The following is a 72,089-nucleotide window of genomic DNA, read 5'->3' on the forward strand; positions in this document are numbered from 1 at the left end:
CGGGCTTTCGGCATTCGCGAAGGATGGTTGGACTCGTTTATTTGTTTAAAAATATGGATTGCTAGAATGACTTATTCTCAAACTGAGACCTCGTCAAACGAGCAATTTTATTAAAAGGCTCACCAATCCATGTTAGTCCCAAGCGGGACCCTCCATGGATTAGCGGTTTTCATAAAAAGGAAGGGTTCATGGAGTCGCCACCAATGTTTTACTCAAAACATTGGAAAAAGGGATAAAGCAATTGATTTTATAAATCAACTTCGGTCATTACAACCAGAGTTGGGTAAGGGAGTCGGTTACGCGTGGGGAAGGTGTTAGCACCCCACAGCGCCCCTTTCGGGTTCCCTATGACAGATTATTTATTAAATAATAGCGCAAAATTACTAAATTACCCCTATTTATTATAAGCGATTATAAATTAACTATCTACATGATGACAGTTAAATATGCACACAGAAAGCAGTAAAAGGAAGGGTTTTGAAGAAGAAACCTTTGAAGCGTGCTTTTTATATATTTCGTAAAACTGGGAAGCTTTTTGGCGTTCCCTCGCTCTACAAGCCCGCTCGCTCCCTTCCTATAAAATTTTAACTATGGAAATCCAGAGGATTTCCCTTCGACTAGGTTCGATCCTCAAGCAAAATGGCTCGGGGCTCAAGAACTTCGTCGGATCAACTCTCCAAGTGATTTCTAGGGCAGAACACTGCTCAAAAACCCCAGAATACTCAAGGAGAGGGTTAAAACTGTGTGTAAAAGTGTAAAATGACGTCCAATTGACGTCATATTTATAGGGATGAGGCGCAGTACGGCCCCTGGGGTCAATACGGCCCGTATTGAAGTTTTTGAACTTCAATACGGCCGTATTGAGTTCGCTGCGGCCGTATTGAAGTTTCAAGACTTCAATACGGCCGTATTGAGTTCGCTGCGGCCGTATTGTAGTTCAAAATACTCAATACGACCGTAGTGAACCCCTGAGAGGCCGTATTGGCTTCATTCCTCCCACTTTTCTTATTTTTGGCTATCCTAAGACCTCTAGACCTATAGAGAAACCTCCTTGGGCCTTCTAGGAGTCCTTCTGGATGATCTTCCTTCAGTCTTCGAGGGTCTTCAAGCTTTATTTCCGACCCGGACAATTTTGGGGGTCTACAATAGGGATATAGGGTCCATTTTCTATAGCATCCCATACAGCAATATCAATAGCTTCAATGAAAATTCTCATCCTAATCTTCCAATAGACATAATTTTCACCATTGAAAACAGGAGGTCTATGTATAGAGACACCCTCACCATAGGGTAGGTTGTTGTTGGCCATTTTTAAATCTTGAATAACTCTCAAGAACCTTGCTCTAGATATCAATTGTTAGAAAAGAATGGCCCAATCCAAGAGGGGGGGTGAATTGGATTCAATGACCCTTTAAAAATTTATCAGAGTTTTGGATCGTAAATTCAATCAAAACTTTTCTATGACAGAATTTTCAAATGAAGCACTCTTAAAGACTTGTTACAATGATATGAATGCAATGTGCAACTTGATTACAAGACAATGAGGTTCAAATATAATATCCAATTATAGATTTAAACCATCAAAATTCACATACACATGTTAATCAAGTTTTATCTTCTTTAAAGCACAACCAAGAAATTACAAAATAAGAGATAAGGTTGAAGAAGATTGCACAAGTCTTTTATACTAGTTCAGCCACTCCACATGTGACCTACATCCAGTCCTTAATCACCACCTGATTAAGATTTGATCCACTATCTTTTAGCAAGAAGGTTTACAAGCACACACACATGCATATACTTCACTACAAAAAGATAACCACTTTCTTGACCCCAAGAAAGTAACCCTTGTAGAACCCATTACAAGAAACTTCACCACTTGAGAAACTCTTCTCAAGATTTTTCACAAAGATTCACAAAGAATAAAATGAAACGAATTCACCTGGAATTCTTGAACAAATCTTTGTCTTCCTCTTTCAAGAGTATGATGATGATGATGATTTCCTTACAAGCTTTTCACAAACGTTTTTCTCTTGGATTTCACAAAGAAAACTCTCCAAGATGTCACACAGACTCTCTAAAACGTTTTTACCAGTTGATTATCAGTTTTTACTCAATGTTATGAAGTTTCAAAAGAGTTCAAACTATTTACAAAAATTCAAACCCAGATAATCGATTATTTTAAAGAATAATCGATTATTTTGTTCTTCAGATTTCTGGAAATCAATCAAGAACAATTTAATCGATTATTTAGCTGGATAATCGATTATTCTAGAGAGTTGTTCCTGAAATAATCGATTATTTTGGCAAATAATCGATTATTACAGCAAGGCATTCCACTTAGCCCACTTGCTGAAGTAATCGATTATATTTAACAATAATCGATTATTTTGAGTCAGTTCTTAAAACTTCATTTTAAGTCTCAAAATAATTTTCCAATGTTTAACTCATCATCATCTACTCCCTACTTGATTCTAGACAAGATTTGCTCAATGCACAAAGCACACACAGACACAAATATAACAATTCATTCATAACAATTTGCTTCCTAAGCTCTATTACATAGCTATACTTCAAGGTATTTTTCTTGACTCTTCCTTGACTTTGTTTTTGTGTTCAATGTTGTTGTTGTACACTTGTTGTCTCCAAGTTGTTGTGATCATCAAAACTCTTAAAGTCTTCAGCTCCCCTAAGCTCAACAAAGGATACTTATTCTTAATGGTCACTTTATTCAGTTGCCTATAGTCTACGCACAACCTCATGCTTCCTTCTTTCTTCTTAACCAATAAAACAGGCGCTCCCCAAGGTGAGACACTAGGTCTAATGAATTGTTTCTCTTGAAGCTCTTCTATTTGTTTCTTGAGTTCAACTAACTCCTTAGGGGACATTCTATAAGGTGCTATAGATATGGGTGCAGTGCCAGGTACTAAGTCTATGGAAAACTCAATCTCTCTCTCAGGTGGTAAGCTAGACATGTCCTTAGGGAAAACTTCAGGAAACTCACTCACTAAGGGAATCTCACTAAGCTCATGGTCTTTCTCAAGTGTCAAACAGGCAAGAATCATGTAAACCTTTTCATTTTCCTTTAAACAAGTTTTTATTTTATTAGCACTTAAAAACTCCGCACACTTACTCTCACCAAAAGATATGGATTTTTCAAAGCAATTTAGTAGGACATGATTGGAAGATAACCAGTCCATTCCAAGAATGATATCTAGTTGACTAAGAGGCAAACAGATAAGGTCAACCAGAAATTGTCTTTCAGAAATAACAATTGGACATTTAAGAAAAATACTAGAAGTAGTTATGGGACCATCTGTGGGAGTTTCTACAACTATATCATAGCTCAAATAAGACACTGGCAATTTCAATTTTTGGACACAGGCAAAAGAAATGAAAGAATGAGTTGCACCAGAGTCAAATAGTACAACAAAAGGATTCTTAGCTATGAAACAAATACCTTGTATTAAATTGTCAGACTGAGCAGCTTCAGCACCACTAAGAGCAAATACTCTTCCAGTAGTCTTTGGACGCTTAGGTTGAGAACTAGCTCCTGTTCCCATCATGCGTTGCCTTGGCGGTTGTGGACACTGAGTACTAATATGACCCTTGCCATTACAGTTGAAACATGTTATTTCCTTGTCAGGACAGTTATAGTGCTCATGCCCACGTAGCCCACATTTCTTGCATTGACTAGTAGGTGTAGAAACAGAGCCTCCTACACTAGCAGCACCACTTACGAAAGAATTTCCAGCAACAGATCTACTCTTAGCATGATTTCCTTGAATCTTGGCAGGAGCGGAGTAAGGCTTACTCTTACCCAGAGCACTAGAACTTGCAGCACGCATAGGACCTCCAGCTCCCTTGTAAAAAACAGCACGTGCACGGTTGTCACGGTCGTAGATTCTACTCTTGTTGACAAGCGTCGGGTAGTGATAAATCTCTTGATAATTGATCGCTGTCTTTATCTCAGGACGAAGGCCATTCACGAACTTAATGCACTTAGCCCTTTCACCACCCTCACCATGATAATGAGTACAATAGCGAACCAGAGCATCAAATTTCCCAGCATACTCTGCCACTGTATCATTCCCTTGCTTCAGCTCAAGAAATTCAACTTCCTTCTGACTCCTCACATCATCCGGGAAATACTTCTCAAGGAAGACCTTTTTGAAGTTGTCCCAATTCAATTGCACTCCTCCATCAATCATCCTTTGAAATGCTCCTTCCCACCAAAAATGGGCATCAGCAATCAACATGAAGGTAGCCAACCTCACCTTCTGAGCGAGAGGACACTCCATGGCATTGAAAATCTTCTCGATCTCCATTAGCCAATTCATCGCAACATCTGGGTCATATCCTCCTTTGAAAGTAGGTGGATTATTTCGTTGAAATTGCTCCAACCAGTTAGGAGCGACTTCAGCCCTATTATTGTTACTCACAGCTTGTGCCAACGCTTGGAGAGCATAAGCAATCGCACGATCATTTCTACCAGCCATAGTCTAAGAAAATAGTACACACAATCAAATAAACAACAGACATAATCAATCATCACGCTAGCATAAATTTCACAATTAATTCATTTTATCATTCATCTATCAAACAAGCACAGTAGACTCATAACTAACGGCCGATTGGATCGACCTGCTTTGATACCACTAAATGTGACACCCTCTACCCCGCATATCATAACACATAATAATAAAATTTGAATAATAAAACATTTTATAATTAAAAAAAATCCAACGTGTTCAAATAGAGAGTACCACATGCATAACTTAACAAAATCAGCAAAATTTAAAAAAAAAAAAAAAAGTAAAGTCTCCAAAAATAATTTAATAAGTGAACATTCTAATTTAATCCTATCTACGCCCCGATGTCACATGTCCTATCAGAGCAAAGCCAAACTTTGAAGCCTAAGCTTCATCACCTACATTTCCAGCCTCATGCTGATAATCACCTGCACAACAGTCAAAGGAGAACAACAAAAAGAAAAGGGAGTGAGAAACATCTCACTCTAGCTCACAGTGTAGAAATACACACCGAATAGCCAAACACAAACAAGACAGATATAACAGATTTATTAATAACAATATTACATCTCACTCATCCAAGACATAAAAATATTAATTAATTATATAACATTGAAAATGCACGTGTATGGACACGGACTACATGTTATCATGCATGTGGCGCTAGTAAAACATCACATGGCATATTGCCGCTAGCAATACACGAAGAGTAGTCTAGGAGTACATGCCGGGTCACACCCTCTGCGCACTCTCACTAGAAGAATATACTACCAGAGTCTCGTCGGGATAGCTAAGCCGCGCAAGATACATCCCATGCACACAATGGGCGAGACTGGGACTTCCAAACTGAGCTATCCCCAAGGACTAATCCCCAAAGCTTTTACACTAGGGGGACTTCTCTGGCAGTGTATTCCATATCGTACCCTTAAAACACTTATGCAAATGATGCATGTCAATCAAGACTCTATGCATTCTCATATCACATTATCATTTCCCATGGTCATATCACATCATCACATTATCTCATCATATTTCATTATCACATTTCATATCTCATGTCTCAATCACATTTCACATTATCACATTATCTCATCATATTCACCAAGCCTTCACAGGGCACTTTAATTTATATCAAAACTCGTTTATTTATAAAATTAAATAAATATTTTTACATCTCATCAAACAAGAAATATAACAGAGCAATCAGAAATCAAAACAGAAAATATTTATATTTTACCTATTTCTCATAGGGTTTCCCGCAGGAACCCATAGAGCACTCTAAATCATATCAAAACATATTTATTCTCAAAATTAATCACATAGTTACACATTACATTTAACAAGGAATACAATAGAGAAATCAGAAATCAAAACAGAAAATATTTATATTTTGCCTATTTCTCATAGGGTTTCCCATAGGAACCCATAGAGCACTCTAAATCATACAATTAATTGCATATAAGAAAAATAATAAGTAAAACAGATACAATTGGGAAAAACCCTTCATACATGAGCATACAAAAAAAATATAGCAAACACAGGATTGGGGGCCAATCCCACTACCCAGCATATATTCCCACACCCAGAGCAAGATTTCTCACTCCCCCCCTTACCTCGATAAGCAGGAGTCGAATCTTGATGGTCGCCCCCTCTAGGTTCCCCTTCGTCTTCAGAGAGAAAGGAGGAAAAGATTAGAAAATGAAGAAAATGAATTTTAAAGAGTGCAAAACGCTCTATTTATAGGCACCAGGCCGCGGCCAGAACGGCCTGTTCCAAATCCAGAACGGCCCGTTCTGGATTCCTTCGTCACCTCAAAAATATGCCACCAAAACGGCCCGTTCTGGACTTATTAATGCTATGTAAAAAATGTAACCAGAACGGCCCGTTCTTCAATCAGAACGGCCCGTTCTGGGTTCCAACTTTGCTTATAAAATCATGTCCCGGAACGGCCCGTTCTTAAATCGGAACGGCCCGTTCTGGTTTCTAATTTTTTTCATAAAAACATGTCTTGGAACGACCCGTTTCGATGCAAGATGTATATGCTATTCTAGTAGTTTGGAACGGCCCGTTCCAATTTCGGAACGGCCCGTTCTGGGCTACTAAAATATAAAATATTTTTTCGTAAATAATTATTATTAAAATATTCATATTCATTAAAAATATCTAAAATACTTTATAAAACCCATTTAATTGGTTAAAATAATCATAAGAATTAATCTCCGTATATAAAAATAATAATAACAATTAATTATTACATTAGTAAAAAATTTTAAGATGTTAAACACAGAACACTCTAATTCATATCAAAACATATTTAATTTTGAAATCAAATACATATTCACACTCTACATCACATAAGGAATGCAACAAAACATTTAGAAAGCAAAATTGAAAACATCCATATTTTGCCTGTTCCTAGAAGCATGCATCAAGCAAGGGATTGGGGGCCAATCCTACTACCCAATAATTATTCCCACACCCCTGAGTGAGGTTTCTCACTCCTCCCCTTACATGGATAAGCAGAAGATGATGTTAAAGCTGGATCTTGCTGGTCTATTCCTCTAGGCTCCCCTTGCTCTTTAGAGAGTGTAGAAGAAAAAGAAGTCTGAAATGAAAAGTGTGCTTTTGGGAGTGCCAGAGTATGCTATTTATAGACTTTAGAAGTGGCCAGAACGGTCTGTTTCAAATTCAGAATGGTCCGTTTTGGACTCATGTATCATATTCAAAATTCACATCCAGAACAACCCGTTCTTAAACCAGAATGGCCTGTTCTGGGATTGCATTCTAATCCACAACGACCATATTTGGAATTGTCGCCACCGGCCCGAAACGGGCTTTCGGCATTCGCGAAGGATGGTTGGACTCTTTTATTCGTTTAAAAATATGGATTGCCAGAATGACTTATTCTCAAACTGAGACCTTGTCAAACAAGAAATTTTATTAAAAGGCTCACCAATCCATGTTAATCCCAAGCGGGACCCTCCATGGATTAGCGGTTTTCGTAAAAAGAGGGTTCTTTGGAGTCGCCACCAATGTTTTACTCAAAACATTGGAAAAAGGGATAAGGCAATCGATTCAAAAATCGACTTCGGCCATTACAACCAGAGTCGGGTAAGGGAGTCGGTTACGCGTGGGGAAGGTGTTAGCACCCCACAGCGCCCCTTTCGGGTTCCCTATGACAGATTTATTTAAAAATAACAATATAAAATTACTAAATTACCCCTATTTATTATAAGCGATTATAAATTAACTATCTACATGATGACAGTTAAATATGCACACAGAAAGCAGTAAAAGGAAGGGTTTTGAAGAAGAAACCTTTGAAGCGTGCTTTTTATATATTTCGTAAAACTGGGAAGCTTTTTGGCGTTCCCTCGCTCTACAAGCCCGCTCGCTCCCTTCCTATAAAATTTTAACTATGGAAATCCAGAGGATTTCCCTTCGACTAGGTTCGATCCTCAAGCAAAATGGCTCGGGGCTCAAGAACTTCGTCGGATCAACTCTCCAAGTGATTTCTAGGGCAGAACACTGCTCAAAAACCCCAGAATACTCAAGGAGAGGGTTAAAACTGTGTGTAAAAGTGTCAAATGACGTCAAAATGACGCCATATTTATAGGGAACAAGCGCAATACGGGCCCTGGAGTCAATACGGCCCGTATTGGAGTTTTGAACATCAATACGGCCGTATTGAGTTCAGTGCGGCCGTATTGAAGTTCAGAAACTTCAATACGGCCGTATTGAGTTCAGTGCGGCCGTATTGAAGTTCAGAAACTTCAATACGGCCGTACTGAACCCTTGGGAGGCCGTATTGGGCTTCATTCCCTCCACTTTCTTATTTTTTGCTACTCTAAGACCTCTAAACCTACAGATTGTCATGCTAGGGTCTTCCAGGGTCTTCCAGGAGTCCTTCCGGCCGACTTTCCTTTGATCTTCGAGAGTCTTCGAGTCTTATTTCCGACCCGGACAATTTTAGGGGTCTACAGCTGCCCCCCCTTTACTTAGTCAAACGGCCTTTTGGTGTACCGATTGACAAGTAAAGGAGTTGACCCAATTGTCCGGGTAATATGCCAACCTTCTGACTTGTAGCGTCTTCCGGTGGAAAATTGTTGAGTAGCCTCTCCAGGTTTTGCTTTGCTCGTCGCCCGAGCCGGAAGCTGCATACCTTCGTGCTTCTGAACACTCTGGTAGCGTGAGTACCGCCTCTCCAGGCTTAGCTTCACTCTTTGTTCGAGCCGGAAGCTAAGTACCCTTGTGACAACGGTAGCAGTGTGAGTTTCGCCTCTCCAGGCTTAGTCTCGCTCTTTGTTCGAGCCGGAAACTAAGCACCTTTGTGACGACGGTGAGCAGTGTGTACCTCCTTTCCAGAGATAGCTTCGCTCATTGCTCGAGCCGGAAGCTGCATACCTCCGTGTTTGTGACAACGGGGTAGCGTGAATATCTCCTTTCCAGGGATTTGTGATGATTTTGTCTCCACAGTCCACGATGCTGCTTCGACGGTTGTTTTTTGATTTTTGTGCCACTGAGGGCTGGATAACGCAGGGATCCGTCTAGGGGATGTGCAGTTACTCATAGGTTCTTGTGTCCCAACTTTCCATTGCGTAGTTGGTGCCCACTCGGACATTCTGATTCCGTGGGGATGCAGACACAAAGATGCTCTTCCTGAGGTGAGCGATGCCTTATGATTGGCTGACGTCCTTTCGACGTTGGTGGAGTATCCCGGTTATCCTTATTCGGGTGTCTCTTTTGGTTTTCTGATTTTGCTGCCTCTGTGTAGGCTGTTATCCACTGGGGGATTTTGTCGTTGATTTTGATTAGCCTCTTCTGTTAGGCAGATCATCTTGATGCTTGATGTTTGGCTGAAAAGCCAGATTCCGCTTGGGGAATTGTTATTGATCTTTTGGATTTTCTCTTTTTTGAAAGAGTGCCTCTGAGTAGGCGAATGATCTTGATGTTCGGTGTTCGGCTGAGTGCCGGATTCCGCTTGGGGAATCTTTATTGATGTTTTTGAATTTTTTTTTCTTTTTGCAAGAATGCCTCTTAGTAGGCAACTGGGGATTTGAAGTTCTTATGTTATCCCAGAGTATTATTTTAGAAAGCCTCTTCAGGCTTAGCTTCACTCTTCGTTTGAGTTGGAAAGCTATCTTCCACTGGGAAGTTTAAGTCTTTTCGACTTGGATATTCTGTTCGGGAGATCGTACTTCCATTGGGAATTTTGTCGATCTTGTTTGATAGCTCTTGCTGGGGATTTTGAGTCCAAGAGCGTGAGTTGAGGTTTCTCTGGGGAGTATTATTTCTGCGAGCCTCTCCAGGCTCAATTATTCTGTTCAATGAAGAAGAGTATTATTTCAACGAGCCTCTCCAGGCTCAATTATTTTGTGAGAGTATTCTTTCGGCGAGCCTCTCCAGGCTCAGTTATTTTGAGAGAGTATTATTTCGGCAAGCCTCTCCAGGCTTAATTATTTTGAGGAAGTATTTTTTCAGCAAGCCTCTCCAGGCTCAATTATTCTGATAGAGTATTATTTCGGCAAGCCTCTCCAGGCTCAATTATTCTGTGAGAGTATTCTTTCGGCAAGCCTCTCCAGGCTCAATTATTTTGAGAGAGTATTCTTTCGGCGAGCCTCTCCAGGCTCAATTATTTTGAGAGAGTATTCTTTCGGCGAGCCTCTCCAGGCTCAGTTATTCTGTGAGAGTATTCTTTTGGCAAGCCTCTCCAGGCTCAATTATTTTGTGGGAGTATTTTTTCAGTAAGCCTCTCCAGGCTCAATTATTCTGTGAGAGTATTCTTTTGGCAAGCCTCTCCAGGCTCAATTATTTTGTGGGAGTATTTTTTCAGTAAGCCTCTCCAGGCTCAATTATTCTGATACAATTTTGTGGATTTTCTATGTTTGCCTTTTATCGATCCTTGGGCTTTTTCCGTATTTTGCCTTTTTATTGATTTTGGCTTTTTCTGTATTTCGCCTTTTTTGTTGATTTTGGCTTTTTCTGTATTTTGCCCTTTTTTTGTTGATTTTGGCTTTTTCTGTATTTTTGCCTTTTTTGTTGGTTTTGGCTTTTTCTGTACAGAAATGTCTTCTGAGGAGTATTATTTTGGCGAGCCTCTCCAGGCTCAATTATTCTGAGAGAGTATTATTTCGGCGAGCCTCTCCAGGCTCAATTATTCTGAGAGAGTATTATTTCGGCGAGCCTCTCCAGGCTCAATTATTCTAAGAGAGTATTATTTCGGCGAGCCTCTCCAGGCTCAATTATTCTGAGAGTATTATTTCGGCGAGCCTCTCCAGGCTCAATTATTCTGAGAGAGTATTATTTCGGCGAGCCTCTCCAGGCTCAATTATTCTAAGAGAGTATTATTTCGGCGAGCCTCTCCAGGCTCAATTATTCTAAGAGAGTATTATTTCGGCGAGCCTCTCCAGGCTCAATTATTCTGAGAGTATTATTTCGGCGAGCCTCTCCAGGCTCAATTATTCTGAGAGAGTATTATTTCGGCGAGCCTCTCCAGGCTCAATTATTCTGAGAGAGTATTATTTCGGCAAGCCTCTCCAGGCTCAGTTATTCTGAGAGTATTATTTCGGCAAGCCTCTCCAGGCTCAGTTATTCTGCACGTTTTATTGATTTTGTTTGCTGCTGTCATACGCAAGCAATTTTTCTATTTTTTCTATTTTATGCGGTTGCCTCATGATAAGGTCTTTGAATGTGCAACTAATGTGTGTGTGATGCACAAATGCAATACAATTTTTTATTTTTGTTCATTTATTTAGAAAAGTGAGTGGCTCTCCCTATCCTCTTCTTCTTGGAGGACTTTCTGTCATTGACGCGAGGGAGTATTTTTGTGAGCCTTTATGCAGGAGATTATGGATTTTACAGGAACCCCTCCAATTTTCTTTTATTGACCGATTATTAATGGAATTTCGTACTATTTTTATGAAAAACCAATTCAGAGGCATAATCACATGGTCAAGAAAGAAAAGAAACAAATGGATATTTTTATTGATATTCACAAGTGTTTTTACAGAAAGATATACAGAAGGAAATTTCTGAAGAATGGCTGGCCAAGGTAGGCTATACATTTTTGGTTTAAACAATTATATCTGTAATTGTCGCTCTTCCCGTTCCCTTAATCGCTTCGGGTGAGATGCCTGAGCCAGGAGTGTAGATGCTGCAAGACGCTCGCTTCTAGAAGATAATCACTTGAACCGCCTTTTGGTTTTCGATTCAAGTGACCGTTGCTTGCTTTGCTTTTACATCTTATTCTTTTGCCCCTAACTTTTGCCTAGGACGTATCCTAGCGGGGATAATTTTGCCTTTGTTTTGCCTAGTACCCTTGTACTGGCGGGCTTTTTGTTTTGCCCTAACTTTTGCCTAGGATGCCCTTTTTCGGGTTTTCATCCTAGCGGGCTTATGCAAGCAACGTCTTCAAGCATAGTACTTCTTTACCACGTCAGTGTTGACTGGGTATCGAAGTTCTTCTCCGTCCATGTCTGTGAGAATCAATGCTCCTCCGGAGAGGGCTCGCTTCACCACGTATGGTCCTTCGTAATTCGGGGCCCACTTTCCGATTCTGTCCTTTTGAGCTGGTAGCAATTTCTTCATTACCAACTCTCCCTCATGGTAGACTCGAGGGTGGACCTTTTTTTGTCAAAAGCCTTTTTGGTCTTCCTCTGATAGGCTTGACCATGGCATATGGCGTTCAGCCATTTTTCTTCAATGAGGTTCAACTGGTCATACCGGCTTTGAACCTATTCTTCTTCGGAAAGTTTTGCTTCCATAATTACCCTTAGAGAAGGTATCTCGACTTCGATGGGTAGAACTGCCTCCATCCCATAAACGAGGGAGGATGGAGTAGCTCCTGCAGATGTATGTACTGAAGTCCTATAGCCATGAGGAGCGAAGGGTAACATCTCGTGCCAGTCTTTTAAATGAGACAACCATCTTTTACCCTATTTTCTTGATGTTCTTATTGGTTGCCTCGACTGCCCCATTCATCTTCGGCCGATATGGGGAAGAGTTATGGTGTTGGATCTTTGAATTCTTGGCACAGTTCTTCCCCCATTTTATTATTCAGATTAGATCCATTATCAGTGATGATTTATTTCTCCATGCTTCCACTAGATTATTCTAAAATCTTTTGGGACAAGAGAGAAGAGAAAGGAAAGATATTTTTGTTCTGAAGTTTGTGTTTTAGAGGGGATTTATTTTTCAAAAATGATTTTTGTAAGAATGGATGGCCAAGGTAGGCTTATGTGTTTAGGCTTGTTTGATTAAACACTTATGAAGTTAAAAAAAGTCGTGTTGTGATTCGACAACTTGGATAGCTTCCCTTGAACCTTTCTTGAATTCGGCTCGCGGTACCATCATGAATTTCTTTTGTTGTTTTTTTTTTATTGTCCTTATTTTTGCCTAAAACACCCTTTTGTGGCGTTTTAGCGGACCTTTGTTTTTGTTTATTTTTGCAACCCTAACTTTTGCCTAGGTCACCCTTTCGTGGGATTCCTAGCGGGTTCTTTGCTCTTATTTTTGCGCAGTCCCCTTTTTGGGTTTCCTGCCGAGCTTCTTTTATAGAGGATTTCTTTTTATCCATGATGGCACTTGTCAAGGCCAAGGGAAGGTGCTCCAAGTCGTCACACACACCTCCACATGAAAATGATATGGGTTTATTATTATTAAGATGATTTTAACCTCATTCATGTTTATTCAAACAGGGTTAAAAATGATGTGGTTTAGAATTTTATTATAAGCAAGAAAAGAAGCAATGAAGAATGATTTTATTATAATCATAGCGGAAACATGTGTCCTTATTTCATCACTGGTATGGGTCTCAATGTTGACCTCTTTTATCTCTCGGCCATGCCCCAAATTCACGGTCTCCAATTCTTCTTGATACGGTTGGAGTAAATGAGCTTCTTGATCTAGCAGTCTTTGCAGATCCGGAGAGATGGTCTCCTCATCACTGTCCAACTCAACCCATTCACCTTCGGCTTTCGGATCCCGATCGGAGCGAACAATCACAGACATAATTATTTATTGGTTCTGTTTAGGTTTAGAGTTTATTAATATTAATGAGAGAGAGAGAATAGAACAAAATGAGAGAATAATGTGTGAAAGATGCCTCTTTATTGATATATGTATGTAAAATTGTACAAAACCCTTTATTTACATGAAAAGGTCCTCATGATCTCGGGTACTGATCATGAGTCCCTAAAAGAAAAAATGTGGAGGGGCCCTATCATGGCTTGCCCTTCTCTCTACTCCTGCTGCGGTAGAGGATTCTTGCTCACGTCGGGCGCCGTCGAATCGAAAGTGACCCACCCAGCATCGATAAGGTCTTGGACTTTATACTTGAGAGCTCTGCAGTTCTCCGTTGAATGCCCTGGTGCCCCCGAATGGTATAGACATTTGTCTTGTGGATTGTACCAATCGGGGTAAGGTGGATTCACTTTCTTTGGTGGAATGTAAGCTATAAGACGTGCCTCCACTAGCTTCGGCAGGAGATCGCTATAAGTGGTCGGAAGTTTATCAAACTTCTTCACAGAGTTGTTTTGCGATTTGCCTGACTTCGAAGCGGAAGAAGATGGAGAAATGGTTACAGCGTTGACTCCTCCTTCTTTCTTCTTCCCGAAGGCCTTCTTAGCTTCATATGGTTGGGAAGGCTTAGCCAGCTTCCCACTTTTAAGTCCTTGTTCCACCCTTTCTCCAATGGTGATGATGTCCGAGAAGAGTGTCGTTGTGTTCCCTATCATTTTATCGTAATAGGGACCAGTCAACGAGTTGATGAATAAGGACACCGTCTCCTTATCCGACAGCGGGGGCTCTATCTGTGCCGCCAACTCCCTCCAACGTTGGGCGTACGCCTTGAAGGATTCATCGTTCTTTTTACTCAAGGCTTGAAGATCAGACCTATCGGGTGTTAGGTCGATGTTGTATTTATAGCGCTTGAGAAAGGCGTCGGCCAATTGCCTCCATGTATGTACTAGATTTCCATCTAGCTGCATATACCAGTTGAGTGCAGTTTCAGCCAAGCTCTCTTGAAAGCAGTGGATCAAGAGCTTTTCATTTGTGGCATATGCAGCCATCTTGCGACAGTACATGGTGAGATGACTTTTGGGGCAAGTCGATCCCACGTACTTTGGGAAATCCGGCACTTTAAATTTAGGAGAGAATTGAATGTCCCTCACTAAACACATGTCGGCGGCATCCTTGATGTCAAAATCATGCCCCTCCATAGCCCTTAGCCGATCCTCGAGGGCGTGGAATTGTTCCTTTGATACTTCGGGCTCTTTAATCATAATTCCAGCCCCAAGGGGTACAGCGTGTGGAGGATCTTCTTCATGCTCTTCCTCCTCTCCCTCATGATGGGACCCATGATCACTGTGATGAGATCCATGGATGTTGTGATGACGCATGAATTCCATCATTTGCGCCATTTGGTCTTTAAGTTGTGAAAGCTCGGTTGTGAGCTTTTTGTTTTGCTCCTCCAATGCTTCCATTTTCTTGATTTTCTGCGCGCGCGTGAGGATAGAGAGATGACCAGCCACTTTCTAAAATGAATGTTTATTCTAATTAGCTTATTTATGATATGAATACACTCTTGATGTGAGTTTGATAATCTTTCATCTTTAAGGCGCTGCCTTTTTAAGATGAAAGTTTATCACCCTCCCTAGCCTATGACCTCTCCACAACGGAGAATCTCAATAGTCACGGGTCTCTTTCACTCACATCGAGAGGGTATTAGTGAACCTATAAATGATGATGAGGATGCATGAGGTATTATTGATAATGATGCACATGCTCCTCACTTTTATTATATTTTCGCACATGGTCTTTCCTCTCATGTCATGGTATTTTCATGCATGGGGATTTATTCTTAGACCCTATCACGAGGTTATTTATTAATGCACAAACAATTGCACATAAGCATTTACACAAACAATTCACTCATCCACGAACAGTCACGAGCGAATCACGAGGTAGGGGTATCCTGCAGAAATGGTGCATATTCAAGGTAGGTTCTAACTGTTCTCACCAGTCCAAGGCCCCCAAGGTGCCCCCATTATAGGGACCCAATTCCTCTCATCGTAGGTCGATGGAAAGCTCCAACGCACCGTCGAACTCAAGTTCATGGTTATCACCTTGAGTGATGTTTTCCGACAACGGTCTACGGGCACCTATAGACCCATTCGACAACCGGCCGTACTAACATCCACTCCCTATGGTTAATCACTCATGCCCCCGGGTATAGAGGGAACTGTTGTGTGCAAAGGTTTGTGTGCAGTTTTTATTTCAAACAATTGCGTAAATTTAAAAATACAACAGTTATTAAAGCCATATAATAAATCATGTTATCATACAAGCAAGGGGTAATAAAGTAAATTTAACTATTATTTGTTAAAAACAATCTGTCACTAAATGGGATTGACTCTCGAGGCTTCCCCAGCAGAGTCGCCATCTGTCGCCACCGGCCCGAAACGGGCTTTCGGCATTCGCGAAGGATGGTTGGACTCTTTTATTCGTTTAAAAATATGGATTGCCAGAATGACTTATTCTCAAACTGAGACCTTGTCAAACAAGCAATTTTATTAAAAGGCTCACCAATCCATGTTAATCCCAAGCGGGACCCTCCATGGATTAGCGGTTTTCGTAAAAAGAGGGTTCTTTGGAGTCGCCACCAATGTTTTACTCAAAACATTGGAAAAAGGGATAAGGCAATCGATTCAAAAATCGACTTCGGCCATTACAACCAGAGTCGGGTAAGGGAGTCGGTTACGCGTGGGGAAGGTGTTAGCACCCCACAGCGCCCCTTTCGGGTTCCCTATGACAGATTTATTTAAAAATAACAATATAAAATTACTAAATTACCCCTATTTATTATAAGCGATTATAAATTAACTATCTACATGATGACAGTTAAATATGCACATAGAAAGCAGTAAAAGGAAGGGTTTTGAAGAAGAAACCTTTGAAGCGTGCTTTTTATATATTTCGTAAAACTGGGAAGCTTTTTGGCGTTCCCTCGCTCTACAAGCCCGCTCGCTCCCTTCCTATAAAATTTTAACTATGGAAATCCAGAGGATTTCCCTTCGACTAGGTTCGATCCTCAAGCAAAATGGCTCGGGGCTCAAGAACTTCGTCGGATCAACTCTCCAAGTGATTTCTAGGGCAGAACACTGCTCAAAAACCCCAGAATACTCAAGGAGAGGGTTAAAACTGTGTGTAAAAGTGTCAAATGACGTCAAAATGACGCCATATTTATAGGGAACAGGCGCAATACGGGCCCTGGAGTCAATACGGCCCGTATTGGAGTTTTGAACATCAATACGGCCGTATTGAGTTCAGTGCGGCCGTATTGAAGTTCAGAAACTTCAATACGGCCGTACTGAACCCTTGGGAGGCCGTATTGGGCTTCATTCCCTCCACTTTCTTATTTTTTGCTACTCTAAGACCTCTAAACCTACAGATTGTCATCCTAGGGTCTTCCAGGGTCTTCCAGGAGTCCTTCCGGCCGACTTTCCTTTAATCTTCGAGAGTCTTCGAGTCTTATTTCCGACCCGGACAATTTTAGGGGTCTACAGGAATGACATGTTCTTTAAACCAGAATAGCCCGTTCCCAACGCATTTTAGTAGTTTGGAACGGCCCGTTCTGGGCTACTAAAATTGAAAATATTAAAAATAATTTTTGTAAATATTTATTATTAAAAACCTCTAAAATATTCTATAAAACATATTATCTAATTAAAATAATTATAAGAAAATAATCTCCATAAATATATAAATAAATAATAATTAACCATTGTATTAGTAGAAAATTTGAGACGTTACAATTCTCCCCTCCTTTTAAAAATTTCGTCCCCGAAATTATCCTGAAAACAGAAAAGGGTAGGCTCCTCGTATCTTGCTTTCTAATTCCCATGTAGCACTTTCTTCAATATTTCCTCCCCAAATGACCTTAACCAAAGAGATTTCCTTTCCTCTCAGCTATTTTACCCTCTTGTCATCAATCCTCAAAGGGACCGTTTCATAAGTGAGATTATCTTTCAACTGAACGTTGTCAGACTCAATGATGTGGGAAGGATCATGAACATACTTTCTGAGTTGGGAAACATGGAAGACACTATGGAGATTTGAAAGCAATGGAGGTAAAGCAATTTGATAGGCCATTTCACAAATCCTTTTAAGAATTTGGTAAGGACCAATGAAACGTGGAGTAAGCTTACGGGATTTCAGTGCTCTACTTACTCCAGTCCAAGGAGTGACTTTAAGGAATACATGATCACCTTCTTTAAAGTTAAGGTCTTTCTTTCTCTTGTCACTATAGCTCTTTTGTCTACTCTGGGTTGCTCTCATCCTCTCTTGGATCATCCTGACCTGTTCGGTAGTCTGTTGAACGATCTCAGGTCCTAATATGGCATTCTCTCCGGGCTCTACCCAACATAAGGGTGTCCTACATCTTCTACCATACAAAGCCTCATAGGGTGCCATCCCAATACTAGAATGATAGCTATTATTGTAGGTAAACTCTATCAAAGGTAGGAAACTATCCCAACTACCCCCATGCTCTAAGATGCAAGCCCTCAACAAATCTTTCAAGGACTGTATGGTTCTCTCAGTTTGGCCATCTATTTGGGGATGGTAGGCTGAACTCAATCTAAGCTTAGTGCCTAAAGTCGTATGGAAGCTCTCCCAAAATCTAGAGGTGAACCTAGGATCTCTATCAGAGACTATACTAGTAGGGACACCATGCAATCTCACAATCTCCTCTATGTACAACTTAGTTAATCTCTCCAAAGGGTACCTAATATTAATGGGAATAAAATGGGCAGATTTAGTCAATCTATTCACAATAACCCATATAGCATCCAAGTTCTTCACTGTCCTAGGTAATCCAACTACAAAATCCATAGAAATGGTATCCCATTTCCACACAGGAACATCTAAAGGTTGCAAAAAACTGGAAGTTTTTTGGTGTTCAACCTTAGCTTTCTGACATACTAGGCAAGCATACACAAATTCCTTTACTTCCCTCTTCATCTTAGGCTACCAAAACATCTTCTTAAGGTCTTGGTACATCTTAGTAGCTCCTGGATGGATACTAAGGCTACTCCTATGACCTTCTTCTAGGATTGCTCTCTTAAGCTCAGGTACACTAGGAATGCACAACTTATCATTAAATCTCAACACTCCATCCACTCCAACTCTAAACTCACTCTCCACACCTTGATCCAACCTCCCTACTTGACTCAATAAGAAAGGATCTACCTTTTGACCTTCTCTAATTTCATCTATCAAGCTATTAGTCACTCTCAAGGCTCCCAACCGAATACTCTTAGGGTTCAATTCACACACTAAGCTCATATCTCTAAACTCTTCAATCATATGCAACTCCCTAATGATCAAAGAAGAAATCCTCAAAGATTTTCTACTTAAAGCATCAGCTACGACGTTAGCCTTACCAAGATGGTAACTCAACTAAAAATCATAATCCTTAAGGAATTCTAACCATCGCCTTTGCCTCATATTCAATTCCTTTTTGGTCAAACAAGTACTTGAGACTTTTATGGTCACTAAAAACCTCAAATCTAGACTCGAACAAGTAATGTCTCCACAACTTAAGAAAAAATACTATTGGAGCTAACTCAAGGTCATGGGTATGGTAGTTTTGCTCATGGGCTTTAAGTTGTCTAGAAGCATAGGCTACTACCTTACCTTCCTGCATAAGCACTCCTCCTAAACCCAATTTAGAGGCATCACAAAATACCTCAAAGTTCTTACTAGGGTCAGGTAACACTAACACAGCGGCACAAGTTAATCTCCTCTTAAGCTCTTGAAAACTTTCCTCACACCTGGAATCCCACACAAAGGGTTGGTCCTTCTTAGTCAACCTAGTCAATGGAAGGGTTATCCTAGAGAAATTCTCTATGAACCTTCTGTAATAACCAGCTAGTCCTAGAAAGCTCCTAATCTCAAATACTGATCTAGGTGCACTCCATTCTAACACAGCTTCTACCTTAGCATGATCTACAGCTATCCCACCCTCAAATATCACATGTCCCAGAAAGTTTACACTATCCAACCAAAACTCACATTTTGACAATTTAGCATATAGCTGCTTCTCCTTAAGGGTTTGAAGGACAATCCTAAGGTGCTCAACATGCTCCTCTCTGGTCTTAGAATACACTAAGATATCATCTATGAAGACCACTACAAATCTATCCAAGTAAGGGTGAAAACTCCTATTCATGTAGTCCATAAAAACACCAGGCGCATTAGTCACACCAAAAGGCATAACTAAATACTCATAGTGTCCATAGCAGGTCCTAAAGGCAGTCTTAGAAACATCCTCAGCTCTCACTCTAATCTGATGGTATCCTGACCTTAAATCTATCTTACTGAACACACAAGCCCCAACTAGTTGATCCATAAGGTCATCTTTCCTAGGCAAGGGATACTTATTCTTAATGGTCACTTTATTCAATTGCCTATATTCTATGCACAACCTCATGCTCCCATCTTTCTTCTTAACCAATAAAACAGGTGCTCCCCAAGGTGAAACATTAAGCCTAATGAATTGTTTCTCTTGCAACTCCTCTATCTATTTCTTAAGCTCAGCTAACTCCTTAGGAGACATCCTATAGGGTGCTATAGATATAGGTGAGGTACCTGGCACTAAGTCTATGCTAAACTCAGTCTATCTCTCAGGTGGTAAACTACACACAATCTTAGGGAATACTTATGGGAATTCTCTCACTAAGGGAATCTCATCTAGCTTACTATTAGTCTCAAGTGTTAAGGAAGCTAAGATCATGTACACCCTTTCATTTTCTTTTACACGTTTTAATGTTGGCAGCACTAAAATTCCGTCTGCTTACATTCACCAAAAGGAATAGATTTGTCAAAGTAGTTTAAGAGGACATGGTTGGACAATAACCAGTCCATACCAAGGATAACATCTAATTGACTGAAAGGTAAACAAATCAAGTCAACTAGAAACTGCTTGTTAGAAATAACCAAAGGACACTTCAAACAGACTTGGGATGTAATTATAGGGCCATCAGCAGGGGTTTCAACAATCAAATCAAAATCTAAATAAGATACAGGCAAATTCAACTTTTGGACACAAGAGACAGAAATAAAGGAATGAGTTTCACCAGAATCAAACAGTACAACAAAAGGAGTCTTAGCTACGAAACAAGCACCTTGTATCAAATTTTCTGACCGAGCAGCTCCAGCATCGCTAAGAGAAAATACTCTCCCAGTAGCCTTCAGGCACTCAACTTGAGAACTTGATTCAGTAACACGTAGTCTTGGCGACTGTGGACACTGGGTGCTGATATGACCCTTTCCATTACAATTGAAGCACGTGACATCCTTGTCAAGACATTCATAACTAATGTGGCCTCGCCGTCCACACTTCTTGCATCGATCCGCGAGAGTAGAAACGGAGCCTCCAACACTCCTTGTGCCACTCCCAACAGACCCCCCAACATAAGGGTTGCTCCCACTAGCAGCAGATCGACTCCCTTGGAACTTAGTAGAAGTGGAGTAAGGTTTACTCCTACCAGAACTTGCAGCATGCATAGGACCTCTAGTTCCCTTGTAGAAAGCAGGACGTGCACGATTGTCACGATCATAGATTCTACACTTGTTGACAAGCGTCAGGTAGTGATAAATCTCTTGATAATTGATTGTTGTCTTCACCTCAAGATGAAGGCCATTCACGAACTTAATGCACTTAGCCCTTTCACCTCCCTCACCATGGTAGTGAGTATAATAGTGAACCAAAGCATCAAATTTTGCAGCATACTCTACCACTATATCATTCCCTTGCTTCAGCTCAAGGAATTCCACTTCCTTCTAACTCCTCACATCATCCGGGAAATACTTCTCAATGAAGGTCCTCTTGAAGTTATCCCAATTCAAGCCCACTCCTTCATCAATCATCCTTTGAAGTGCTCCTTCCCACCAAAAATGGGCAGCAGCAGTCAACATGTAGGTAGCTAACCTCACCTTCTGAGCGAGGGGACACTCCATCGCATTGAAGATCTTCTCGATCTCCATTAGCCAATTCATCGCAGCATCTGGGCCATATCCTCCTTTGAAGGTAGGTGGACGATTTTGCTGAAATTGCTCCAACTAGTTAGGAGCGACTTCAGCCCTATTTTTGTTACTCATAGCTTGTGCTAACGCTTGAAGGGCATCAGCAATCGCACGATCATTTCTACCAATTATAATCTAAGAAAAGAAACACACAATTAAGTAATCAATCACCACACTAGCATATCAAATAAGTTCCAAAATCAATTCATTTACCAAAGAAGCATAGTAGACTCATAACTCACGGCCGATTAGATCAACCAAGCTTTGAAACCACTAAATGTGACACCCTCTACCCCAACATAAATGTATAATAATTGAAAGAAATATCTTATTGGGTTAAAAAAAATCTTTAGAATTAAAATAAAAATTCCAATAACATGAGAGTAGGGAATTCACATTCATCAATTTTAAACATGATCAAATGCAGAAAAATGAAACATGAGTTCTTCAAAAAAAAAATTCAATAATGAAATCCTAATTACGCCTAGTTATGCCTTGATGTCACATATCCTATCAGAGCATGCCCAACTGAAGCCTAAGCCTCATCACCAACATCCTCATGTTGATGATCACCTACAACACAATTTTAAACACATACAAAGGACAACAAATGAGTGAGCTCACTCGGTTCGAAGTGTAGAAATAATAGTTAGGCAAAACACACACAAATCATACAAACACAGCCATAGCTACACATTAAGTACAAATTCCAATTATACATACAATAGTAACACATGCATAGTCATTCATCATGCAATGATCTCATGGACTCGACTCATAAATGCATGTGGCGCCAGTCATGTGTCTCATAATCTCATTTCTCATCATTTCATCACTGGTGACCCAAGGTACACCTTGTTAGTTTGTTACATCACTTGGTGACCAAAAGGTACACCTGCTTAGCTGGTTACATCACTTGGTGACCAAAAGGTACACCTGATTAGTTGGTTACATCACTTGGTGACCCAAGGTACACCTGGTTAGCTCATAAATGCAAATGATGCATGTCATACATTCACGATTTCATTGACCCAACATTTCACATTTCACATCTCATCATATCTCATGTTACATTATTTCACAATATCATATCATAGATCATATGTTCACCTTTCACATTCTCACATCATATTCACATAGTCTCATACAAGAAACTTCTCGTAATTATATACATCAAAATAGTACATAAATCATACCAAGAACTTATCCAAAACATGAAGTCACCATCAACTTTACATTTAATGTCACAAATCATCCACAGATAATATTCCTAATTTTACTTCATAGGGTTTCCCACAAGAACCCATAAAGCACTCTAATTCATATCAAGACTTGTCTATTTTCAAAATTAATCACATATTCATACATCTCATTCAACAAGGAATACAATAGAAGAACCCGAAATCAAAACAGAAAACGTTCATATTTTGTCTATTTCTCATAGGGTTCTCTCAAGAACCCACGGAACACTCTAGTTCATATCAAAACATATTTAATTTTGAAATCAAATACATATTCACACTCTACATCACATAAGGAACGTAACAGAACATTCAGAAAGCAAAACAGAAAACATTCATATTTTTCCTGTTCCTAGAAGCATGCATCAGGCAAGGGATTGGGGGCCAATCCTACTACCCAACAATTATTCCCACACCCTCGAGTGAGGTTGGTCTTCACTACTAGAAAAATTAAAATTAGAGAGGGAAAAAATCCGTCACTAAACTTCATAAAATCCGTCACAAATAAGTTAGTGACGGAATTTGTGACGGAAATGATTCCGTCACAAAATTTGGCGTCACAAAATATTTAGTGACGGATTATTTTCTCCGTCACAATTAGTGACGGAATTAAGGCGTCACAAACAATATAATTTCCGTCACTAATTTGTAACAATAAATGTTTAGAAATTAATAAAAATCCGTCGCAATTTGTGAGGGATTAAATCCCTCGCAATTTGTGAGGGATTAAATCCGTCACAAACTGTGATGACTCTAATTAAGTAGAATCCGTCACAATTTGTGAGGGATTAAATCCCTCGCAATTTGTGAGGGATTAAATCCGTCACAAACTGTGATGACTTTAATTAAGTAGAATCCGTCACAATTTGCGAGGGATTAAATCCCTCGCAATTTGTGAGGGATTAAATCCGTCACAAACTGGGATGAATCCCTCACTAACTGTTGATGACTAAATCTGAGGAAACCATTGTTTTTAAGAGTCTGGTAATCGATTACCTATACATGTAATCGATTACCAGACATCATATGTTCGAAATTTACTTATTAAAAGGTTCTCTGGTAATCGATTACCCATTTCTTGTAATCGATTACCAGAGCAAAATATCAAAATAAGGTTCAGCTAAAGCAATATTGAAATCAGAAACCCAAAATATAACAATTCTAAAAAGTAGGGAATCAAATTAAAAGCAAGGGATAGTAGAGCCAATTCAAAAGGATAACCAAAGCCACTTAAAAGAAATCCAATGTAGTTAGTGTTTAAAAACATCCAAGTAAATACAATATAGCGCAATGTGACCAGAAATTAACAAGAACACAGCAATCACACTACTATAGGTTTAAAAACCTCACTCTGTGCCAAAATATCACCAATCACAGTACTCCCTCTGTCTCATTAGAACATAGTTACATATCTAGAATCACTAGTCAAATGAAAAGATCAAGTCAAGTGAGCAAAAAAAATTAGGAAACATGTATTAGTTGTAGGTCATAACAGACCAAAAGAACCTTCTTAGTAAATATTTATACGTTACTCATCAACATAAATTCCAATACCCCCTTTTCTTAACATATTTGTGCACAACAAATATATAAATCTAGTGTTCAATGAATTATGGAAGGGAGATCTTCATAAATTTTATACATCATACATATTAACAAACATAAATAAGGTACCTTGCTATCAGCATCATACATATATAAAGCATTAGGGGAATTGCTAAGAAGGCATTATCTTGTATAGATTATAATGCCTACTTTCCCCATCTGGGATCATACATATATAACATATTTGTGCACAACAAATATCATAGAATGCCACACGCCCATTGCTAGTTCCAGCAGCCAGCATCCAACCATCATCTCTAAAGGCCAACGAAGAGAAAGGTGCTTCATAAGAAATGCAAGATGATGGTCTTCTAGCAAGGCCAACACTAGCAATGATCTGTTGATTGCAGAAAGATACCAGAAAGCAAAATCATATTAAGTCAAAGAAAAGTCTCACTTTCAAATCAAGCTTTTATGGTTGCACCCTGCTTCCCAATCAAGCTTCCTGCTTGTGTATCTGCCACTAGAAGCCTGGTAACAACTGAACGTGCAGTAGCCAAAGTGTTATCCCCAAGGTCACGGTCTACATTGATAACTTGCTTATGGAACCTTAACAAACCATCAACAGCAGGCGGTATTGGGCGATCTGGCTCTTCTTTTGCAGAAACCATTACCTTTCAAAATCATCAAAGAAAAAGAATTCAAAAATACTAAATAAGAGATGATGAAAACTAAAAAGTATCAAAAACAGGGAAGTTAAAATAGACCGAATTGTATTCAAAGAACCAAGGAGATCAAATAAATAAGCATGACAAATAGACAATGATATATATCCAATGTCATCCTTACTGCATAAAATAACAGGGAAATTGAAACTCACTTCTCTTTCTGAGATTCCAGGTGGCCCATCAAGAATTTTAATCCGCGCCTTACTCTCTCCTGTAATTTTTTTTATAAACTTGCCCTTTCGACCAATGATACTGCCAACCTTTTGCACTGGAACCAACATCCTGAAAACATTCTCTCCCAAAGAAAACTTGAGTTTCCTGATTCGTTCCTATGATTCCTGAAATTATGATTTGAAGGAAATATGTAAGATTAGTGGAAAAACATTAAATAAATAATTTGTCCCATACATATTACCGGCAAGGCATAGTTTGGAAAAACAACTACTGTTGAACGATTAAAAACTCTTCTCCAATCATTCAAAAAGTTCAATCTGCCCATTAGCGGCATATTTCCTTGATCGATAAGCAAGAGCATTTTCATGAAGGATCCATATAAGAGGGATAGACTTGAAAGGCTCCTGCAAAAAACTGTAAGAACTAAAATCATATGTGCTACTTGAATACGGATATTCATGACAAAAAACCTCAAACACAAATTATAGGTGCAAAATCAGAAAGGATTCAGGTTAAAAAAACTCAAGTATCATACCAAGAAAAGGCACCCTTGGCTTCCAGAGAGCTCACAATTATACCATCATAGCTGAAAAAAAAAAGATAGAATAATTCTTATCAGTTGCAATCAGAATTCGCTAATCCGATCAAAACAATAGCATTTTCTTAGTCGGCAACAAATTAAGAAACAAGTCAAAGTGAATTCACGTGAATTCAGATATACTATTTTCAATGTTCAAATATTATAAGGATTAATTCACATCATTAAAAAGACAAACTGAACGTAATGATTAAGAGAATCAAATAACATTTTTTTTCTCAAACTGAAAATAAACATAACTGAGTAAAGGATAGAGAATTAATTAATATTGTAATCTAGCCATATAAAAACAAATTATTTTACTGCAATTTTCCGATGATTAACTTCAGTATACCTAAAAACCAGAAGTTATAGAAGGTGCATCAACAACAAAGTAGAAAAGATATATAAAGCTTGAAAGGATTAAACAGACCGTCATTTTATCAGTTACCAAATAGTTGGTTCAGATTTCTAGACATTCCAATTATTAAAACCATGCAAAATGCTCTTAGTCCAGAAGTAAAAACTATAACAACAATCATACTTTAGCCAGTCTACAGAGTTGTTGCGCTTATCACAAGTTCTAATGACAGTGATTGGAACTCTTAAGTTTCTGCACACATTATGCCCTGGTCCATCTTGAAGTGAAAAGACCTGCAAAACATAAGACAATATTTGAGCTAAAATAAATATATTAAAAATAAAACACTGAAAGAGACGTGGAGGCAAACATCTTAATATTTTTTAGCCTAACTTCGATAAGTCACCACATTCTTAAGGACATCAATCAACAATTTTAAACCCATAGGCCTGCTTCAATTTCAAACACTTCTCTAGCAAGGTTCTACGTGGAAGGTGAATTAACATCTAGTAGAGTTATCTTCACTTATCCCGTGAGGTGTTTGAAAGTTGAAACCAATAGTAAAATAAACACACGCACACACATTTGCGTAAGAGGAACATTTGACTTATTATCGACTTGTTTGCGTTCTCCATCTCTTCCAGAAATCAAGAACCACATTCAAACCCACACCGGTGCATAAACCTAAATTCAGAAGTATATACCTGCAGGCAAGCAATAAACCATGGCCAACTTAAAAGCTATTTTTGCACTAGTGGCAGCCTCTAACTCGCTGTCAAATAGCCCCAGATATATATACCTGCAGGCAAGCAATAAACCATGGCCAACTTAAAAACTGAACTTTGATTCATCACGAACGAAACCAACCCAAGTAAAATAGCGTTTATGAAGAGTAACTCCCCTGTATTTTGAGCTTCCCCTCGAAAAGCCAGTGCTCTGTCGACGCAGAATATGCACAAACTCCTCCTTCGTGAAATTACTCATCTGCACAACACAATAACGGAAAACCGAAGCTAAAGTCACAAATTCCATTCAAGCTTCTAAAAATACCAACAGATTAAAACCATCACTTCATTCACCTATAAGAAAAAGAAAAAAAAGAAAAGCGAACATAGCATGGTTTCTTCCGCTTTGCCACTGAACAGTTCACAGCGGCGTGACCTTCCTCGCGGCGCATCTCTTCGATGAAGGCATAGCCGTCGAGGAGGATGGTTTCCTTGGGGGGGCGGTTGGACCAGTTGGGGTTGGGGTCGTTGAGGGAGGAGGTGGTGGCGCGTGTGGAGAGGGCGCGAAGGGAGGGGGTGGCGGTCTGGGAAAGCTCTTGGTTGGGGAAGGCGAGGGAGTCGGAGGGAGAGAAGGAGGGGAGGGTTTGAGTGATGTGGCGGAGGAAGAAGGGGGTTGGGTTCGCGGAATGAAGGAAGGGGCTTAGGGTTTGGTGAGAGAGGGAAACCAAAAGATAAGTGAGAAGGAAATGAAAAAAAAAATATCATTACAAAAATAAAAAAAAAATTTAAAAATTATATTATTAAAAATATATTTTTTATTTAAAAAAAAACTACCATTTTAACTCCTATAAATAATATGAAATAAATATTTTTAAAATATAATTATTTTTAAAATTAGTACCTTATATTTTTATTAATTAAATTATATAAATAATATTTTGAATTTAAACTTGAAAATAATGATTAATATAATTTAATTTAAATGCAAAATAGTAGTATTTCAAATTTAAAATAATAATATATTTATAATAACAATAATAATAGTTCAATTTTGAAATTTTAACAAAATTTTAAAGTTTTATGTACAACACTTTTTCTTTGGATATAAAAAAATTATATTCTCTCTAAATAACTACATAAAATCTTCTAACAAAAACACAAGATCGAGTAATACCTGTCATATTAATATTCTCTCTAAATGATTTAACACAGTTGGAGGTGTGGTGGCCGGCGAGAGACTGTTGGAACGGTTTAACACAAAAAGAGGTGTGGTGGCCGGGTGAGGGACTTAGAATGGTTAAACCGAGAAGGAGCTGTGGTGGCCGGCGAGGGAGTGTGGATTCGTTTAACAGAGAAGAGAAAGAGGTCTGCTAGGGAAAGAGAGAGTGTGGATTCGTTTAACAGATTTTAGATTTTATTTATTATGTTTTATAATAAATAAAATCCAATATTAAATCAAAAGATTATAAAAATCATAACTCAAATCTAGGTAAATATTTTGATATTAAATTTATTATATTAAAATTAATTAAATATTTTTATCAAACAAACTCATTCAGATTTTAAATTTTATTTACTATCTTTCATAATCAAAAGAAATCCAATATTAATTCAAAAGATAATAAAAATTATAACTAAAATATTTATAAATTTTCTAATATTAAATTTAGTATATATTAAAATTAATTAATTAAATATTTGTATTTAAGAAATTGTTAAAGATTTTAGATATTTATTTTAAAGTTTTTATTTTATTAAATTAATTAAATTTTATCACTTTTTAATAAAGTGAGTGAATGATAATGAATTAACTAAAATTCAAAAATATATTTTAATTAAAAATATTTTTTTGGTTAATACAGTAACTAAAAAGTATTATAATAAATAATTAAACTGAAAAAATAAATTTTATAATGGTTATTTTTTTAATGATGTTAAATTAAATATTTTAATTATTTTACAATAAATTAAATAATAATAATAATAAAATATGTTAATTGATATTTTAAATAAAATATATTAAAATATCATAACCAAAAGAAATCAAGTATTATATCGAAAGATGAATAATTGATTTAGTATGTATATACCTAATTTTATTTAAATTATATATTGAATTTAATTTTTACGTATGAATTTTTTATTACCGAAACAATTAAATTCTTTGTTTAAATATATTTATATTATAAACAATATAAATTGTTAAGATAATTCTATAAGATATAGTTTAGATATACTAGTTTATACTCTCTTAATTTATTGTTTAGTTTCCTTAGTCAGTTTTATCTAAATTCCTAAACTTTAGGGATTGATTATGTTTTATGTCTATTTATTTTATTGTATCCATCAATTCAATAACATGAAAATCATTCAGATTCAAGTACTAAGGAAACTAAACTAGAAATTAGGAGAGGATAAACTAGTATATCTAAACTATATCTTATAGAATTATCTTAACATAAATATATAACAAAAAACACAATATTTTTTTAAAAATAATGTAATTTACTCTACTCACATACAAAAATTAATAAACGTACAAAGTAATCAAATATAAAGATAATAAAATAATTTAATTATTTTACAATAAATTAAATATAAAGATAATAAAATAATTATTATTATAATTACTAGCAAGAAAAAGGCACTTCGTGTCTGCATTGTATTAAAAAAAATTAAAAGAAAAAAAATAAAAAATTACTCATAAAAAAGTAGTTATTAAAAAATAAATAAAGGATAAAATAATTCATGTAAAAATAAAAAGTAAAAGTAATTATTGTAAAAATGATTTATTAGTTTCAAATTCTTAAATTTGATTAAAAAAAAATTTTCTAACTTTTTAACATAAAAGGGTATAATGGTCCAAAAAAAAATGGAGACCAAAGTAGTTACTGAAAATTATATTCCCTTTATATATTAGTATAGATATTAAATTTACAATAATATATTGAAATTATATATACTTTTATTTATCTTTTTAAATATTAAACTTGTTGATTTATATAATAAAGTGAAATTTATAAGTCTAAAAATTTGTATACTTTTATTTATCTTTTAATCAATATTAAACTTGTTCCAGACATGGCTGTTGTACCTTAAAATGTGATTCCAGAACGGGCCGTTCTGGATATACATGCTTCTTTTGTTATTTTTCTTATATTTAAATATAAATGTATAATTTTAATATCTCTATGGTTCCTATGAGAAACCTAAGGGAATGCATTTGTAATTGTAAGAGAGAATTATATGAGTCAGATGTTTATTGTATGGATTAAAGTGCTCTGTGGGTTCTTAAGAGAACCATGAGAGAAACAAACAAACTATACAAGTTTATATTTTGCTTTTTGATTGTTCTGTTGTATTCCTTGTTGCATGAGATGTATGAATATCTATTTAATTTCACAAATAGATGAGTTTTGATTTGAATTAAACATGTTTGATCTCTTATTTCATTTCAACTTTTGAAATATATATATATATATATATTATTTATTTTATATTTTTCAATAAATAACTAAATTAATACTTTTGAAATATATAAAATTAAAAATTATGAAATTAGAAAGATATTTTTTAATAAATAAATAAATTAGTTAATTATTATTTATTTTATATTTGTGGACATTATCTTCTTATAGTTATTTTAATGACTTTTATAGAATGTTTTAAAGGTTTTTAATAATTATTAGTATTTTAATAATGAATATTTATGAAAATTAATTTTTGTAATATTTTGATTTTTAAGTAGCCCAAAACGGGCCGTTCTCAAACTTGGGCTTCTACGCTCTTAAGTAAAAACAGTTGCGCCCTGACTATCAGCTGCTTTTGGTTTAGTGGCCTACCATGGTCATGTAATCGATTACCAGTGCGTGTTTGCTTGTTCTGATATATGTAATCGATTACAGAGTAGTGTAATCGATTACCAGGGGAAAAATGCACAGAATCTGAAAAGGGGTAATCGATTACCATATTAATGTAATCGATTACTCGGCGCATCTGCACTTATATTCGTGCAGTTCGTCTTCTTCCTCATGAAAGAAAACCCAAATAAAAATTTAATCTTTTGATTTGAATTCCAAGCATTTGTGAAATTCTTTGAAATAGTAGAATTTCAAATTCTCCCAAAAATGTAAGAATTTGAAATTCCTCATATTTTTTTCCCTTATTTCACTTATATATTTTATCTTATATCTTCATATTTTTAATTATTGAATATTCAAAAATACTTTAAAAATTATTAAATATTAACTAAATTAATTTTTAAAATTATTAAATATTTAAAAATTGGTTAACATTTTTTTTATAAAATTTTATTTAAAAATCTCAACATATAAATATCCTTTTAAAAGCAATTTTATCATGATAGAATCATATTATCATATCCAAATTAACAATTTAAAATTTAAAAAAAATTGAATTGACTTATCCAAACAAAATATTTTAACAATGATAGAAATTGAAATCAAAGTAATTCAAATATCAAGAATTTCAAATTCCTTGAATTTGTAAAATTACTCATCCAAACAAACCATAAAGGAATGCAATTGTAAGAGACAATTATATGAGTAAGATGTTTATTGTATGGATTAGAGTACTTTGTGGGTTCTTAAGAGAACCTGAGAGAAACAAATAAACTATGTAAGTTTATATTTTGCTTTTTGATTGTTCTGTTGTATATTTATACATAAACTAATAATTTGATAAATATAACTTATTATATATTAATATACTTTTACAAAAATATAAATATACATATCTTATATATCTACTATATTTATATTTTTGTAAAAGTATATTAATATATACTAACTTATATTTATCAAATTATCAATTTATCTATAAATATACTAAAAATATTATTGATATTAATTTATTAGCAATATTAAATTATTAATAATATATAAATTTTATTTATTTAGTAATAATAAATATATATCATTTGTTACATTAATAAAAATTATAGTATATGTTAACTTAAATAAGCAAATAATTGTATAATTTTAAATTATTATTATTATTATTATATATATATATATATATATATATATATTAAAATTTTAAAATTATTAAATTTTTAATGGGAGAGATTCAAATTGCACAATTATGATTTTTGAGGGACTATAATTGTTCAATTAAAAATTAAACGACTAAAATTGCACAATTACAATCCTTTAGGGACTAAAATTATCCAATTAAAATCTTAGGGATCAAAATTGCACAATTACAATACTTGAGGGATCAAAAATGTAATTAAGCCAAAATTAAATTAATATTCTTTTTTTTTTTAATTTCACAAGTTTTTTTATAAATATTTTTAATGAATGTCTTAGTTTCTTATGTTCAAAATTGACAATTTTTTATTTAATTAAATGAATTTCATAATTTTTTCAGTCCTTTAATGAAATAAAATATTTTTAATTTTATTATTTTTTAAAAAAAAATTTAACATATTTTCTTTAATTATGCATAATTCTTAAATATAAAAGTTTCATAAATAAAATTTAATATTTTGAGAGGAAACAATTTGTCACAAATTTTTCACAAAATATTTTAACCTATTTGTGTCGGAATTTTGAGAGGGAAAAATCCGTCACTAAATTTTTTCATTTTAGTGACGAACTTTGTGACGGATTTTTTAGAGACGAAGTTCATTCCGTCACAAAATCCGTCACAAACATTTTTTTTTATTTAGCGATGAAATTTGTGACGGATTTTTAGAGACGAAAATTTTTCCGTCACAAAATCCGTCACAAATTTTTTTTTTTTTGATTCAGTGAAGAAATTTGTGACGGATTTTTAGAGACGGAATATATTCCGTCACAAAATCCGTCACTATTAGCGATGCTATTTTTTCCGTCACAAAATTCGTCACAAATATGAATTTTTCTAGTAGTGCTTGCTGGTCTCTTCCTCTAGGCTCCCCTTGCTCTTTAGAGAGTGTAGAAGAAAAAGAAGTCAGAAATGAAAAGTGTGCTTTTGGGAGTGCCAGAGTGTACTATTTATAGACTTCAGAAGTGGCCAAAATAGCCCATTTCAAATCCGGAACGGCCCATTTTGGACTCATGCATCATATTCAAAATTGACATCCAGAACGGCCCGTTCCCAACTAGGGTTTTAGGGCATTTTAGTAGTTTGAAATGGTCCGTTCTGAGCTACTAAAATTCAAAATATTAAAAAGTAATTTTCTTAAATATTTATTATTAAAAACCTCTAAAATATTCTATAAAACCCATTTAATTAATTAAAATAATTATAAGAAAATAATCTCCATAAATATAAAAATAAATAATAATTAACCATTGTATTAGTAGAAAATTTGGGATGTTACAACCCTTCTTGGTCTTACATCTTCCAAAGGGGATCCTTGGAGATTAGATTTCCATCATTCTTTGCTTGAGATGGGGCCTGGCATAGTGCTTTACGATGTCAGGTGCGAAGTTTTAGGGACCTCGACCTTAGTCACGTCAGGCACAAGTTATGTAGCGTCAAGTGTGGGCAAGGCAGAGAGCTCCCTACTGATGACGTTGGGTGCAGGATGAGTAACATTGGGCATTAGTTGCTAAAGAAAAAGTGATAATTGTGTAGTAAGTTGTTAGTTGAGAAGTAGAAATGAGTTGTAAATTGTGTGTTGTGAGTTGTAGAGTTATATGTTGACTGTGTAGTTGTATTGAATATATGTTGATTAAAGAGTTGGATATTAGTAGTGATGATTGAATTGTAAGATGTAAAGTATATGTTGATTTCACTTACGTGTTTAATGTATAAAGAGTTGTCATGTTGTTGAGTTGTGTTGATCACTTAGAATCAAATGAGAGATTTTTGACAGTTACATATCTCATTGTGTGGATATTGTATAGTGGTGCTTCAAGAGCCTAATTTGTTGAAAACTCTTCTTAAGAAGTTGATCCTTGAAGTGAATACTGTATTGATTCTCCTTTAAGACTTTCTTAATATTATATGGGTAAGGTCGATGCACACATGTATGAAGCAATCATAGTATGGAGAAGAATATTAAGTTTTATTGATTTTATTATTTAATTATGTGCATTGTTTTACAGATTATTATAAATTTAGTTTTGATGTTTATGAATTATAATTTTTAAAAGAAAATATTAAATGTAATAAAATAAATAAAGTTCACTATGTTTAATTTATAAAATAATTGAAGTCAAAATAAGATAACAATTTTATAATTACGAATCTTTAAATTTGCACATTTATTTATTATATTTTTGAATTTTAATTTTTAAAAATATCATATTGTTGGTATAAAAAAATCATATTCAATTTATATAATAAATTATATTAATTAGTGAAACATTTTATAATGAGTTTCTAAGCACACTTTATTGTATTTTCCATTTTTGTTCATTATTAACTGTTGGGGAAAAATAATGAATTGTAATTTAAATAATTTAATATTTGTGCATTTAATTATTAAATTTATGATTTTTTTTTTAAAATGAAGATAGAATATAAAAAAATAAAAACATAATAAGCATTTTGTTTTCACACATTTTATTTTAAAAATAATTAAATTTAAAATAGAATAATATTTTTATCATTAAATTTTTTTGAATATTTGCATTAACTTATTATATTAATGAGATAGATGACGAGTTTTCAATGTACATCGTGAAAAATATTGTATTTTCCATCACATTCCTTATTAGCTATAGGGCAAAAATAACGAATTTAAATTTGGAGCGTTTATTTATTATATTTATAAATTTTATTTTTAAAAATGAGGATATCATATAGAAAAAATATAATAAATATTTTTTCACAGTATTTATTTTTAAAATAAATAAAGTCAAAATACAATAATATTTTTTTATAATTAAAAATGTTTGAATATGTGCATTCACTTATTATATTAATGGGTTTTAATTTTTTAATAATAATATCATGTGAAAATAAAATAGAAATAATATTTTCATTATTTAAAATAAAATATTGTTTGGAGACTTGGTTATTTTACATTTCGCCAATAATATATATCCAGCTGGTCAACTACTAGATGCAACAGTGAATTGTCATTAATCAAACAAAAGTTTAAGAGAAAATTGTAAAGGAGTTAACGTGTGAAGACATACTTTTTCAAACATGAAACAAACACTCCTAAGGGATTCAATCTCAAAACAAATAATAGTTGTTAAAGACTAGAGCTTGCCTATATATACATATGAGGATTGTTAGTAACAAATTTATTTTTATTTATTAGAATTTTTTTAAAATCATAAAATTAAAAGAGAGAGTCATTAAATAAGATATAGGACTTATTAAATTTTTTATTTTCTAATAAATTTCAACCAATCAAAGAGAATATTTTTAAGAGAATGTGATAAAAAAGTGTGTTGTTAATATTTTTCTATTCACATAATAATAATATACTAGCAATGTACTCTCTAACATATTTCTCTTAATTAGTAAACTATCTTATTGAAAATCATAAAATCAGGAGTGAGAGAGGGAAAAAGAGAAAAAAAAAGTCATTTAATATACTATGAAACTAATAAACTTTTATATTTTAACAAATTTCGATCAATTAGAAATAATATTTCAAAAAAGTGTATTGGATATAGTGAATTAATTGCTAGTATTTTTTCTTCATAGAAAGGTTTTAATAGAAATTGCTTGAATATTTTAAAATAATAGATACATACTATATACGATAAAATGATTAATTGCCGATTTTGGACTTTAAAATGCCAAGTGGATATCTAAGTGGAATTTCAAGAGCAATCTAAATGCTCTAGCTTTTATACTTTGAACCAACAAATATCAGCTTGAGTTTAAAGAAAATGAAGCATGTGAAAGAGGTAATCAGATTTATGAGGTGACCAGGTAGGTAGGAATAAGGATATATAGAGGTTATAGGTTTGAGATACGATAAGACTCCATGATAAACAAATGTAATTTTAAATTATAGAAATAGTAATATATAGAATGAGGAAATTTTTTATAAAAAAAAATAGAAACATAGTGTGTATTTAGAGCAATCATAATATAGATAGAGGGATAGACAACAATGTGTATGAGAGAAAAGACGTAAACTATAGTACACCATAAATTTACACATTCTACTAAAATTTTCTTTTATAAAGTAAAATGATATATATACACCACTCTTTCTATCATTATCTAGTAAGTATAATAAATAAATAAATAAATACTTCATAATGAGACTTAATTATTTGTACTGATTGGTGAATTAATGCCACATTGACAAGCATACTTTTCACGAATCAATTGTAAAACAGGAGCACTTCTCCTAGATATGGATGAAGATTGTTGAAGTAGTATGAAATATTCATGCATATTTTCCTAATAGCTTAAGCTTATTTTGTTCATTTAAAAAATATTGAAAAGTATTAAGAACGAGTCCTTTTGCCCCGTTCAAAACCAATTCATTGTAAATTTAAGTTAAAGGATGCAGGCTTGAAAGTGTGGCTTTTTTCATTTTAAAAGAATATATAGTCAAAACCTGACCTAGGTTCAAGTATTGTATTGAGTTTCACTTCAACCACAAGTAGAAAACAGAGAAAAATGTTACATTTATATTTTGTTTAATTTGTCAAGATATGAAAATGGAGAATAGTTAATATACAAAAAAAAAAATACTTAAAAGAAAATTCACTAATTCAAATAACATACTTGACCATACTGATCAAATATTCGTTTTAATGCCTCATCCAAATGCTGCTCATCAAGCTAGCAATATTTGGTAACATTTAATATTCAAAACCATCTAAGTTAGACTCACTAGCACTGAGTCAAAGTGAGTGATTAGAGGAAAGAATGAATCTGATAGTAATTTTGTTTTTTTTTTTTGTGAGGAGAAATCTGATATTAATAAACAAACAAAAATAATACTTTGAAAATTATGGAGCTAGGGATTTGATATTGAATGCTTAAAGGTGATTATTTTCTAGAATGAACTAATTTTGCTCATTAAATTAAATGTGCAGCTATATGCTATTGGCAAATTTTACATGACCCATAGATACTACTCAAATCTTACTCTGTACTACAAGCTTTGGATTGCTGACATACGAGTCCAGAATTAAAAATAGGTAACCTAATAGGAAAAGTCAAAAAAAGAGTTGAATCCAGTTGAAATCCTACAACGTACGAATAATCCACATTTTATGTCTGCTTTTGTCACATCCATCTAAAAATCAATTGGTTTTAATATACATAAATCCTAAGAATTAAAACAAGGAATGTGAGGCTTCCCAACAAACATACATACATGTAGATTGACTCATCCATGTAGGGCAATTAAACTAATTACCCTTTAAGAATGTACATTGAAAATGACAATTTTATTACCTAAGTAATTACATAAAAATAGAATAAAGAAAGAAGCCAAAATTGGTAATGTAAACCCTGGATATAAATGACCTTAACTTAGACATCACAATATTTGCTTCCATTAACTACCTAATATTGATTGATCAATGGTTTAAAGGGAAAGTTTATTCATACTGTATAGCATTAAAAGTATTTGTCAATTATATATATTTAGTTGGTCAACTACTACGGATAACAGTAAATTGCAATTAAGAAAAAAAAAACTTGAGAGAAAATTGTCATCAAAGTTATCATCAAAGCATACATTTAAAAAATTGTCCATAATTTTGTAAACTCAGTGTCTAGAGCAAAGGAGTTACCTCTTCAATTTGTTCTATCTTCCGAATCATACAAACATCATAGTATTAATGTATGGAATACAAACTATATCACCCATAAGTAGATTGTCCTTCCAATTTTCATCATTCATATGCTTCAAATCATGATACCGAGAATTGAAGAAATAATGTTGTAGAGCCAAAGTCACTAGGAGCAAGGAAATCATTTGCATGATCTCCAAAAATACTATAATCATTTCTATGTACTTGTGTTTGCACCATAGAGACAAGTCTGCCTTTGACATGTTTTTCAAGCAACTCATTAATATCCGAAGAAAAGTCAGTTGCAACCCAAGCACCGGGACAAGATACACGAGCAATATCAAGGTTATTATCTATTGTTGTTTCCATTTCAAAGACTTTGTTACAAACCTCGATGTCATCATTTGCATTTCCTTTTGCTTTCTCCATTGAAACTTTTTTGAAAATTTTGACCCTCTTTGATCTCTTCTTTTTCCAAGTACTACCAACATTATCTACTTTAGATATTTCCTTTGCTTCCTCACGCTTTGTATCCATGGAGAATTTTGGTAAAGATCCCTTTTGAGCATTCAGAGAGCCAAGTTTTACATCACTAATTCCATCGGAAGATTTTTCCTTCTCAAGTTCACCTGAGAAAAGTACTACAAGTTCCTGCAAGAGACAACAAAAAAGAATATCAACAAAAGCATAAAAGGCTAAGATGCATGGGTACATGTACATGTATTAAGAGGTTTCTATCTAATGCTATTTCTGTCTAAGAGACTTTGTTACAAACCTTGGTGTTATCATTTGCATTTCCTTTTACTTCCTCCCTTGAAACTTCTTTGCAAATTTTGAGCCTTTTCAGACTCTTATTCCTAATAGTATCAGCATTGTCCTTTTTGTATATTTCCTTCGATTCTCCACACCTTGTATTCTTGGAAAATTTTGGTAATGATGCCTTCTGAGCATTTAGATGGCCAAGTTTTACTTCACTATTTCCATCTAAAGTGTTTCCCTTTTCTAGTTCACCTGGGAAAAGTACAACAAGTTCCTACAACAGATAACAAAAAAGAACTTCAACTAGAGAATAAGGATTATGAAGCATGATACATGTATAAGTATCAAAAGGTTGGTATCTACTTTTGTTTCCTTTTCAGAGACTTCGTTATGAACATTAGTGTCATCATTTGTATTTTCTTTTAGTTCCTGCCTTGGAGCTTCTTTGCAAATTTTGAGCCTTTTTGAACTCTTATTTTTTCCAACACTATCAACATTCTTCATTTTAGATAGTTTCTGCAGATCTTCATGCCTTGTATTCTTGGACAATTTTAATAATGATGCCTTCTGAGCATTTAGAGAGCCAAGTTTTACATCACCATTTCCATTTGAAGACTTTTCCTTTTCATGTTCACCTGAGAAAAGTACTACAAGTTCCTACAAGAGATAACAAAAGAAATCATTTAAAGCATAAGAGACTATGATGCATGAGTACATGTACATGTATCAATAGATTTCTATCTACTTTTTTTTCCTTTTCAAAGACTTTGTTACAAACTTTAGTATCATCATTTGCATTTCCTTTCACTTCTTCCCTTGGAACTTCTTTGCAACTTTTACGCCTTTTCAAGCTCTTCTTTTTTCCAACACTATCAATATTCTCCCCTTTAGATAGTTCCTGTGATTCTTCAGGCTTTGTATTCTTGGACAATGTAGGTAATGATGCCTTCTCAACATTTAGAAGGCTAAGTTTTACATCATTGTTTCCATCTAAAGAGTTTTCCTTCTCAAGTTCACCTAAGAAATGTACAAGTTCCTGCTAAAGATAACAAAAAAAAAACATCAATCAATGCATAAAAGGTAATGATGAATGGGTACATATACAAGTATTAAGAGGTTGCTACCAACTTTTGTTTCCTTTTCAGAGACTTTGTTATGAACTATAATGTCATCATTTGCATTTCCTTTAACTTCCTCTCTTGGAAATTCTTTCCAAATTTGCAGCCTTTTCAAGCTATTGTTTTTTCTGACACTATCAACATCATCATCTTTAAATAATTCCTTTGATATATCACGCTTTGCATTCTGGGACAATTTTGGTAATGATGTCTTTTGATCATTTAGAAGGCCAAATTTTTCATCATTGCCATCTGAAGATTTTTTCTTCTCAAGTTCATCTAAGACAACCACTACAAGTTCCTGGAAGAGAGAACAAATAAGAATATCAACTAAAGCATAAAAGACTATGATGCATAGAAACATGTACAAGTATTAAGAGGTTGCAATCTACTTTTGTTTCCTTTTCAAGGACTTTGTTATGAACTTTAGTGTCATCATTTGCATTTCCTTTTAGTTCTTTCCCTAGAACTTCTTTGCAAATTTTGAATCTTTTTGAGCTCTTATTTTTTTCAACACTATCAACATTTTCCTCTTTTAATAGTTCCTGCGATTCTTCATGCTTTGTATTCTTGGACATTTTTGGTAATGATGCCTTATGAGCATTTAGAGAACAAATTTTTACATCATTGTTTCCATCTAAAGAGTTTCCCTTCTCAAGTTCACCTGAGACAAGAATAAAATGTTCCTACAAAAGAGAACAAATAAGAACATTAGGTAAAGTATAAGAGGATATGATGCACGGGTACATGTACTAGTATCAAAGGGTTGCAATCTACTTTTGTTTTCCTTTTATAGACTTTGTTACAAACTTTAGTGTCATCATTTGCATTTCCCTTTGCTTCCTTCCTTGGAACTTCTTTGCAAATTTTGAGTCTTTTCCAGCCCTTCTTTTTTCTAGCACTTTCAACATTCTCTCCTTTAGATAGTTCCTGTGATTCTTCATGCTTTGTATTCTCGGACATTGTTGGTAATAATGCCTTCTTGGCATTCAAAGAGCAAAGTTTTACATTACTATTTCCATCTGAAGAGTTTTTCTTCTCAAGTTCGCATGAGACAAGCACCACAAGTTCCTGCATAAGTGAACAAAAAAGAACATCAATGAAAGCATAAAAGGTTATGATGCATGAGTACATGTACTAGTATCAAGAGGTTGCAATCTACTTTTGTTTCCTTTTCAGAGATTTTGTTACAAACTTTAATGTCATCATTTGTTTTTCCTTTTGCTTCCTTCCTTGGAACTTCTTTGCAAATGTTGAACCTTTTCAAGCTCTTCTTTTTCTTGACACTATCAACATTCTTCCCTTTAGATATTTCATGGGATTCTTCATGCTTTGTATTCATGGAAAATGTTGGTAATGTTGTCTTCCGAGCATTCAGAGAGTGAGGTTTTACATCATTGTTTCCATTTAAAGAGTTTTCCTTCTTAATTTCACTTGAGAAAAGTACTACGATTTTCTGCAAGAGATAACCAAAAAGAACATCAACCAAAGAATAAGAGGTTATGATTCATAGGTAATTGAACAAGTATTAAGAGGTTGCTATCTACTTTTGTTTCCTTTCTAAAGACTTTGTTATAAACTTTAGTGTCAACATTTGCATTTCTTGTTGCTTCCTCCCTTGGATCTTCTTTACAAATTTTGAGTCTTTTCAAGTTCTTCTTTTTGTCAGCACTATCAACATTGTCCTTTTTTGATAGTTCATTCGATTCTTCACGCTTTGTATTCTTGGAAAATTTTGGTAACGATGCCTTTTGAGCATTAAGAGGGCCAAGTTTTACATCATTGTTTCCATCTAAAGAGTTTTCCTTCTCAAGTTCATTTGAGAAAAACACAACAGGTCCCTGCAAAAGATAACAAACTAGAACATCAACCAAAACATAAGAGGCTATGATGAATGGATGCATATACAAGTATCAAGAGGTTGTTCTCTACTTTTGTTTCCTTTTTAGAGGCTTTGTTACAAACTTTAGTGTCATCATTTTCATTTCCTTTTGCTTCCTCCCTTGGAACTTCTTTGCGAATTTTCAGCCTTTTCAAACTCTTCTTTTTTCTAGCATTATCAACATTGTCCTCTTTAAATATTTCCTTCGATTCTTCAAGCCTTGTATTCTTTGAAATTTTTGGTAATGATGCCTTTTTATCATTTGGTGAGTGAATTTTTACATCATTATTTCCATCTGAAGGGTTTTCTTTATCAAGTTCACTTGAGACAAGCACTATAGGTTCCTGGAAGAGGAAACAAACAAGAACAACAACTAAAGCATAAGAATTTATGATGCATGGGTACATGTTTAGGTATCAAGTCTTTATTTGACAACTTTTAAAAATATAGAATATAAATACATTAATATATATTAAATAAAATATAATTATAATTATAAGTTATTTACATCTCATTAGCTTATTTTTCTTGATTATTGTATTTATATTAGTTTTCCATCATCAACATCTTATTGTTAATGTTTAATCTCTTGAAAGTTTTGTCATAAATGTATAATGACATTCAAGTCTTAATACAAAGCAACTAATATGATGCACATCCCAATATCTAGTATGGAATTGATCCATCTTCTATTTCAATGTATTGCAAGCAAGGTAAGAGAATTCAATTTTAACCATGCCATCAACATGGATAGTCAAGATTAGATTTAAGTAGAACACTATCACTAGTGCAAAAAAGGGTATTTACGTCACCCAATTTACGTCGCAAACCATAAACACCGACGTTGTAAAAACGCGGTGGCAGTTTCGTAAATAAGTGGAGACTAATTTACGTCGAACCCCCCATAGACTGACGTTAATTAGGTAATTTACGTCGGGCCCCTCTAATCCGACGTAAATTTACGTCGGTCCCCCTCTAGTCCGACGTAAATTTACGTCGGACCCCCCAATGCCGACGTAAATTTACGTCGAAGAAGCATAGTCCGACGTAAAAAATTCCACTATATTCCCCAACTTACCATTTTCCATTCCAGCGCTCACGGTTTATACGAAATCCCTCTCATTTTCTCTGAATTTCTGAGTCTCCCACATTGTTTATTGCTACATTCAACGTATCCAAGTCTCTAAGTGTCTGCACATTGGTCGTTTGAGGTTAGTTTGTTGTCCACGTAATTTTTTTATTTTTATTTTTTGCTAATTGTTCCTCTGGAACGGCCCGTTCTCCTTGCAGAACGGGCCGTTCTGCTTAAATTGTTGGCTTTGTAAATTGTTGATCTGGAACGGCCCGTTCTGATTTCAGTACGGGCTGTTCCAGATGCATTAAATATTGACTTTTTTAGGATTGACCTTTAGTTTACCATCGTATTAGTAGAAATATTTATGGATTTTATCCAAAATTATTATCGATTTTTTAGGTTTGTAGTTTAGGTTACAAAAATTATGAATAACTGAGTCAACAGTTAATTTGTGTTAATATATAGATAATGAATCGAAGTTGGATGAATGCAAGTCGCATTAGTCAAGAGTACAGAAATGGAGTTGAAAAGAGTTCTTACAATTTGCAAGAGAAAATGGGAAACCCATCAAAGGGGCATATTATTGTCCATGTGTTCGATGTTTGAATCAGATACGTCAAGAAGTTGGAGAAATACGTGATCACCTGTTTATATATGGTATTGTGAAGAGTTATACAGTATGGACATGGCACGGAGAAATATTAGACATTCCAACAGTGTCAACAACTTAAAATTTTGAAGGGATGGACGATAACTTAGAAGAGATGATACGTGATGTTGGTGAAGAAAATTTTGAAAGAGCACATGTGTATGATACCTTAAAGTCTGATTTTGAGCAACCATTGTACCCAGGATGCAGTGTGTTTACAAGATTATCAGCAACTTTAAGATTGTTTAGTTTAAAAGCAAGAAATGGCTGGACTGATAAAAGTTTCACAGAATTGTTGGAGTTATTGAAGGAGATGCTTCTAGAAGATAACACGCTACCTAATCGCAACTATGAGGCAAAAAAGATACTATGTCCAATGGGTTTGGAGTATAAGAAGATACATGCGTGCCCTAATGATTGCATATTGTATACAAATGATTTTGCTACACTGAAAGTGTGTCCCACATGTGGATTGTCGCGGTTCAAAAAGAAAACTGATGGAAGTAGTGGTGAGGAAGAAATAGAGGGTCCCCCTGCTAAGGTCTTATGGTATTTGCCAATAATACCTAGGTTTAAAAGATTGATTGCCATTAAAGAGGATGCAAAAAACCTCACATGGCATGAAAATGGTAGAAAATGTGACAACTTTCTTCGACATCCAGCTGATTCTCCGCAATGGAAGAGGATTGATGAAACATTTCCAGAATTTGGTGCAGAGTCAAGAAACTTGAGAATTGGTTTAGCTACAGATGGCATGAATCCTTATGGGAACTTAAGTAGTAAACACAGTTCATGGCCAGTTTTGTTGGTCATTTATAATTTGCCTCCTTGGCTATGCATGAAGAGAAAATATATTATGTTGTCTATGATGATATCAGGTCCTCGACAACCAGGAAATGACATTGATGTGTATCTTAGTCCATTGATTGATGACTTGAAAATGTTGTGGGACACAGGAGTGGAGGTCTTTGATGCATATCGTGAAGAAAAATTTATCATGCGTGCAATGTTATTTTGCACAATAAATGATTTTCCAGCATATGGTAACTTGAGTGGGTATAGTGTGAAGGGTCATTATGCATGTCCTATATGTGAAGAAAACACAAGTTATACCCAATTGAAACATGGGCAAAAGACTGCGTACACTAGGCATCGTAAGTTTCTTGTTCGTAGTCATCCATACCGTAGATTGAAGAAAGCATTCAATGGATGTCAGGAGGATGAAATTGCCTCGACATCGCGCAATGGTGAAGAAGTATATCAACGGGTGAAGAACATTAACATTGTGTTCGAAAAGATGCAAAAGAAGTCAATTGAGGGAAATATCTGGAAGAAACGATCAATATTCTTTAATCTTCCTTACTGGTGCAAGCTAGATGTTAGACACTGCATAGATGTGATGCATGTGGAGAAAAATGTTTGTGATAGTGTAATTGGGACATTGTTAAACATCAAAGGAAAGACTAAAGATGGAGTGAAAGCACGACAAGATTTGGTGGATATGGGTATACGTTCTGAGTTACATCCTCTGTCTATTGGAAGACGCACTTACTTGCCTCCAGCTTGTCATACTCTATCAAAGAAAGAAAAAAAAAGTTTTTGTGAGTACTTAAGTAGTGTGAAAGTTCCACAAGGGTACTCCTCAAATGTTAAGAGTCTGGTGTCTATGCAAGATTTGAAGTTGATTGGTTTAAAGTCTCACGATTGTCATGTGTTAATGCAACAACTTTTGCTTGTGGCTATTCGTAACATTTTACCATCTTCGGTTAGAGTTGCTATTACTCGATTGTGTTTATTCTTCAATGCCATTTGCAACAAAGTAATTGACCCTGTAAAGTTAGATGAGTTAGAAAATGAAGCAATCACAATCTTGTGTCAATTGGAAATGTATTTTCCACCTTCATTTTTTGATATCATGGTGCATTTGATAGTTCATTTGGTTAGGGAGATTCGATTGTGTGGCCCGGTTTATCTTAGATGGATGTACCCTGTTGAGAGATACATGAAGATCTTAAAAGGATATGTCAAGAATCAATACCGCCCAGAAGCCTCTATTGTGGAGAGATACATTGCAGAAGAAGCCATTGAGTTTTTTTCAGGGTACATGTCGAAATCAGAACCAATAGGAATTCCCAAGACTCGACATGATGGGAAACAATTTGGTAAGGGTACTCGAAGTTTAAAGATTAGAACTGTGAGTCGAACAGAAGTTGACCAAGCACATTTGTACATATTGAACAACACTGATGAAGTAATTCCTTACATATCTGAACACATAGATGAAATCAAGATAGCACACCCCCGGATGAATGAGAAATGGGTATTGAATGAACATAACAAGAGTTTCTTAGCTTGGTTTAAGAAAAAAGTTTATGGTGAGGTTAATGCTTCTGATACACTTTTGAGACTCGCGCGTGGGCCTAACTGATGGACTTCTTCCACCAAGTGGATGAATAAACGTCAATGGTGAAGAGGAGCTCCTTGCCAAGGCCAAGATGGTGACCTTAGAGGGTGGACGTTCCTTCAAGGGTGAGGCTAAGTGATGGTGGGCGTGAAAGGTGGAGTCTTGGGCAAATAGGAGAAAGGTTGGGAAGATGGCGTTTTGGGTGTTCTAGTTGGCTCTCTTCACTAAGTGGAGGTGAAGGCCATTCAAGGTATCCCTAAACTCACTCTAAGGAGGAGATAAGAGAGGTAGGCCGAATTGACCTAGTGACTAAGGAGAGGATTTGAGGCAAAAATGCTCACTCAAATTCATTATTCCAAAGTATTTACATGATGCATAGCCTAGGGTATTTATAGGAGTGGGAGACATCTAGGGTTTCATTTGGAGAGTGCATGGACGAAATTCACAATCCAAATGCACACCAAATGAAATGCAAATGAACCCTAGATGCAACTTGGTGGCCAAGGATGGAATCTTTGGGATTAGTTAGGCTACATCTAGGTGCATGATAAGACCATGCAACCTTTGCCCTCCACTTGGGCCTAAGTCTTTCTAACACCAAAAATAGGTCTAAGAGCCACAAAAAATATGTCTAGGTTTTTTTCCCACCCTAATCAAATACCTTAGCCCAAAAAATAAAAACCTATGATCTAAAGCACCCCATAATACAAGGGTAAAATGGAAAATATAAAAGAAAATAAATCCTATGACTAAAATACCCCAAAATACAAGGGTAAAATTGAAAATACAAGTAAAATAGATCCTATGTCTAAGATACCCCAAAATACAAGGGTAAAATAGGAAATTAAAGATAAGGGCAAAATAGGCATAAAAATAAATGCTATAAAAACGTAGGAGCTAAGGCTCAAAAGTAGGCTTACTCCTCCTATGGTTTTTCAACACTAACCCATTCCTCTTGCCTCTTTCAATATATCACCTCTTGGTCTTCTTGGCCTTAGTGTGATTCCATCACTAACAACGATGTCATTACATTTGGTGGGTATGACATTAACAAATATTGTTTCTATACAAAGACAGAAGATGACAAAAGTAGAGTACAAAATAGTGGGGTTACAATTCAGGTTGAGGTTGTGCACTTTGCTAGTTCAAAAGATAAAAATCCCATTACAGCATCCATGAGTTATTTCGGAGTCATAGAAGACATATGGGAAATTGATTATGTTACGTTTAGAGTGCCTGTGTTCAAGTGTAAATGGGTTGATGGCAATACGGGTGTGCGGACAGATGATTTAGGATTTACTTTGGTTGATTTGAATAAGGTCGGCTATAAAGATGAACCTTTTATTATGGCATATCAAGCAAGACAAGTTTTTTATGTCAAGGATCCATGTAATGAGAAATGGTCAGTGGTCCTCGAAGGAAGAACCATGCATGGAACTCACGAAGATGAGTCTCTAGATATGCATGAGACACCGTCTTTCTCAAGCAGATCATTTGGTCCTATTGCGGACCATGAAGTGGACGAAATACATGCTATTCGAAGTGATCATGATGAAGGAATATGGGAAAACATTCCAACCTAATAGGTTTCTGTTTGTGTATTATTTGTTTTTTTATTAGTTATTATGTTGTTATATTGTTATTATGTTTTTTATTTTATTTGTCTATTCAGTTAATTCATTGTTTTAATAATGAGAGTTTAATTTTTTCAGGATTATGGAGGATTCTGGGTCTGGCAGTGGAAGGAGGGAAGGTAGATCTGTCACCCGATTATCTGGGTTGACAGCTGGGCGCATTGCCAAGGAGAGGACACCGGTTGAGGTGGATCCTCGTTCTGGCAAGGCATCAGGCCCAAATGCTGCCAAGTTTAAGAGCTATTTGGGAGTCCTAGCTCGACAACATGTTTCTATTATCATTCCATCATGGGATGACGTTCAGGAGGTTGACAAGAACCTCATGTGGCAGGATATTCAGGTATATACTTTCACATCCCTTGAATATTATATAACTTAAATACATTATTTATTAATTGTTGTTATTTTCATAGCAAAATTTTGACATTCCCAATACTGAGGTCATGAAGAGGAAGATGTTATCTGCCCTGGCCACCAGGTGGAGAGACTTCAAGACTTTCTTGACACGGGAGTATGTATTTGGAGAGCGACAAAATGAGACTCTCTGTCTAAAGTACCAGATCACTGATGAGGAGTGGATGCAATTTCGTGCCACTCGATTGGACCCTTCGTGGAAGGTTAGTTATTGATAACTCTTACATTGACACAAATACTTAAGGTATATTTTAATTAATCTCATTTTCTTTTTTGTATTATTGCAGGCTAAAAGAATAGCTGCCCAAGAACGACAGGCCAAGAATGATGCACCCCATCTATTGTCAAGAGGGGGATATGAAAGAAAAAAAAGGGAAATGAAGAAGGCTAGGGCAGAGGCAGCAGGGGTTGAGTCTGCTGACCATGTGGAGTCACCTCCCCGCCATGAGATGTGGATAGCAGCCCGGACAAAATCAGATGGGCAAATGACTTCTGAGTCTGCAAGGGTCGTTGCGGATAAAATAGTAAGTAAAAATATACAAAATAAGACTCTTCATTTCAACTCATTTAATTCATAAGTGTAGTTTAGGGTATACTTATTGTTAATATGTTGTAGGAGGGTTTAGTTGAGCAGAGCACCCAGGGCTCATTTGTTTTCGATGGTCGGAATGATTTCCTCACAACGGCCATAGGAAGGCCAGAGCACGGAGGCCGTGTGCGTGGTGTTGGTGGTTCTTGGAGCCACCGAGATTTCTTTGGTGCCCCATCATCGAGGAGCACTGTTGACTCTTGCAGTCAAGAGGTTATGCAGAGAATGGAGCAGAGATTGGAGAGTCAGTTTGAAGAGAGATTGAAGAATATTCAAAGAGTTTGAACAGAAGTTTGAACTTTTGGCTCGTTCTCAGCAACAGACTGCAGTTGCTCATGATGGTGTTCGAGTCAGCACTAAAGGGAGTTGTGCTGCTCCAAATCCCTCACCGGATCAGACTCACACTGATGTACCAAACCAGTGTGAGTTATATGTTGAGGATGACCCCCCACGGTTAGTGGCTATTGGCCGAGTATTTGAGGGTGGCTCAACCATCCATGGTGTCCCTCTACAGCCAGACTGGACACGGGTTGTGGTTGACCAAGTTCAAGATGCTGCTGCTCCAGTGCCTTTGCCCAATACAGAGGTTCAACTAGTGGGGCAGGCAACCGGCACATTCTTAGCTTAGCCAAAACGTTTGGTCATGCCGCTTTCAGCACGGGCAAAGGTAATTATATTATTGCTCTTTTATATTCTTATAATTCTATTATTGTTTAACTAATTTTCATTATTTCTTTAGGATTTTATCAATCGTGGTAAGGAGGTCATCAGAGAACCTCATGTTGATGATGCTCATATCGCAGAAGCTGAGGGTGATCCCATATCTAAGCTTCTAATCATATTACCACGATTAAAGAAGAAGCCAATTCAATTGCAGTGGGACATTAGAGTTTTTGGAGTTGATAGCTCTGATGTTCCACTATACATATCTCTGCCTGATGCATTAGAGATTGTTGGGGGAAACACCATGTTAAATATATCTATCATACAGTTGTGGGCCATGTAAGTCATATTTTCTTTTATGAGTCTAAATTTACAATAATTACATTTAACTTATAATAATTATTTGTGTTAGGTACATGGACAAATTGAGTGTGGAGCAAGCACAAGCAGAAGTATATGGATTTATTGAGCCTCAATCAATCCAAAAATCAGGAAACACCCAGGTCCAGATCCAGCAATATATGCAAACATGGATGAGTGACTCAAGAAGAGATATATACATGGCTCCATACGTTGACGGGTTAGTTTTTTAATTGGTTTTTTAATCATGGTAATTTTATAACTAATTTGTTTGTCATACAATGTAGGTCCCATTGGCAGTTAATGGTAATCATTCCTAAGGAATACACCGTGGTGTGGTTTTGTTCACTACATCGAAAACCAAGCTACGAAATTAAATGCCATTTACAAGGGTAACTAAATTTTTTCATTATGTTTTAAAACTGTAATTATATATATTGGCTAACATTTGTTTTTATTTCAATTAATTAGAATCGTGTCTGGAGCTAATATTTTAAGTGGAAGAGCCAGATCATCAAAGTCATTGCATTTCATATACCCTAAGGTTAGCAAATTAATTCATACAGTCAATAATATTTAAATTTATTGACTTTGGAAATAATAGTTATTTGTTTCTCATTTTAGTGTAATAAGCAACAAAACTCGTTTGAATGTGGCTATTACATCATGTATTGGATGAGAGCCATAGTTTCTGCGGGTATTACTAATTCTTGGGCACAGGTAATTCATATCAAAATTTATTTAACTATATTTACCTTTAGGATAATTAACATTGCATATTAATGACACTTAAATTAATGTTTCAAGTCTTTCAAGATCTATCTCCATTGCCCGAAGATGAGTTGCTCAAGATAAGAGAATAATGGGCATCTTTTTTTCTAAGTTTAGTTAGTTAGATATTATGTTTATAGTTTGATAGTTAGTTAGTTTAGTTAGTTAGATAGCATTGACAAACATATGTTTTATAGCTTTTTTAGGATAATAGGATTTACATTGTCATAATTTATGTTTTTTAAGATTTATATATTATTTTCTTTTTGTCATTCAATTTTGAAATATAATTTGAATTTCTATTCTGGACTGTCTGGTTTAGATTTGATATTTTGGACTATATTTATATGCAGGTGTTGGGTATATCAAAAATTTATAAACGTTTTAAAAAAAAACTCCCACAATTTACGTCGGACATAGCCTCGTCCGACGTAAATTTACGTCGGGCCTTGCAATGGCCGAAGTAAATTTACGTCGGACGAGGCCATGTTCGACGTAAATTTGTGGCATGTTTTTTGTCCCTTTTTACGTCGGTCTAGGAGAATCTCCGACGTAAATTTACGTCGTGTTTCAAAGGCGACATAAATTTACGTCTCCCGTATTAACGTCGGACTCTTTTCCGACGTAAAAGGCTCAAAATAGGCGACGTAAAAGACCCTTTGTGTACTAGTGTATTGACTATTCATTTATAATTGTGTGGAAAAATTTAACTCCTCTCAAAAGCTACACCAATGAGTGAAACTTTTCTACCAATAATTAAGACAAATAAAAACATAATAAAGTAATTATGGAACCTTATCAAGTGCAAATTGCTTTATACATGAAATAAATTTTCTATAAGAACCTTATGAGAACTTGAATTTCTAACACATTGTTTTCTTGGCATAATTAACTCATCAATCATTATGATTTTTCATACTTAAAAAGAAGTATCTTTATGTAACCAAAAAATGTAAATAACTTCATATGTCGACCATATGATAGACAGGAAGGGGAATAAAAAGAAAAAATAGCACATTTTTTTAACAGTAGCTTCCAAGGAAGAATAACAATGTCATTTACCTTGTTCGATTCGAAATCTCTAGACTTATTAGTAGCCCTTGCACGAAGCATTTCCAACACAGATTTGAAACCAGATGCCCTAGCTGTTTCAATTAGTCGACCGATAGGTTGGTTACCTCGTTTTTTCCTACAAAGATAACTCATATTTCAGAATAAACTCCCATATACAATATAAACTCAAAAGAAAATAAAAAATAAAAAATAAAAAGAAACTAACTCGCAAACACTACAAATGCAAAGGCCTCTACACTTTGGACATTTCCAATCCACCAAGAGTGCCACCTCTTCTGCAATCTCTCCATACCTAACTCAGCACAGAAAAATCTTCAAAAAGGAAAACACATGCAAATAAATATACGTGTACTTTGTCATTATACTCTTTCATTTTAGTTTGTAATTTGTACCAAGGATATCCCTCAACCAACAATTAGAGATTTATTTATTCTTCAAAACTTATAGCATTTTTGTTCCAGATTTTATATGTGGTTTCTAACATTTACATAGAAGCTATGTTTTAGCGATATTGATGTCAAAGTATGAAAGTCTTTTTCCATACATATCGCCAAAACATTCTTAACAAAATAGAATATTTTGAAAATAAAAAAATTAAAAAAAGCTTTAATTTACAAATTTAAGAAAGCTAACCTGTTTGAGAGACACCTGCAGCAAAACTTAATTGAACAAGGTTTCCCCTTCTTCAGATTCTTACAAACAACAGAAAAATTCTTGGTATTTTGTCGGCACTTCAATGTTAAAAATCGGAAAACAAAAATGTTATCATTCAAACAAACACTAAACAAAAAATACAAACTAAAAGCAAAACTACAACAACATACTATCATAAAACCATATCAACCAATGTTCCCAATTTTCACATAACTCCCACCCATACACAAACCCACATGTGGATTTCTCCTTCTTTGCAAACCATCACTCCCGACAGCACGACATATATAGAACATAAAACACAAAGTAAAAGAAAAACTACAATATCAATATTAGTATTTTTTTTTTTATGAGACTACTTATATCCTTTACTTGAAGAGCCAATCATACTTAAGTAGCTAGATAAGACCAAAACAAACAACAAAGCTCCTCATCTTAGTAATTAACATATGTTCAAAACTCAAATTGAAAATCAATATCATGCCAATTGATTCACATTTTGTAAATACCACAATCTTTATATAACTCGTCATATCTACCAAAGCTCCCATTTTTCACCTAATTCCCAAGTTCTTTACAAACCCATAATTGAATTTCTCCCTTTCTACGAATCACCACAAAATAATGCAAAAACATAGTAAAAAATCAAAAGTAAAACAATGGTCACCACAAAATACCGAATTTTCATGTACCTGGTGACAATATTTCCTATTTGCATAATCATAGATTTTGCTTCCCGCTTTCTGAACTCCACGAGAATTCGAGCGCTTCGATTTCTTACCACCAACAACAACTTGGTTCAAGTTTTGATTCTCGACAGAGGAGAATTCAAGTTTCATGTTGGACTTGGAGATTGACGCAAGAGCAACAAAGTTGTAACATGTAGAATTTAAATTTTTAATAGAGTCAAAGAAATTTATTAATAAACATAAGAAGATATTATTTTAAGATATTAAATTAAAATTTATTTTAAAAGTTTTCACATTCATTTTATTTAAAAATTAAGAATAATAATTAATATTTTCCAACTTATATGAGTGAAAATTAAAATAAAATTGAAACTAATTTGTTATTGTCAAGTGTGTGAATCAATTTGTATTAAATAGTTTCAACTTAATAAATTTGAGTTCCAAGTATACGTTTACCCTAAAATCTTTATTAACTGTAGTCAATGGTCATGAATGTATTAACTTAAATATGAGTTTGAGTAAATATTATATACATGTAAAATTTATTTTAAAATTAATAAAGTGAGAAAAATTTAAGTCATTAAGTTTGTATCTTCGTGTAATTTTTTTTTTATATAATATGAAAAGAAAGTTGAGTCTTTTAACACAACTTTTTCATCCACATAAGGGGTTGATTAGATAATTTCTTATCAATTATAAAATTTATTTATTTATAAATTTGTATTTAATATTAAAAAAAATTTATACAAAGCACAAGGATTCTTCACATGACTAATTTTTTTTTCAAACATTTTGATTTGTAATTTTATTTTTATATCCATTTACTCAAATTAAATATGTCTAATATGTGCAACATTATTAAAATATTTCTGGCTTAAATACATTTTTGTCTCTAAAATATATCAATTTTTTAAATTTGGTATCAATAATTTTTTACTTGACTTTTGGTCTCTATAAAGTATTTATTTTTAGTTTCTCCCACGAGTTCTTTCACTACTTTGGATGACATGTCAAATATCAAGTGACTTAAATTCACTTGAAATAATATACGGATGTTTGACATGTTATCTAAAAAAATAAAAAAAAATAAAATCACAACACAAACTAAAAATAAAAAAATATATTTTACAAAGACTAAAAATTAAAAAAAAAATTGATTTTAGGGGTTAAAAGCAAAATAGCAGGTATATTTCATAAACTAAAATGATATTTAAGCCAACATTTATTGCATAATGAATTTTTTCTACACAATTCATTAAATATTTTATTTTCTATTTTTTAATTACTAAAATTATATATTGGGGGAAGGATGTAACGATTTCATTATTAACTATTTAAATTTGTGTATTCATTTATAAATTATTATTAAATTTAATTTTTTACATTTATGAATTGTGATTTTTAAAAGAAAATATTAAATGCAAAAAAATTATTATCTTTTTTATTATAAAAACAATCAAAATAAAATAATAATAATTTGGCTAGATTATATTTTTTAGTCCTTTATTTTATTTTTTAAGATTTATTTTGGCCAATTATCTTTTAAAATGTTATTTTGATCTTTTTTAAATAATGATTATTTTTAATAATTTGAGACACACTTTTAAAAAAAAATTTATTGATTTATGACTTGAGACTTGTTTCATTGTGTTCACTTAAATAAAAAATATTAAATAGTTCAAACAGAAAAGCATTGTCATAAATAAATATGATGAAAATCGCATAAAATTAAGTTCATAAAACAACTAAAAATTCAAAATATATAATTTTATATTATTTTCTAGTTATTTATCAGATATATTTTTGACGCAATTTTTACTATGTTTATAACTTTAATAGATTTAAACATCAATTCAATTTCATAATTTTTATATCGATAAATTTAATGCTACATGTTTAATTTCTTGAATCAATCAAAAATTTATTTAAAATAGTGCCACAAAATTAAAAATAGTCATATAGTTTTAAAAGGAACAAATAGATCCAAATATAAAAGATAAAGGACCAAATGAATATTTTGATTTAAAGAACCAAAATGAATCCGAAAAATAAGTTAAAGTATAAAGGTATAATTTAGTATAATAATTTCATAATTACGAGTCTTTAAATTTGTGCATTTATCATTCGGATATTATTCGAGTTTAATCTTTGACGAAAACAATCCTTAATCAAACTTTACTTACAACCTGATCGAACCAAATTAGTTTAAGGTAAAGTCTTAGAATATTGGTGCAAGAATTTAAAAAAAAAAAAGTGCATTCATATATTTATTTTTGAATTTTGATTTTAAAATTGTCATCTTTTACTTTAATTAATAAATTATATTAATTTGGGGGACATTTTGTAGATAATCAGACTTTTTATATACACTTTAAAATAAATATCGTATTTTCTATTTTTGTTCATTACTAGCTATTGAGGAAAAAAAGAATTTTAATAATTAAATATTTGTGATTTATTTATTAAATTTATGGATTTCATTCTTTTAAAAATGAAAATATCATACACAAAAAATAAAATCTAATAAATATTTTGTTTTCGTTATTTTTATTTTGAAAATATTAAAGTCAAAAAAGTAAAATATTTTTATAATTAAAAATGTTTGAATATGGACATTAACTTATTATATTAATGAGTTTCAATTTTTTATTATTAAAAAATATGTAAAATAAAATAAAATTTAAAGAATATTTTCATTATTTAAACTAAAATATTGTTTGGGGACGTCTTGTAATTTAAATGTTATAATTTAATGTGTCATTCAAAGGTCTTCATTATTTTACAATTTTTCAATTATATATTTAATTGTTCAATTACTACATCTAATGATAAATAGTAATTAATCAAACAAAAATTTAAAGGAGTTAACATAAAAGTATATCTTTTTAAACACTGTAAAACTCAAAAAGTTACAATACATTCCTAATATTTCTAAGTTAAAATTCAATTGTTCAGTTTTTTTATCTCTGAATTCATACTAGCATTTAGGAACTTTGTTATTCCTGTAACATCCCGAATTTTTTACTAGTATAATAGTTAACTATTGTTTATTTTTATATTTATGGAGGTTATTTTTTTATAGATATTTTAATGGGTTTTATAGAATATTTTAAAGGTTTTTAATATTTATGAGTATTTTAATAATAAATATTTATGAAAATTATTTTTGATAATATTTTGATTTTTTTTAGTAGCCCAGAACAGGTTGTTCCCAAAGTGGAACGGGTCGTTCCAAACTACTAAAATGGTCTTTAAACCATAGACTGGAACGGATCATTCCAATACATGATTATATGAGTAATACGCGATTCCAGAACGGGTTGATCAACTTTGGGAACGGGTCGTTCCAAACATGGATGTTGTTAGGCATGACAAAAATACTCGCACCCGCGGGTATCTGCGGATAAAATCTGCTATGGATAATAAATGGATAGGCTAATTGGGTACCGTGGATAATGGGGACGGATAATTTTTTACTCGTTTATAAATGGGGCGGGGGAGGGTATGATGATATCCATACCCGTGGGTACCCGTTTAATATTATTTATTAAATATCCTAATTATCCTTGCACCACATAACTCTAAAACTACACTCTTTCATCTTATTTTCTTACAAAAGTGAGGTTGATGAAGTTACCGACATGTGTTAAGCATGTTATAGAATTATGTTGGATGTAATTTGATTAATTTTCTAGCTTTGATTGGACCAATAAGATTTATGTATTTTAAGTTGTTTACTTTCGTTTGAAATTATGAGATTGAATTATTGTAGCTTTGTGATGAGACTTTAACTTACTTGTGAGATTGATGTATTTTAAGTTATTGATTATCTTGCATTTTTATTATTATTTCAACAAAATTAACGTTAAATACAAGTTCAAAATTAACATTGAATTTTTATTTTTAATATTTCAATGAAATTAAAATATAAACTTAAAATTATTTGTAATATAATTTTTTTAATTTCTTAAAAATTTTATAAATATCCATGGATATCCGTGGGTATTCAAAAAATTCATAGATACCCGCTTAATGGATACCCGCGCGGATATGGGGTGGGTATGGGGCCAATTTTCATCTAGCAGGGCGGGGGCTGATTTACTATTACCCGTCCTCATGGGGCCCCATTGCCATCCTAGCTGTTGTAGGTAATATGTGATTTCAGAACAGACCATTCTAGTTTTGGAACAAACTGTTCTGGATGTGAAATTTACGTATGATGCATGAGTCCAGAACAGGCCATTTCGGATTTGAAATCGGTCGTTCTGGCCACATCTGATGCCTATAAATAGAACGTTCTAGCACTCCAGAAACACATTTTTTCACTTCTGACCTCTTTTCTTCTACTCTCTCTGAAGACCAAGGGGAACCTAGAGGAAGAGACTAATAAGATCCGGTTTTAGTTTCAGCTCCTGCTTATCGAGGTAAGGGGGAGTGAGAAACCTTGCTCTAAGTGTAGGAATGTATGTTGGGTAGTGGGATTGGCTCCCAATCCTATGTTTGTTGTTTGTTGTATGCTCATGTATGTGGGATTTTTCCTAATTATATATGTTTCTTCTGTTGCTTTTCCTATATTTAAATATAAATGTATAATTTTAAGATCTCTATATGTTCCTATGGGAAACCCTAAGAGAATGCATTTGTAATTGTAACAGGCAAAATATGAATGTTTTCTGTTTTGCTTTTTGATTATTTTGTTGTATTCCTTGTTGTATGAGATGTATGAATATGTGTTTAATTTCACAAATAAACAAGTTTTGATATGAATTAGAGTGCTCTGTGGGTTCTTGTGGGAACCCTATGAGAAACAGGCAAATTTTAAATGTTTTCTGTTTTACCTTCTAAGTTTTTTGTTGTGTTCCTTAATATTTACGGAGTGTAAATATGTGTTTAATTTTTCAAATAAATGAGTTTTAATATGAATTAAAGTGCTCTGTGAAAATTGTGAATATGATGTGATAATGTGATATGACAATGAGATGTGATAATGTGATATGACAATGAGATGAGTTAATGTGATATGACAATGAGATGTGTTAATGTGATATGACAATGAGACATGAAAATGTGATATGAGAAAAGCATGGAGTCTTGATTGACATGCATCATGTGCATAAATGTTTTTAAAGGTACGATATGGAATACACCGCCAGAGAAAGCCCCCTAGTGTAAAAGCTTTGGGGATTAGTCCTTGGGGATAGCTCGATTTGTAAGTCTCATTCTCGCCCATTGTGTACATGGGATGTATCTTGTGCGGCTTAGCTATCCCGACGAGACTCTGGTAGTATGTCCTTCTAGTGAGAGTGTGCAGAGGGTGTGACCCGACATGTACTCCTAGACTACTCTTCGTGTATTGCTAGCGGCAATATGCCATGTGATATGTTACTGGCGCCACATGCATGATAATATGTAGTTCGTGTCCATACTTATGCATTTTTAATGTCATATGATAAAGTGATGGTTTATGTCTTGGATGAGTGAGATGTGATGTTATTATTAATTTATCTACGTTATACCTATTTTGTTTATGTTTGGCTATCCGATGTATATTTCTACACTGTGAGCCAGAGTGAGATGTTTCTCACTCCCTTTTCTCGTGTTTTTTTTTCTTTGACTGTTATACGGGTGATCATCAGCGTGAGGCTGAGGATGTTGGTGATGAAGCTTAGGCTTCTATGTTGAGTTTTGCTCTGATAGGACATGTGACATCGAGGCACAGATAGGATTAGTTTAAGATGTTCTTATTAAATTATTTTGGAAAACTCAGTTTTATTTCTTTGTAATTTTACCGGCATGTTATTTAGATTAAGTTTATGAATGTGAGCTCTTTACCCTTACGTGGTTGGAAATTTGGTTTTTAATGATAAAAATTTTATTTTTTTTATAATTACTATATATGTATGTTGAGGTAAAGGGTGTCACAATTCCTGCTTGGAACTTGACACCAACATTATCACCTATAGCAAGTGTGGTTTTTTTAGAAACTTTAGTGTTATTATTTGTCTTTCCTTTTACTTTCTCTCTTGGAACATCTTTGCAAATTTAAGGCTTTCGAGACCCTTCTTTTTACGGCACCAACAACATTGATCTCATTAGATATTTTCTTAAATTTTTCACACTTTGTTTTCTTAGATATTTTCGGTGATGATATCTTTTAAACATTTAGAAGGTCAAGATTCAATTGAATGAAAATGTAACAATATGTTTTCCTATATGTTTGTTGTGTGCATTATATGTTTATATTATTTGTTTGTAGGGTTCACTAGTACAAAAATCACTTTTAAATTCGGGGTTTCAAAATCGGCTCTTAAGCAGTCGATGTTAAAAGTGACGCGGTGACAATTTTGTAAATAATGACATTACTTTTTAAATCGGCTACCTTTTAACCGATTTTAAAAGGTCTCTGATGCAACTTTTAAAATTGGTTCTTAAGGAGCCGATGTTAAAAGTAGCTTTTAAAATCGGTTCTTAAGTAGCCGATTTTAAAAGTGTTATTTTTAAAATCGGCTACTCAAGAGCCGATTTTAAAAATGCTACTTTTAAAATTGGTTACATAAGAACCAATTTTAAAAGTGTTACTTTTAAAATTGGCTACTTAAGAACTGATTTTAAAAGCTACTTTTAACATCGGCTCCTTAAGAGCCGATTTTCAAAGTGCTACTTTTAAAATCGGCTACTTAAGAGCTGATTTTAAAAGCTACTTTTAAAATTGGCTCTTAAATAACCGATTTTAAAAATGTCAACGCCTATATTTATTCTCTTTCCCTCCATTCTCTTTGATTTTTCTCTCTATTCTCTTTAATCTTTTCCTCCATTTTTTTCTTTACTCTCTCTCGCACTCACATCTAAAGTCCCTAGCTTCTCATTTTCTTTGTAAGACTAAATCAAGGTAATATTCTAATTTTTTTTCTCATGTCTTGCATTTCTGTAAATTTCGAATCTGGAATGGCCCATTCTGCAGTCAAAATGGCCCATTCTGGTTGCAATACGGGCCGTTTTCCAATCAGAACGGCCCATTCTGCAATCAGAACGTCTTATTCTGACTACAGTACAGGCCGTACTACAACCAAAACGGGTCGTTCTAACTACAGTACGGGCCGTTCCAGACTGCAGTTTTAGGCCTTTTGAAAAAACTGGAACGACCTGTGCCAATTTAAAAGTCTAACTTTTGAAATCGGTTCATGCATGACCAATGTTAAAAGTCTTACTTTTAAAATCGGTTGATGCATGACCAATGTTAAAAGTGCCACTTTTTAAAATCGGCTCTTTTAAAATCGGACAGATAACCGATTTTAAAAGTAAAAAATGACCGATTTTAAAAGTATTTTTTCCACTAGTGGTTTGTCTAGGGATGAGTTAACCCTAGAATAAAGTTAGTCTTGTGAGGATTAAGGTATAAATAGGAAAATGAAAAAGGAAACATCATAAGTTTCAATTTCATGAAAAGTTAGAGAAATAAACTAGATAGCAAGGATATGAGAATCCAAGATTTCATAATGACATTTGATCATCACACAGGCCTAGGATCATCTTCTAGATAAAGTTTGGAGTTTCTTATAGTTGAAGAAAGATCGTTTGAGTTGAGATCTTTGAAGAATGAAGTTGAAGAGCCAAGTTTTGGGGGAAATATTCTCCTTCAATCTTAGCTACTAGGAAGCTAATTTAATGAGAAGGAAGTTTAATTATTGTTTATATATGTTGTATGGATGATTTTAATGCTATTTTGGGTCAATTTAGTGGCTAGAAGATTGTGGAGAAAAGAAAGACACTAGAAGGGAAGTTGAATAGTGTCAATAAAAAACTCAACACTTTTTCAAAATAGTGAAGTATTAACATAGACCCTAAAGGAATGCAAACGAAGCAAGACACAAAGAACACAAGGTGTTTTTATATTGATTCATCTCAACCACTAAGACTACGTCCAGTTCTTGATCAACTCAATTAACTTCCATTATCTTTTACAAAGATACAAGTTGTCTTTCACAAACCAGTTCTGGCTCAACCTAAGTATTGTAGACACCTAATTTCGTCTAAGACCCGCAAACAAAGAAATGGACTTTAGCACGAGACAAAGAAGTCCTCGAAGGCCCGAGTATGACATCAAAATGAAACGATATGACATTAGATGGCCCAAAGCCCAATAAGGGTGAATTAGGAGCCCGAAATGGGTCGTTCCCGATCTGGAATGGGTCATTCCAAACTCCTAAAAAGGCGTAGAAACCCTAGGTCAAAACGAGCCATTCCCAGTCCAGAACGGGTCGTTTCAACACAGGTTGTTAAAGGTAAATTTCAAATCCAGAACGGGTCGTTCTGATACTAGAACAGGCCATTCCATATTCAAATTTTTACCTTAATAAACTGATCCAGAACGGGTCATTCTGAAACCAGAATGGGCCATTCTAGTTAGGTCTGACGACTATAAATACCAAAGTCGGGCACTACTCTAGGGGACCAAAAACGTTGCCTTTTGAAGCCCTATAAAATTCGAATCTCTCTCTTCTTCTCCTTGTATTTCTTGAGATTTGTGAGGCACATTGTAGTGTGTAAGGCAGCCAAAAAGTGCCTCAAGTATTCCACATTTAAAGAACACTTTATAAAAGCCCACTCGAGGTATTTCCACCAATCTTCTTCTCCATCCTTTTCTCCTTTTATTGTAAAATATTGCTATAACTAATAAAAACAACAATGTAGATGTCTTAGGGTAAATCGCGTAATTTAAATTCAAGCATGTAAATAACCATTAATAAAGGGAACCAGATATTTAAACTATTATTCATTATCGTGCTAGTTTCATCATATGGGTACCGATTTAGGGTGTTGTATGGTGCCTAACACCTTCCCTACACAAAACCAATCCCGAGCCCAATTCTGGTTATAAAGGCCAAGTTGGCATTTTTTGAAAACCCCTTTTTTTTATGTTTTGAGTAAAACATTAGTGGTGACTCCTACGAACCATTTTTCAAAACCATTAGTTAGGAATTAGTATGGTGTTCGGGCATTACCTAATTGATGAGACTTTTCAAAAAGGAAGTTCAAACCATCTGTGGACAAGATCAGAATTTTTTGAGTTCTGACAAGTATTATTTGGGTTTCCTTTTTAAGAAAATGACTCAAGTATTCTTTGAACAATGAATTCTCTTCAAGCTTCAAAACCAACTATTTTTTGAACAATGGAGCCTTTCCAGGCTTCAAGTTAAAACACTTAGTTAAAGTTAGGTAAAGATAACAATTGTTTTGTCTTTCTCACTAGACGCGGGTGATACAATTTTAAGTACAAAAATTTACACAAAAAGAATGAATAGAATAGTTAACAATTATTCTTTCTTCATTTTGAGTACTTGAAGTTTCTTTACATAAGTACTTGATAAAGATAATGGTTAAAACCCTTATTTAGTCCCTTATAATATTTTTTTATTTCAATTTAGTCCTACTTTAATTTTTGGTTTCAATTTGGTCCCTAATAATTTAAATTATTGCAATTTGGGACTTCCGTCCAAATGATTTAAATGGAGTTAACTGTTGGCCACGTGGATGCCAGGTGGATGCCACGTAGATGCCACGTAGATGCGTAGGTGGATGCCAAATTTCTTGAATACACCTGGAACCAGAACGACCCATTCTGAAACCAGAACGGTCCGTTCTAAAACTAAAACGGCCCGTTCTAGTTGCACTCTTGGTGTGTTAATTTTGTACCTAGAACGGGTCGTCCTAGATGCAAAATTAACACACCAATAGTGTAACCAGAACGGGCCATTCTGGTTTCAGAACGGGCCATTCTGGTTTCAGAACTGGCCGTTCTGGTCCAGAATGGTTGTGAATCATGCAAGGAAAAAGACCAAAGGTACAAAGCATTTCAAACACTAGATTTGGTAATATTGTCAATGGGGATTGATAACTTCAATTGTAAACATTTGGGCTATACAGTGTATCATTAAGGACGATGCAGTGTATCACTAAAGACAATGATAGCAGGTTTTATTTCATTGTTAGTCAAACTGGAGTGAACCACTTACTACCAAATTGACACTACACAGTCAAGGATGAAACGAAACGGTGTTTCCCCTTGAAGTCATTGACGATGTACCCCAATAATAACAACCTGTTCTTGAGGAGGTACAACCTGAATTTTTGTGGTTTAGAGTTTCCCTTCAGTGTTACCTAGATGATTTCCTTTCTCAGTAATTTCTTTGAACTTTTTTAGTATATGTTATGTTCTGAATTTTTGTTTTCAGCTTCTGAACCATGTTTCTGTCTTTGAATTTATGATATGTTATGAATTTTTATTTTCAATTTTTGAATCACATTGCAACATTTTGGTCAACGTATGCATGAAGTTGGCGTTTTGGAACGGGCCGTTCTGAATCCAGAACGGGCCGTTCTAACTCCAGAACGACCCGTTCTGGTTTCAGAACGGCCCATTCTTTTGCACTCATGGTGTGTTAAATTTGCATTTGAAACGGCTCATTCCAGTTGTAAAATTAACACATAACATGTGCAAGCAGAACGGGTCGTTCTGGTTCCAGGTGTATTCATGAGATTTTGCATCCACCTATGAATCTACGTGGCATCCACTTGGCATCCACGTGGCCAACAGTTAACTCCGTTTAAATCATTTAGACGGAAGTCCCAAATTGCAATAATTTAAATTATTGGGGACCAAATTGAAACCAAAAATTAAAGTGGGACTAAATTGAAACAAAAAAAATATTATAAAGGACCAAATAAGGGTTTTAACCTAAAGATAATCGTTACAGATCCTTGAGCTTTACTCATAGGATGGTTTCGTCTTTCTTCATCTTTCTTCCTTATAGAGTAAAATATAAATTGGAGTATTAAATGTAAGCATTAACTATATTTCACAATATTGTGAATGTTGACTTAGCAAATGTTAGCCCCTAGTTGATGGACATAGAAATTTGCTCAATGAAGAAGTCTAGGTTAAGAAATTTTTCCTCTCTATGGTGGAATTCGCTCAACGAGAAGGGCTTGCTTAGTGGATTCCCCGTTTTGACTAGATGATTGTTGCATATAAAATGGGCTTAAAAGCAAATGTACCTTACTATGATAGTAACAATGGACAAAGTCTAGATATCGAACCTAAAGGACTAGGTTCAAGCAATTACCAACTTAGTCATAGAATTTTAGTAGTTTCTAGAAATAGAATTTGATTTAATAGAGTATCAATTTACAAATTAAATTAGAAAATGAAAAAATAAAAATAAAATAAAAGTTATCAAAATTCAAAGATAAAAATCCTAGAGTTGTGACTTATTGTACATGTTTCTACTTAAAGATAAATTTCATGAATTATAAAACATTGCTACCAATTTACTTCTGAAGTTGCTAACAACCCTTGATGTAGGAAGTCAAAAGTCTTTGTTTTAGGAAAACCCCAAATTAATTACAAGAAGTTTATTTGTAAAAAAAAAACATAAACACACATAAGAAAATTTCAAAATTCAATTATTTTATAGTTCTTTTAATTAAAAGAGTTTAATCATGTACTTCTAATTAACTAGGATAAGAATGTAAAGCACTAAAATAATTCAAAAATTAGGAAAGATAACTCATATAATTCATCATTAAGGGTTCATTAGGAATAATTACATCACAATCCTAGAACAAGGAGACTAGCCAGACATTATAGGCAAATAACCCAACATATTGCTATAATACATTAAACAAAGGGAAAAGAATTGACCATAAATGGAAGAATCATTCTTAGATGGTTTGGAATTTAACCTATTATAGAAGCTTAACAATGAAAACAAGAAAGAAAGAAAAATATGAAAGACTAAAGCTAAAACCTAAATGATTAGAACATGGTTTTACACGTTATTTATAATCAAAAATTAGGACGAACTTTTAACCATGGCAATGCATCTCAATAAGCATAGTCATGATTAATAACATGGGCTTGCTTCATCACAAGGCAAGGGGGAGCACAAGCATGCATATAAGCAAGCACGATCATGCTTCAGAACATGGCAGTGTTTCATAGCATGATTGTGCTTCATAGCACAAGTGTGCATCTAGGTGTGCTTCCTTTTGAATCATAGTCAACCATTAGACAAGCATAGTCGTGCATGGTTTTATATTTAGATTTGTTCCAATTTGTCCCTTAATTGCATTGATTTCATCTTTTTCAGTATTTTCCCTGTTTGATGCATACTGAAGAAGAGAAATGAATGTTTGCTAAAGACTTAATAATAAAACAAGACAAAATGACAATAAATAACATGTTATATGCCACATTTTGACGATTTAACACCTCCCTACACTTGAACTTTTCTTATCATCAAGCAAAAAGAAAGATTTATCATCACTATCATTGTTGAAAAAATAATTCCTAAAAATCAAAAACTTATGTCAAATCCAAACTATATATTTCTTGTTGAATCCAATTTTTATCAGTGTCTAGGGCAAAAAATCTCAATTCCTTAGAGGCTCCTAGGTGCTAAGTTTTGTCAAGTCAATCAATTAAGCGTTAGGTCAAGTAAAACTGTAACACCCTAATACATCAAATACAAACCCTTTATTAACTTTTTACTTATTTGTTGTTATAAAAATGAGGGTAAATTTTTTGCATTTATTAAAATCTATTATTATCATAAAATATAAAGAACTATGATTTTCTTAAATTTAAATATGAGCTCTTATTACAAATAAATACAATGAAAATACCTATTAACTATTTCCACCCATACATCATGAAACCTAAACAATGAAATACAAAAATTCTAGCTTACCCTAAACACAAATATAAGTGAAAATAGTCTTAAGGCATTGTATCTTCCTAATAGTATACACAATCTTCTTGATATTCATATTGTTGAATCAACCCGGTTACAATGCCCGACCGTTATCTTCATGTATATCCATCAAGTACATGCACAAAAGAGAAAGGAATGAGGATTTAATAATCTCGGGTTATATATATATTGAGGGTAAGGATACTTACCCTAAACTAGTCCTAATTATGTCTCGATCTCACATGTCCTATCAAAGCAACTCAACATGAAGCCTAATGTGACACCATCTACCCTATATGCCATAACACATATTATAATATAAATTGCAATACCTCAATATAAAATAATAAACATATAAACTCAAAATCCATACGAATATAAAGAATCGTATTTTAACATAAACTATCTTAGCAAAAATTACAATGAAAATAAAGATTAAATTACTCAAAGTAAATAACACAATTCAAATACTATCTAGTCCTAACTAATACTTGATGTCACATGTCCTATTAGAGAGACCCAACATTAGGAACTATGCCTTATCACCAACATCCTTAACACCATGTTGACGATCACCTGTAACAACCACAAGGAAACAACATAAAGAAAAAGGGAGTGAGAAACATCTCACTCTGACTCACGGTATGGGAATGCAAACCGAGTAGCCAAACACAAACAGTACATATAACATCATATAGCATGCACAGTACTTACACATTATCATCATACTTAGCTCATCGACAATATAATAAACAATAACATATATAATTATAATGTGTATGCAATGGACACAGACTACATGTTATCATGCATGTGGCACCAGTAAAAATATCACACTTGTGCATTACTACTAACAACACACTAGAGTAGTCTAAAAGTACATGTTGGGTCACACCCTCTGTGCACTCTCACTAGAAGGACATACTACCAATAAGGTCTGGTTGAGATAGCTAAGTCGCGCAAGATACATCACATGCTCATGACGGCAACATTGGGACTTCCAAATTGAGATATCTCCAATGTTGGTTCCCAAGCTTTTACACAAAGGACATTCCCTAGCGATTTATTACATATCGTACCCTTTAAAAACATCTTTATGCACATGATACATTCCAATCAAACTCAATGCATTACATTATCATGATTCCATAATTTCATAGCTAATACATTTCTCATATCACATTACTCGTCATTCATATTCAGGTATATATATATATATATATATATATATATATATATATATATATATATATATATATATATATATCCCTTTACATTCACATCAACATCACAATATAGTAACCACAACATGGAGTTTAACAGAAGAACAATAGAAGGTCTACAGGTAGGACAATGTCCAATAGCACACACCCCGCACTTAGTGCGGGTCCTCCAGAGAACCATGTTAGCCTCTATCTAAATCGTGCCTGGTGTGACCAAGTTCACGCCCAGCAAGAACACCATCAAGAGTCAGCTCATGCCCAGCAAAAACATCACAGGTAACCCCTTGTCTTAAGTTAGACGAAGCGCGTTCGCAATTCCCACCAAGGTTTTGAATATGACAAATATAAAACATATTGTTATTACTAACATGTGCATTAGTGTTTCAATCGGATAACAACAAGTTCAAGCAATGAAGTATGATCAAGCATCATCTAGCTAGACAAAGCATCAGACGATAAAAAAGCTAATATCAAGACCAAGGTTGATTCAGGCACAAATCAAAATACAAGATGAGACAAGTCTATCACTGGAAGCCTGAGGCATCAGACGGAACTTGGCCAGACATCAACATGAAGTGACCATCAGACAAAACCAAATAAACTAGAAGTCAAAGTTATCACTCTTATTCCTAAACAAAAAGGGTAGTCAAGATCAGACAAAGTATCTTGTATCCAGACGATATCGAAAATACTGAAGCACGTCTGAAGTCCACTAATCACATTGAAAGAAATCATACAAGAAACACAAGAGGACATCAACGTGAATACAGAAAGGAGAAAAATAGGCAAGCGTGGATTCATAAGTCAAAGTTGAATGCATCAAAGAAAGGACACCTACTTTTCAGAAAAAGACAGCACTGCAGCAGCTAAACTGATGAGGAAAGTACAAATATACCAAGATCATGATTAAAGTTAGATATTGAAGTAATCAACTACACAGAGAGACTCCACGAATATAAGCAAACATTTAATGCAAGATCAAATGCATTAAATGAAAAGATTTACATGAACATGAACAAAGCCTCTATTTGCAACGACACGAAGCTATGTTCCAACGAGAAAATTTGAATTGAAACAATAGGCAGATTTATCAAATGGCTTTAAGTATCAAGGAAAAGAAGAAGAAGAGATAGAACTGAGAAGTTGAGAAAACGTGTAATACGAAAAAGAAAGCAAAGAGCATAAGCTATTTTTCTTCTCAAAGTATTTCTTGTATATCTGTGTAAAAACTAAGATAGCTTATCTTAGTGAGTGTTTCTAATAGTCTATCCTCTCTACAAGAGTAAACAAACACTTAGACACTTATCCCTGTAAAACTAAGGTTACGCACCTTAGTGAGTGTAGAAACTACCCTATCCTCTCTGTGAGAGTTGCAAACACACTCAACATCCTCAATTGCTGTAAAGCCTGAAGAGGCTGGTAGAAAGAATACTTATGAACCAGAAGTGGTTGAGAATACTAGCACTAGTGAGTGAAGCTAGCGGTCCAGAAGTGGTCAAGAATACTTGGAGAACTAGCAGTGGTTAAGAATACTAGCGTCGACAAGAGAGGTTGACGAGCTAGAAGTGGTTGAGAATACTTGTAATCCTTTATGATTAGTGGAACCCTTCGGTGGAAGGAGACTGAAAGTAGCTCAGATTGAGTGAACTAGTATAACCATCTGTGCATTCCCTTCATTTTTCAACATTACTTACTTTGTCTTTCTTCTACTTTGTTTTTTAACAAATCATTAGACAAAACACACTTGATCTTTTGAAACAATTTTTATTGGACGATAAAATCTTTCAGACGGAAAACTAGTTTACTTAACCTATTTCTTAAAGTAGAAGATCAGTTTTGCCAAACAAGAAAAATCACTAGACAGAAAAGTCTGCTTAAGTTTTTTTTAACCAAGATTGAAACACCCTGCTTAAAAATTATCCTTACGAAGTGACTTTCAAAAATCTTCCTTCGAACACAAACACACACATTCAACCCCCCTTTTGTGTGTATTTTTGCTAACTTCAGTTGGTATCAGAGCTTGACCCCTTGGGTTGAGCATCTAACACTGCAGGGGTAACGATCATGGAAAACGAAGAACAAGCCGTAAACCGCCCACCCCTCTTCAAAGGAGCAAAATATGACTACTGGAAGCAAAGAATGATTTCATTAATTGATGCATGTCATATAGACATGTGGGACGTTGTTGAGCACGGAAACTACATTCCGCTAGATCAAGCTGGCAACGAGAAACCTAGAGTACAATGGACTAAAGAGAAAAAGAAAAGATTTATGTTGAACTCCAAAGCACGCAATGCGCTCATGTGTGCTCTGTCTGAGGAAGAATACACTAAAGTTCACAGCTTTAGAAGTGCCAAACTGATGTGGGACACCCTAGCTCTGACCTACGAGGGGTCCCTAGAGGTAAAGCGCAACAAGCTAAGCTTGTTGGCTCGTAAGTATGAACTTTTTGAGATGGAAGAAAGCGAATCTATACAAACTATGTTTGGAAGATTCCAAACCATCGTTAATGAACTTTCCTTCCTAGGTAGAACTTATGATAACTTAGATCATATTGACAAATTACTTCAAAGTTTACCCAGGAAATGGAGACCACAGGATACTACTCTAAGAGCATCAAAAAATCCGGAAAAGCTCTCTCTGGAGGAACTCATTGGACTACTTAAAGTTCATGAGTTGGAGTTGCAACAAGACGACACTGGGAGAAAACAACAGTTTATTGCACTAAATGTACAAAAGACAAAATCTACACCATCCTCCTCAAAAGCCCTAAGGGTCGATAATACATCTGATGGAAGATGCAGTGAAGGGACCTGCGACACAAACGATGAAATATCCTTCCTATCAAGGAAGATTCATTCAATGATGAAGAAAAAGGGAGGAATATGATGGAGAAAATACAGCAGACCTCCAAGATAAAAGGCACAGCCATTGTGCTATAAGTGTAAGAAACCTGGACATTACAAAATAGAATGTCTGGAACTAGAAAAAGAAAAAGAGAAAGAAAAAGAGAAGAAGAAGTTGATCCCCTACAAAAAGAAGAAAGCCATGATGGCCACCTGGGAGGACCTCGACACATCATTGTCTGAAGGAGACGAAGAAGCAAACATCTGTCTCATGGCAGAGACAAACTCATCATCAGAATCTGATAATGTGGAGGTAACTGAATCTGACCTTAAAATTCTTGAACATGCATACGATCAACTTCTATCAGATTCAGCAAAGATTTCTACAGCATATAAAGATCAAAAGAAAAGAATTTTGGAACTACTTGAAGAAAACCGTTTACTGAAAAATGAAAATGAAAAACTCCTTTCAACTTCAGAAGAAGTAATCAAACTTACCAAAGAAAATGATTTATTAAAATCAGATTTGTCAAAATTCACACTAGGAACCAAAAATCTTGAGCATCTTCTGAAACACTCCAGGAGTGGGAAAGATAGAACATGACTAGGATATGTTGAATCTGAATCAGAAATCAAAACAGGAACATATGCATCTTCTTTGTATGGAAAAAAATGGACATTTTACGTCCAAATGCAGTCACATGCATAAGAAGAGAGATTCAAAAACCTCCAGTGCTAACAGTCATGGACCCAAATCCATTTGGGTACCAAAAACTGAAATAGTGCCTGTTGCATATCTGTTCAACAAAAATAAAAAGTGCCCAATCATGGTACCTAGACAGTGGCTGCTCGCGACACATGACGAGCGACAGATCTATGTCCCTAGACCTTAAGTCCATGAAAAGAGGGCAAGTCACATTTAAAGGAGGATAGAAAGGATATATCTTGGGGATAGGTAAAATAGATATCAACTCCTCTATTTCCATTGATAATGTTCTGTATGTTAAGGGATTAACACATAATCTACTAAGCATAAGTCAATTGTGTGATAGTGGTTATGAAGTAACCTTCAACAAAAATAAATGTATTGTTAGTCAATCTGATTCATCCATATTATTTACAGCTAACAGATGTAACAACCTGTTGTTGTGATTTCCGTTGAAATTAACTTTTGTTCTTGTTATAAATCATTTTAATTCTCTCAACGGACTCAAACACGGCAAGTATATCGGTCGTACAAGTAGTAAATTTAAATCGTATCCACAAGGACTAGTTAGGTAAAACAAGCATTTAATGACTATTCATGACTAAAGAATAATTCCAATTTCTCATAGATTGTCATGCAATTTGAAGTAAAGGTTATGACTATTGGAATGTTAGAACTATAAAATTATTTGTGTGTGTGGAAAGGATAGAAATGGTATTGTGATTTTGTAAGATTGTGGGGTCAGATATCGTCGAACTTCACACTGATGAATCTTTATTCTCTTGTTACATTCATTGCCTAGTCAACCCATAAGTTTACTCAAACCTAATCCATTAGAGCATGAGCCTAGGTGCAGGTAATGATATCAATTCCTTGTGTATCCAATACATACACATGCATTACGGGTTAGGGTTTAAGACTACTAATGCGCCAAGCTCCATTCCTAGATACATTTCCTACTAGCCATTTGTTTTAGAGCTAGTTTCAAAGGTTATTTTTCAATACCTAATGGACTCTATATCAAGCAAAGGAGAATTAATCCAAAGCAAACATTAAGAATAGAAACATAACACAACAATGAATGAAACAACATATATATATATATATATATATATATATATATATATCGTTGATAACATGAAGATTACATAAGAGTTAAGTTGGTTACATCTAACCCCACAAAATAATGGGTAAAACCGCTCAAAATAATGAGGGTGAAACAAAAATAGAGATGGAAGAGAGATGGAAGAACCGAAGGAAAGACCCACACATGAACGGTCCCAAGCATCGGGAATCCCTTCCACAGCTCTTAGAAGTCGCCCAATGTGTGAATGAGGGGAGAATCCTCGAAGCTTTGCTCAAATACGAACTGGTCGATTCAGGATAGGGTTTACACGCCCGGCGCGTTATACCTCACGCCCGGCGCGTCGAAGCACGCCTGACACGGATACTCTTGTGCTCGGTGCAGTGCTGTGTTATAGAGTGTGTTGCTCTCTATTTTGATTAAGCCCAGCGCGGACACTCTTGAGCCCGATGTGATATTACTTCTCCTGCTCCTTTGCCCTTTTATTGTCCAATCCAATGGGTTTTCAACTTCAACTCTTCACTCAATACCTGCACAAAAAATAAGGTGTATAAGGGTATTGTTAGATGAGTTTTGGGTTAGCTATATCTACACAAAAATTGAATCAAAAAGAGAACAATTATATTGCAAGAGTGCATGGGGTGAGTGGAATTGTTCAATAATTCCTATCTAAACATATGTATAAATGAGACTTAACACCTGTATAAAATAATGCTTAACGAACTAGAAAATCAAAATGTTGATTGTCTGGTTTCATATGAAAATCAGTGAATTTGGCACAAGAAACTCGATCATGCAAGCCAGAGATTAATCTCAAAGCTGAAAAAGCATAACGTCGTGAGAGGACTACCAAGTGTTGTGCATCAGACGAACAGTATATGTGAAGCATGTCAAAAGGGGAAACAAGTTAAAAGTTCATTTCAAAAAAAAATCATGTTTCCACCACAAAACCCCTTGAACTGCTCCACATAGACTTATTCGATCCCACTAGAACAACATCTGTAAGTGGTAAAAGATATAGATTGGTCATTGTGGATGACTACACCTGATGGACATGGGTGTTGTTCATAACTCACAAGGATGAGTCTTTTAGGGTATT

The 72,089-nt window shown here is 34.6% G+C and overlaps 1 protein-coding gene and 2 long non-coding RNA genes across 3 annotated transcripts; 1 reads left to right on the forward strand and 2 right to left on the reverse strand.

The window, feature by feature from the left end:
• Nucleotides 1-20,369: 20,369 nt before the first annotated feature.
• LOC145954754 (uncharacterized) lies at nucleotides 20,370-21,590 on the reverse strand. Its single transcript, XM_083069442.1, has 3 exons — nucleotides 21,380-21,590; nucleotides 20,550-21,331; nucleotides 20,370-20,381 (listed from the first exon to the last, which is right to left on the reverse strand). Exons 1-3 carry the CDS (start codon nucleotides 21,588-21,590, stop codon nucleotides 20,370-20,372), a joined length of 1,005 nt encoding a protein of 334 aa, XP_082925568.1.
• A 3,745-nt stretch (nucleotides 21,591-25,335) lies between these two features.
• On the reverse strand, nucleotides 25,336-27,688 carry LOC145955255 (uncharacterized). The gene is made up of 3 exons (XR_014431893.1): nucleotides 26,427-27,688; nucleotides 25,841-25,891; nucleotides 25,336-25,719 (listed from the first exon to the last, which is right to left on the reverse strand). It is a non-coding gene; the product is annotated as an uncharacterized LOC145955255 (long non-coding RNA).
• A 20,765-nt stretch (nucleotides 27,689-48,453) lies between these two features.
• LOC145954180 (uncharacterized) lies at nucleotides 48,454-49,804 on the forward strand. Its single transcript, XR_014431333.1, has 2 exons — nucleotides 48,454-48,835; nucleotides 48,908-49,804. It is a non-coding gene; the product is annotated as an uncharacterized LOC145954180 (long non-coding RNA).
• The last annotated feature ends 22,285 nt before the right edge of the window (nucleotides 49,805-72,089 follow it).

This window comes from Cajanus cajan, chromosome 2 (genome assembly GCF_000230855.2).
Source record: "Cajanus cajan strain Asha chromosome 2, NIPB_CcT2T_4, whole genome shotgun sequence".
NCBI classification, from domain to species: Eukaryota; Viridiplantae; Streptophyta; class Magnoliopsida; order Fabales; family Fabaceae; genus Cajanus; species Cajanus cajan.

What these genes read in the sequence shown, in the direction of transcription:
- LOC145954754 (XM_083069442.1), bottom strand. Translation starts at nt 21,590, where the DNA reads ATGAATTGGCTAATGGAGATCGAGAAGATCTTCAATGCGATGGAGTGT. An exon ending in TTTCCCGGATGATGTGAGGA is followed by an intron (nt 21,332 to 21,379) that starts GTTAGAAGGAAG and finishes GGAATGATATAG; the next exon opens with TGGTAGAGTATGCTGCAAAA.